Source organism: Lithobates pipiens, unplaced genomic scaffold, assembly GCF_037356315.1.
Source record: "Lithobates pipiens isolate NorthernLeopardFrog02 unplaced genomic scaffold, aLitPip1_a1.2 Scaffold_8, whole genome shotgun sequence".
Lineage (NCBI taxonomy): Eukaryota > Metazoa > Chordata > Amphibia > Anura > Ranidae > Lithobates > Lithobates pipiens.
The window spans coordinates 599367017-599439105 of record NW_027507903.1 but is presented as its reverse complement, the minus strand read 5'-3'; the positions used below and the strand labels follow the sequence as shown (position 1 = coordinate 599439105).

The following is a 72089-nucleotide window of genomic DNA, read 5'->3' as shown; positions in this document are numbered from 1 at the left end:
CACTCCCCCCTGAATTTTGCCCCCACCCATGTGCTCTCCAACCCTACCAGTGCTCTCCACCCCCCATCGTGCTCTCCAGTCCCCTGTGCTTTCCACCTCTGTTCTTTCTGGCCCCCACTGGTGCTCTCAAGCTCCCCCCATTGCTCTCCACCCCCTCTTCTCTTTGTACCCCCTCAGTACTCTCCAGCCCCCGTGCTCTCCACCCCTGCTTTTCTGCCCCCCCAGTGCTCTTCACCACCCCACACTCTTAGCCCCCCCAGTGCTCTCAGCCTACCATGCTCTCCACCCCTGTTCTTTTTGGCCCGTGCTCTCAAGTTCCCCTCCAGCGCTCTCCGCTCCCCACCCCTCTGATCTCCACTCCCCCCTGCTCTTTGAGGACGGCTGAAGGTGCAGGTGGCCAGGGACCACTCCATCTCACAGCAAACAGATCCTCTGGAAGGAGCACCATCCCCATCCAAAACGAGAACAGACCCTGCCTGCTGCTGACCGTAATGTATATCCTGTTGGCATACAAGGTACTGTACCGTGCATCAACAACACACCTTCCCACAGACAGGGACTGCAGAGTGGGACATGGGGCACAGGAGGGGCTGCTTTGGTGGGCACAGTGAGGCCGCATTGGTGGGCACAGTGAGGCCGCATTGATGGGCACAGTGAGGCTGTATTTGATGGGCACTGCTGAGGCTGCATTAAGCTCTTGAATCATGTCTGCAGTCTCTGACCATTTCCTGTATCATGTCTGCAGTCTGAGGGAGTCTGGAATTTGAATATATATATATATATATATATATATATAAAGCCCTATGTGATTTCATATCTATTTATAATACTCTTCATCAAATGTGCTTTAAAATGTATGGTTTTCCCTTTCGTGAACAAGAAAATAATGACATTATGCTGTTGGGCTGGTATAATAATGCTGTGGGGCTGGTATGAATTTTTTTCCAGGGCTGGTTTTTATTCCCAGTCCGGCCCTGGGCGTATCACATTTGTACTTCAGTTCAGCTCTTTACAAAGGGTATTAAAATAATCAAGCAATAAACATGAACAGCTTAACTGCAAGCTATTATGGCTCTAAATAACATACAGCTGTAATTCATGGAAGAAAAAGAAACTGCTGTTTATAAAGAAGCAGATTTTGACTTTATCAAGGGCATCTGATAAAACTATAATTACCTTATAATATGATATCCAAAAGCGGAACTAAACTGTATCTAAGTAGACATGGGCCGAACAACCCCCTGTTTGGTTCGCAGCTGTACTCCCGAGCAGGGGAAAAGTTCTAAACTGAACAGCAAAACCCACTGAAGTCTATGGGAGGCAAACAGAGAAAAATCAAAAGTGGCCATTTTGAAAGCTTATATGCAAGTAATTGGCCTAAAAGTAGTATGGGGGGTCCAGGTACTGGCCTGGGGGACATGAATCAATGCAATTTTTTTTTTTAAAACAATAGTTTTTTCAGGAGCAATGATTTTAATTATGCTTAAAGTGCAACAATAAAAATGAAAAATTACTTTAACCACTTGCTGCCTCCTCACCATCAAATGACAGAGGAATGGTGCGGCTTTTATTCTTGGTGCACATCCAAATGGTCGATCCTACACACCCACAGGGGTGCACAACGTGGCGATCGCGGCTGTGTCCTGTTGCTAGGATGCGGTGCAACCCCAATATCTGTAAAGAGCCGCTAATGTGGCTCTTTAACCATGTGATTGGCCGTTTCCAATCACAGCCGGTTACATGTAAACAAGGAAGTGTCATAATTGTCTCTCATCACCTCACACTGTCAGAGTGTGTGGCGAGGAAAGCTGATCAACGGCATCTTCTCGCAGGGGACAGCAAGACAGGTAATCATGACAATGATCATCAGTGCCCTTATTACAATAAAGCACCAGCAGTGCTAGCAATCAGTGTTAACCAGTGCCAGCAATCAGTGCCCACCAGTGCCACCAATCATTGCCCATTAGTGATGTCAGTCAGTGCTGGCTTTCAGTGCCCATCAGTGCTGCATATCAGTGCTGCCCATCAATGCCCATCAGTGCCACCCATTAATGCCCATTACTGCCTATCAGTGCCTATCTGTGCCACCTATCAGTGCCACCTATCAGTGTCAACCAGTGCCACATATCAGTGCCCACCATTGCCACCCATGAGTGCTACCTATTAGTGCCACCTAACAGTGCCCATAAGTGCGACATATTATTGCCTCCTCATCAGTGCCATCTAATCAGTTCCCATAAGTGCCACCTCATCAGTGCTCATCAGTGCAGCCTATCAGTGCCCATCAGTGCTGCCTCATCAGTGCACATCAGTGAAGGAGAAAAATTACTTATTTACAACATTTACTGACAGAAACTAAGAAAAACGTTTTTAGTAAAAAATATAAAAACAACACAGCAGTATTATCAGTGTTATCATTTTTTCACACAAATAGAGCTTTCTTTTGGTGATATGTATCAAGGCTCAGCTGGACTTTATATTAGTGGAGTGATCCAAAAATTTAGATTTGAAATACTATGCCTAGAAGGATTTTTTTCCAGATCCTCACTATTGGAGAATTGATTAAATGTCAATTGTACCAAAGGTGCAGATGCTCTTTGATATATAACTAAAGTCAAAACTTTTTTTCCTTTTAGATAGAGTGAAGAGGGATTAGAAAATCTTCCAAGTTTTTACTGTTGTTTTTGTGCCCCATTAGGGAGATTCACCCTCTTTACTTTACTCCTGTTTACCACTATCACCAAGAGTGAAAGTAATAAAAACTCCCAAATTTTGGGTTGCCACCAGAAGAGAAATAGAGGATACATCTTCCTTGACTTTGGGTGGCTTTCCTCTCACTTCTTGTTTTGGCTATGGGGCAGGAAGTCTCAGGAAATGTCCCCAATGGGACACAGATAGACAATGGTGTCAATACATGGTCAACAAATGGGCAACGATGATAATACAAGAGCCACAAACAAGAAATGATCTTGTGTGGATATACGTGAGCAACAAATAGGCTATGGTCATAATACATGGGTAAGAAAAGCACAATTGTGACAATACACAAATGAAAAACAGGCTACTGGGGTAATACTTTGGAAACAAATGGTCTTTGATAGAAATGTATGGGCAACAAATGGACTGGGGTGAAGGTACATGGGCAACAAATCAGCTATTGTAACAATATATAGGTGACAATCAGGCTATACCAGCAATACACAGGAAAAACATGTACATTCATGATATGGTATGGGAACCCTAGGGGCAGCAGACAGCTAACATCACTGCACTGGCACTTGCACTTGTAGACAAGCGCAGTCTGTTTCAAGGATGGGGAGATGCACTTTGCTATCTGCTCCTCGGGTGCCAGTAGACCATGTCCCGTTACCAGGGACACCTTTATTGTTGAGACCATTACTGAATTAGTGCAGTGTTTTCTGTTTTTGAGCTGCGCTTATTACATACATTTATGATTCTAATAATAATTAAAAAATTGCAATATTTACACGAAATACCAACCTCTGACTAACAAAATGGAATCGATAGCCACGGAACGGTGTGATATAAACATGGACCTGAAGCTCTCTTACTAAATATTGTTCTTTTGGGGAAAGTTTTTCTTGGGGTATAGCTACTATATTTTTAATGCAAACATAGATTTAGCCCTTGTACACACGGTCGGACATTCCGATGGACAATGTCCGATAGGACCATGTTGTCGGATAATCCGACAGTGTGTGGGCTCCATCGGACTGTTTCCGTCTGAGTATCCGACGGACCAAGTTTTCCAGCTGGGCTATAAAACTTTCTGACAACATGATCCAGTCAGACTTTGTCCGATCATGTATAGAGAATTCCGATCGGACAAAGTGCCACGCATGCTAAGATCAAATTCCTACACCAAAGCTATTGGCTACTAGCCTGAACGTAGTCCCATCCTAACGAAATAACGTCATCACGTTATGTACGATCGGATTTTCTGACAACTTTGTCCGACCGTGTGTATGCAACAGTTTCGGACAAAATCCGTCGGACAAAATCCGACGGATTTGGTTGTCGGAATGTCCGACCGTGTGTGCAAGGGCTTAGAGATTACTAAGATCAAAGGTATTTAAAGTTCAGGAAAACATAAAGATTACAAGATTGATATGATGTTTTCTTTATGTTGTAGAGCAATTCAAAGTCAACCTCTTTGGATAATTTAGTTGTTGATGAGGCTGATAAGAGTGGTGTACTTTGTTCAAGTAATGTACGTACTTTTCCTTTGTTCTTGCAATTTCATTTGCTTTTCTGTGCAGGGTTCACTAATATATGTTACCAGCTATAAACACATATACTGTACAAACTCTCCTTGTACAAGGGCTATAAAACTCATCCATTTCAGGCAAACAGCTAAGTACAAAATGAAATACAGTAGGTATACCGGAGCTGTTTTATATGCCACATCAGTTGTATTTCTGTCCATCCAGCCCCGGAAATGACACAGCTCTGCCACACATTACAACATTGTCTGGCAGGGCAGAAGACTTGATTTTTGCTGTTCAGTAATACTTGTAGGTCTTGTCCCTCCTCTGGCCTTTACCAAACATGGAAGGAAGGAGCAGCACAATGATGCTTTCATTTCTCAGAATGCTCCTTGCACTGCAAACTCAACTCATCTTCTTCTTATGCTGATCAGGATCCCGAGTGTCCTGAAGAATCTGTAGACATTCCTGTGGAATATTCTGTGGACACCCTTGAGGGCACTGTCACTGATCCAAGTAAGGGGGGTTGGTCTACCCATGATAGCCTCCAAACACCCGAAGCCTCTAAGAAACTTAAATCTGCTGAGGGCTCTGAAGACTCCGTAGGGGTCACCAGGGAAGCAGTGGCCACATTGGACACTGCAACACTCAGAGACCTTAGGTGGCCATCTTTACTATGGGCAGTAGTAATATACACCAGTGCCTTGCTGCCTTTATCATGCATTTGCAAGTGGCTAAAATAGAGAGAGGAACCTGCTTATTAGAGACACCTGGTCAATGAGGGAGAGATTTTGGACATCACTACTGTATATGCTTTGCTGCTGACCAATCTCTGGAATACCCTCATAAGTCTAATATACTTACTTCAAGAGAATATTTTTCCACCACCTGCCATTCAGCCACCCAGCCACCCAATTGCATATGCTGACCTGGTAATCTAGGCCATACCTGTGTGTTATCTGTGGTGTTGAAGATACTGTATACTGTATACTGTGCACAACTGTGATTCTGTAACTGTCACTATCAGTGCTGCTGTACTGGCACAGTCCGTGTTACTGAGCTTGCTGTAATCTAAATGTTTGGAACTGTTACTCAAGTGTTCTGCCACATTTACTAAAGCCATATTACTAGTACTAGTAATTGCAGACTGCCGTATACCTCATTTTCGACTCTACCTGCAACTCATTAATACAATTGTTCAACCTTGTTCTGAACGTTGTGTGTCGCTCCTTCAGCATGGAGTCTGAGCTCTGCTGTACAGGACTACAAAAGGCTAACAGCAAGTGCAATGCAGGTACTTACACTACCTACATTTAAAAACAATATATTTAAAGACAAATTGCAGGTAAGGCATTGGTTACATAATTACATTGATCCAGCTTGGACCAACGTAACTATGCATATACTCTACCTGTGGGATCTCTTTAGAAGCTGAAAATCATGGTAATGGGCACTGCTCCTCCAGTGATCTTCACTAGCTTACAGGTCCCAAGCCGGGCAGCTATGCTGTGAACAGGTAACTTACAGGCACCCCATGGATCCTTGCAATAAAGGTTTCAAGGTAGGGTTCAGCATAGCAGACCTCTTGTGCTTATCTGCTTGCTCAAAAAATTCTCCTGCATGAGGGTAGGTAGTGGATGACAGTGGATCGATGAGTATACTGGGGAGACCTATCAGGAGACACTGTCACCATATTTTTGATGAGCTGTTGAATTCTGGAGAATTGGGTTCAAGTAATACGTTTCCCCACTTTTTCAAAACCTGTAAACAACTTGGTCCAGCACCCATATACCACTACCTCCTGAATAAGCCAAGGGTTAGCATCTATATAAAACCTAACTGACAGCCAATATAAAATAACACCAATCTATTCAGTCAGGTACTAACTGCTTCCCAACCAACCGCCACAGTTATACTGTGGTCGGTTGGCCCCCCCCTCTGCGCGAGCCATTATAGCTATACGTCAGCTTGCGGGATCAGGATAGCAGGCGCACATGCGATCGTGACCAGGAGACACAGAATAGGGATGAGTGTGTGTGAACACACTTCTCTGTTCTGTTCTGACAGGAGTGACAGATTGTTTGTTCCTATTAGCTAGGAACCACGATCTGTCACTTCCTCTAGTCAGTCCCCTCTCCCTTCAGTTATAATCAGGGAACACAGGTACCAGGGAACACAGTTAACCCCTAGATCGCCCCCTAGTGTTAACCCCTTCACTGCCAGTGACATTTTTACAGTAATCAATGCATTTTTATAGTATTGATCGCTGTATTAATACCAATGGTCCCAAACATGTGTCAAAATTGTCTGATGTGTCCACTATAATTTCTCAGTCACAATAAAAATCGCATCTCGCCGCCATTACTAGTACAAATAAAAAATAAAAAAATAATAATAAAAATGCTATAAATCTATCCCCTATTTTGTAGACGCTATAACTTTTGCGCAAACCAATCAATATACGCTTATTGCGATTTTTTTCACCAAAAATATGTAGAAGAATGCATATCAGCCTAAACTGAGAAAAAAAGAGCTTTTTTTAAAAAAAAAAATGGGAATATTTATTATAGCAAAAAGTACTAAATGATGTGTTTTTTTTCAAAATTGTCGCTTTTTTTTGTTTATAGAGCAAAAAATAAAAACCACAGAGGTGATCAAATACCACTAAAAGAAAGCACTATTTGTGGGAAAAAAGGGACGGCAATTTTGTTTGGGTACAACGTTGCATGACCGTGCAATTGTCAGTTAAAGCGTTGCAGTGTCGAATTGCAAAAAGTGCTCTGGTCAGGAAGGGGGTAAATTCTCCCGGGGCTGAAGTGGTTAATTTAGAAAAAAATCACATGTATTTTTAAATACTTCTCATATAAGCATCTGAATGTTACCTAATATGAGTCATCATACAATTTGATGTACAGTAGAACTCTGTAAGATGTCCTGGATCAACTGGGAGAGGGAGACCGGAGAAATTCAGGTCAATTAGGTGTGTAGACTGATAGGAAACCTGCTAATAAGAGCTGCACAATTTCTTCCTGTCCAGTCCCAGGCTGTAGACAAGGTGGTGACCTAGTTAAATTGCTATAACTACATTAGAAAAAAGTCAGGTCATAATTCTGACTGTTGTGTCAGGTAGGACTGGGTAAAATATGCATGGGCTGGCTGGACGTAAAAACAAACCTTATGGGAGGTATGATAGTTTCCACATATATACTTAAACTGTGCATTCAGCTGTTTGTCCGGAATTCAGTTTTAACTCCCTAACATCTACCAGAAACCTAGACTGACTCTTAAAAATGTAAAATAATTATTATTTCATTAGCCAGCTTCTAAAGTAAACAGGACTAACTGAAAAAGTTTCCTGAGTCACGTCTTTCTCCTTCATCACTTTCTTTCTCCTTGATCTCTGTGATCTGGTTTATAGCCCCAATATGATAAGTCCCCATGCTCTGCAATTCTTGTGACGCACAAAGAGGCATCACAAACAAAATACAAGTGCTTATTTATGGAAGAAACCAATAAAATGCTTTTATCAATCACCACTTAACATGGATCAAAGTTCAGAAGTTTGACGAACAACTTCGTTGAAGTACTTAACTGTGGGGTTCATCAAATCCCAGAGAAGTGACTCGTGGTTAAAGAGTAACAGGATTATTATGGACTGCGAAAAGTATGGCGCACTTAAATATAAGCATAAAGTTCAGAAGTCATTGACTTCTGAATAGGATCTTTGTCCTTTTCTTGAAAAGAACACACACGGTATACAAAAATGTTGACCTCTGGGGTAATTTGAAAACGACCTTGCCAGTTGGGTACCCCCACACTGCAAGGATTGCATTTTTTTGTCTAGGATACCACTAAAAAGAAATTATACTTATCTTATCCTGCACTCTTGACAGGCTGTGCCTTGATTTCCCCTATTATGCTGGTCTGGAGAGCCTGCAACCAACGAAATTCCGAAAGCAGCTTTGGCAGAAAGGTCCCACAAACAAGGTTGGTGGGGATTTTATAGGGCACACAAATATAAAGAAAAGTAAAAAGTTAAAATTGCTACAAAACAATATTTTGATCATGTTGAAAACCCACAAATTGTAAAGACATGGTATACAGGTTATTAAAAATTGCTATATATACTATATACAGTATATTGTTTGCAATCATCCCTCAAACGGAAAGGAATTGCGTTGTGAGTGTATAACAAACCAAAACTCCTCACCAAATGCCTGGTGAGTTTCGAGACTTGTTCTTCTTCAGGGTAAAAAAACAGACTCTAAAAGCATACTACCTATACTGTGTTGTATTGAGATTATAAATTAGATCAGATTTTTCAAAGAAACATGATCTGTAGATACATATTAAATTGAAAGAAAGTTCATGCATTTCACCCAAACCTCACTGGAGGCAGTAGGGGAAACCCAGCACCGAAACAAATGCAGAGATACCTCTAGGACAAAAAAGGATTGTCTTGGCAAAAATGTATAGAAATCAAAAATATACCGTATTAAATATAATAACCAAAATCCCCCCCAAAAAATATATACAAAACGTGCTGTTCCAAAAACAACCTACCCTTTTTATATTTCACATAGAGCTTTTCCAGTGGCATGACAAGGTATGTAATTTTTTGGAAGAGCACATTTTAAATTTATTTTTCATTATTATTATTATTTTTGATTTTGTTTATTATATTAGGTATATTTTTTTTTTATTGTTTTTGGCACGAAAATACCTTTTTATGTTTTGCAGTGTTCTAGATGGATCTCTATGCTTGTTACTGAACTGGGTTTTCCTCGTTGCCTTTAGAGTTTGAATGAAATGCATTGAATTTCCTTGGATTTAATATGTATCTGCAGGCCATGCTTCTTTTGAAAATCTGATGTAATTTATAGGTTTAATATAACACAGTGTAAGTAGTCTGCCTCCAGACTCTATTACTGTATTGTGTTAGAATATATATGTTTGGTATATTTTATTTATTTTTCATTTTTACCTTGAATATTAGAGTCCATCTGCCCCTGAAGTAGAGCAAGTCTCAAAACACATTGGTTTTTTGAATAGGCGTTTTTTTGGTTTACATTCACAACGTAATTCCTTTCCCTTTTTAGGGAAGATTGCAAACTGCGCTATATAGGGATGAGCCGAACACCCCCCGGTTCGGTTCGCACCAGAACTTTCGAACGGACCCCAAATTCGTACGAACTTTAGAACCCCATTGAAGTCTATAGGACTCGAACGTTCAAAATTAAAAGTGCTAATTTTAACGGCTAATATGCAAGATACTGTCCTAAAAAGGGTTTGGGGACCTGGCTCCTGCCCCCAGGGGACATGGGTCAATGCCTAAAATGTTTTTAAAAATGCCCGCTTTGGCGGAAGCACTGATTTTAATGACGATTAAAGTGAAAAAAAAAGTGAAATATTCCTTTAAATATGGTGCCTGGGGGGTGTCTGTAGTATGCCTGTGAAGTGCCACGTGTTTCCCGTGTTTAGAACAGTCCCTGCACAAAATGACATTAAACGGAAATAACATCATTTAAAACTGCTTGCGGTTTTAATGTTATATCTGGTTCCTGCACTATGGTTGAAAATCATTGAGAAAAATGGCATGGGTAGCCCTCCCTGCCCATTACCAGCCCCTTTGGGTCTTGTACGCATATTAATGGAAAACAAGTACCCATATTAAAAAAAGGAAATGCGTGTGGCCCCCAGGCCCTATATACTCAGAACAGCAGTATACAGGTGGTGCAAACAAGACAGGGACTGTGTAGGTTTGTTGTGTTAAGTTGAATCTGTTTGTAATTTTCAACTGGTACATTTTTAAAGTGTAGCTCCAGTCAAAAAAACTATTTTTAAGCTTTTTGGAAAACATAGGGAAGGGTTATCACCCCTGTATAATTTATTTTGTCGTCCATCTTTTTTCATCTCACTTGCTGTTGTCTCCTTCCGTTTGCAAGTAGGAGATGTTTGTAAGTTGGATGTTTGAAAGTAGGGGCCTGCCCTATATGCTCTGCAGAAATGGCGGAACAAGGTGTTGGTTTTGCCACAACATTGTAAGCCCTCAAAGTGACTCTTGGTGGGCGCTGGAGCGCCCTGCTGTGAACGATTATAACAAGAATTGTAATTACATGCCATTGTTGAACAGTGGTAGAAAAATTGACCTTTGGTGGTTGTGGTGCTGGTGCCACAACACTATAAGTCCTCACAGTTACTCTGGGTGGGCAAAGAAACGGGCCCTCCTGTGAAATATTATATCAAGAATTGTAATTACATGTCCCTGTTAAACAGGGGCAGAAAAATTGGGCCTTAGGCACTGGTGCTGGTGCCACGACACTGCAACCTCTCCCATATACTCTAGTTTTATTGCAGGAATTAGCCCTGCTGCAAAGCATTGCATCAAAAATTGTAATTAAACGCCCCTGTTAAACAGGGGCAGAAAAATTGGGCCTTAGGCACTGGTGCTGGTGCCACCACACTGCAACCTCTCCCATATACTCTAGTTTTATTGCAGGAATTAGCCCTGCTGCAAAGCATTGCATCAAAAATTTTAATTAAACGCCCCTGTTAAACAGGGGCAGAAAAATTGGGCCTTAGGCACTGGTGCTGGTGCCACAACACTGCAACCTCTCCCATATACTCTAGTTTTATTGCAGGAATTAGCCCTGCTGCAAAGCATTGCATCAAAAATTGTAATTAAACGCCCCTGTTAAACAGGGGCAGAAAAATTGGGCCTTAGGCACTGGTGCTGGTGCCACCACACTGCAACCTCTCCCATATACTCTAGTTTTATTGCAGGAATTAGCCCTGCTGCAAAGCATTGCATCAAAAATTTTAATTAAACGCCCCTGTTAAACAGGGGCAGAAAAATTGGGCTGATGGCATCACCCAGAACCAGAAATGTTCTTCCAACATATCAGCGGAGGAGGAAGAGGATAGACAATCAACATAACAGGACAGTCACTCAGCATCAGCATAGGCAGTCTTGAAGGGATGTGATATTTCAAAAAAAATTATTCGGTTACATCAGCTTCAGGTGCTTGGTAGCTGTGGGTGATCCAAGACTGATTCATCTTGATGAAGGTCAGTCGATCAACTGATTCGGTGGACAGGCGCACCCTGTGATCGGTAACAAAGCCACCAGCAGCACTGAAGGTGCGTTCTGAAAGAACGCTGGATGCAGGACAGGCCAGTAGCTCAATTGCATACTGTGCAAGCTCTGGCCAGTGATCCATCCTCAAGACCCAGTAAGCCAGAGGATTTTCGGTGGAAAAGGTGTCCAAGTCTGACCTTGCCCCTAGGTATTCCTGCACCATGTAAATCAGACGCTGGCGATGGTTGCTGGAACTGATCATACCTTGGGGCTGCGGACTAAAAAATTGTCTGAAAGCATCAGTCAGACAGCCACCTTCTCCACCGCTCTTTCTGACCGATGCCTCAGTAACACGTTGTCCAGGACCAGGAGTTTGTATCCTCCCAGTCTCTCGGAACGCGTTGCACAGACCTTTCTGCAAGGCCTCCCGGAGATGTCTCATCCTCTGCTCCCTCTGCGATGGCAAGATAAGGTCGGCAACCTTACCCTTGTACCGTGGATCAAGGAGAGTGGCCAGCCAGTAATGGTCCATCTCCTTGATCCGAAGAATATGAGGATCCTTCCGCAGGCTTTGCAGGATCAGGGAGGCCATGCAGCGTAAGTTAGCTGAGGCATTCGGTCCGGAGTCCTCTGGGTCACTAAGGACAACATGATCCGCAGCTACCTCCTCCCAGCCACGTACAAGTCCACGGGTTTCTTGGGACTGTAAATCATCCCTACAAGACTGCTGCTGCTGCTGATGCTGAGTGTCAGCCTCCACCTCCATGCTGACACAATCATCCTCCTCCTCCTCTTCCTCCTCCTCATCCTCTTCCTGTGTGATGGGTGGCACAGCAGGAACACTGTCTGGATAAAGGGGGCCTTGAGAGGCAAGGAAGTCCTCCTCTTCCTGCCTCTGTTCTGCCTCAAGTGCCCTGTCCATTATTCCATGCAGCGTATGCTCCAAGAGGTGGACAAGAGGTACAGTGTCACTGATGCATGCACTGTCACTGCTCACCATCCTTGTGGCCTCCTCAAACGGTGACAGGACAGTGCATGCATCCCTGATCATGCCCCACTGGCGTGGTGAGAAAAAACCGAGCTCCCCTGACCCTGTCCTGGTGCCATAGTCGCACAGGTACTCATTGATGGCCCTCTGCTGCATGTGCAGCCGCTGCAGCATGGCCAACGTTGAGTTCCACCTGGTGGGCATGTCACATATAAGGCGGTTCTTGGGCAGGTTCAACTCCTTTTGGAGCTTAGCCAGCCGGGCACAGGCATTAAATGATCGGCGGAAATGCACACAGACTTTCCTGGCCTGCTTCAGGACATCCTGTAAGCCTGGGTACCTGCCCAAGAACCGCTGCACCACCAGGTTAAGGACGTGAGCTACACAGGGCACATGGGTCAGTTGTCCCTGTCGGAGGGCGGAGAGGAGGTTGGTGCCATTGTCGCAAACCACCATTCCTGGCTTAAGCTGGCGTGGCGTCAACCACCTCTCGGCCTGCCCCTGCTGAGCTGACAAAACATCCGCCCCAGTGTGGCTCCTGTCCCCCAAACAAACCAGCGCAAGCACGGCATGGCATCGTTTTGCCTGCGTACTTGCGTAGCCCCTGGAACGCCTACGGAGCACCGCTGGTTCTGAGGCAGAGCACTGGAAGAGGCCATGGAGGAAGAAGAAGAGGAGGGGGTGGAGGAGAGAGGTGTGTCACAACCAATAGTAGCATTTTGGAGGTGTGGTAGCGGAACAACCTCCAACACTACTGCACCTTGTCCTGCATCCTTCCCAGTTGCCAGAAGAGTGACCCAATGGGCCGTGAAAGACAGGTAACGTCCCTGTCCATGCCTGCTGGACCATGAGTCAGCGGTAATATGCACCTTACCGCTGACCGGCCTGTCCAGCGAGGCAAGGACATTGCCTTCCACATGCCGGTAGAGAGCCGGAATCGCCTTCCATGAGAAAAAGTGGCTTTGGGGACCTGCCACTGAGGAACCGCACATTGTACAAACTCACGGAAGGGGGCCGAGTCTACCAACTGAAAAGGCAGCAGTTGAAGTGCTAGCAATTTAGCCAAGCTAGCATTCAACCGCTGGGCATGTGGATGGCTGGGAGTGAACTTCTTTCGCCGGTCCAGCAGCTGGGGCAGGGACATTTGACTGCTATAATCGGACGTGGGTGTACTGCTAGCAGAGTGCCCGGAAGCACTTGGCTGTGACACACCTAATTCTACACCTTCATTCCTCTCAGAGCAGGTTTCAGAGAGGACTGAAGGTCTAGTGGGGTTGGAGATGCCAGCTGATGAGGAGCAAGGAGAGGTCCGCTTTGTTCTTTGGTGTGGGTCTTTGAGGTACGCTTGCCAACGAGCTGCATGGCAGGTCAACATATGTCTGGTCAAGCATGTGGTGCCCAAGCGGCTGATGTTTTGGCCACGTGAGACACGCTTGAGACATATGTTGCAAATAGCAGCGGTGCGATCTGATGCACTCGTCTCAAAAAAGGCCCACACCAAAGAACTTTTAGAATAACGCGCAGAGGCAGCGCTCTGCACAGGCGGAGCTCTGCGGTGTGATTCAGTCGGTGTGCTGCCCCTAAGCTGGCCCCCGGAGGGCATCCTGCCTCGTTGGACATGTGCCTCCTCCTCCTCCTCCTCCTCCCTCCTTCCAGGCACCCACGTGGAGTCAGTGCCCTCATCATCCCCTCCCTCTTCATCGCTGTAGCAAACCTGGCAGTATGCTGCAGCTTGTGGAACATGACTGCCAGATTGCTGTTCTTCTTGAGCATCCCCTCTCTCTACATTCACGCTACTGCCTTCCTCTAGCTGAGTGTCATCATCAGAGCCTACAAAACACTGGGCATCCTCCTGGAGCATGTACCCAACACTGTGCTCAAAGAGTTCAGGAGACTCCTCAGGAGGACGTGGTGGTTCTAAGGAAGGAGTCACTGATGATGACATTGAGAGGAGGGAAGACGATGCGTTGGCAGCTGCTTTGCTAGTACCCTGAGACTGGGTAAGAGAGGATGAGGAGGATGAAGAGGGCTTGTTTATCCACTCTACCAAGTCGTTGGCATGTTGCGGTTCAACATGTCCAGCTGCCGAAAAGAAGGACAAGCGTGTCCCATGGCAACGTGCTGATGACAATGCACCGCGTCCACGACCAGCACTGTTGTCTCTAGACACAGAGCCTGCTTGCCCCACAGAGCCTGCTTGCCCTCTTTTATCGGCTCGCGCCTGTCTGCCTCTCCTTGCTGGCCTTCCAGACATGGTAATGGCCTGAAGGGAGTTGGGTAAAACAGAAGTTGGGTAGTGTATATTGTGCTGGAGGCACACAACGCCCACTAACTCCTGCAGATGCCTTTATTATAGAACACCAGAGATAAAGGGGTATACTGTACTGGAGGCACACAACACCCACTAAGCCCTGCAGATGGCTCTATTAGAGAACAGCAATAAAGGGTAGATACAGGTGTATATTGTGCTGGAGGCACACAACACCCACTAAATCCTGCCTGTGGCCAATCATGGCACTCCTCGCTGCTGGCGCTGTGATTGGCCAAGCATGCAGGGTCACAGTGCATGCTTGGCCAATCATGAGCCAGCAATGCACTGCGATGACGCAGTACATTGTGGGCCGTGAGCGCCACACGAATTTGGCGTGAACTGCCCATAATGTTCGGAATTCGCCGAACGGGCGAACAGTCGATGTTCGAGTCGAACGTATGTTCGACTCGAACATGAAGCTCATCCCTAGCGCTATATTACCAATAATATTGTGATGCCTGCCTTTACACGTAAATTACCATATTTATCGGCATATAACACGGGCCGGTGTATAACACCCACCCCAATTTAAGAGGGAAGTTTCAGGAAAAAAAACTTTTTTTTTTTTTAAATAAACCACTTTGAAGCAAAATGATGGTCAGTGAGCATCAATGCAGCCTGATTAATGCCCATCTGCAGCCTCAATGCAGCCTGATCTGTGCCCATCTGCAACTTCAGTGCAGCCTGATTTGTGCCAATCTGCAGCCTGATCTATGCCCATCTGCAGCCTGATATGTGCCCATATGCAGCCTTTCTCCTCACTGCAGCCTGATCAGTGCCCATCTGCAGCCTAATCAATGCCCATCTGCAGCCTTGCCAAAATAGACAGAGCTGGATCTCCTGTGTACTCAGCTCGGCATCACGCCCAGTCCCTTCCCTTGGCCCGGATCCTATGATGGACATAACGCCAGTCCAATGTCGGGACATCAATGCTAGGAGCTGTCCAGGGGGCGGGACTGAGTGTGACTGCGAGCAGAGCAGAGCACAAAGGAGATCCGTCTCTATTTCAGTGGTGCTCTCCCCCTCCTTCACCTCGGTGGCAGCCTATATCTGCGTATAACATGCACACATGATTTGCCCCATATTTTAAGGGGGAAAAAGTGTGTGTTATACGCCAATAAATACGGTAACTTTAATGGTATCCTAGTCTTAGTCCATAGGGTTCAATATTGATTTGGCCCACCCTTTGAAGCTATAACAGCTTCAACTCTTCTGGGAAGGCTGTCCACAAGGTTTAGGAGTGTGTCTATGGGAATGTTTGACCATCTTTCTAGAAGCACATTTGTAATTAGGGATGGGTGAATGGTTCGGCCCGAGCATAAGTTCGGGCCGAACTTTGGTAGTTCAGGTATTTTGCGAACCACGAACAATACTGCAGATCATAAAAATGTGAAAATACCTTTATCAGCTTTTTGTAGGAAACCTTTTTCAGATTCTCACTTCTTTTCACACCAGCATGCAACATCATATTAAGGACTCTTATGGGCATTGATAAAACCTTCTCCTTCTTGATTCATTTCTTTCATATTTATTGGTAATATCTAAATTTCTAACAATTATTTCTGTTAAATGATTTAAAGTGATACGAAACACACACAGTTCAACCCTTTCATCACGCCTAAGCCTATTTCTGACATTTGTTGCTTACAAGTTAAAATCCATATTTTTTGCTAGAAAATTAAAATACACTTTCATGAATTAAAAACTAAACTAAACAGTAAAGTTAGCCCAATTTTTTTGTATAATGTGAAAGGTCATGTATCGCAGAGTACATAGATGTGTAAAATGTTATTATTTTCTTATTTATTTATTTATTTGTTTATGTATTTATTTTTTACATTGTCCCTTTAAACAAACAAAAAAAAAAAATCTGATCACTTTTATTGGTGTCAAAAGGAATGTAAACATCCCTTGTGACAGTAATAGGTAGTGACAGGTACTCTTTATGGAGGGATCCCAAATCCCTCCTTTGCACTTAAAAGTTTTCAGATCATCACAAACGGCGATCCTGAATGCTGTATTTTTTTTTTTTAAATCGATGCTATTGTCAGCCAAGTAAACCGAAAGTGGCTTTGTTACGTTGCTTCTTGGATTTTACATCAGAGACCCAATCGGAGCCAAATCAGGCTTCATACAGGTCTCGAGCCTAACCTGCGGATGCAGCGGCTGGTGGCTTGGGTCTCCCAGTTGGACGGGAAACCCGGGAAGAACGGCTTTTAGCCCCATCGGATATCACTAAAGAGCCAACCACCTGTTCTAAAAACTATAACGGGATGATGCCCGATCACCCATGTATAAAGCCTTCAAGCCATGAATGCCCTTCTCTATCTGTATATGGATGATGCCACTCTATTTATTTTGATTTAAAAAAAAATCTAAGTGTATATATTTATTTTGATAAAAAAAAGTACCTTTTTCCTAATCGATATACAGCTGTCACATGACCCAGCTCCCTTCCAGCCAGGTCCTCTGCTGCTGGTCACATGTTCAAAAAAAAAAAAAAACAGCCTTTGGAATACAGAGTAAAAAGAAATAATTAATATCAATAAACTGTTTTACATTGTCATACAAATATATATTTGAAATCAGATCTTTATTATTATGGCGATAACATGGTGTGGGCAGATAACTGCCAGTCACAGACTGTGGCACACCCCTGCAGATCATGCCTTAGAATACCAGGGAGGTGAATCCTCCATCAATCTATTTGTAATAGATTTAGAGATCAGGTCCACTTTAAAATGTTAATGTAATGTCTAAAATCATTTATATTTTCTCATTTGATTGTTGCAGCTTATAATAATACCTGGTGATTCTGCCACGAAGATCCTTGTTGATACTTCTTGTTCTAGGTTGATAATTGTCTTCCAGTTATGCTCTGGTGTTGTCACCCTGTCACATAACCTCATGGTTAGGATTACCCACAGCTGTAGTTATCCTCATTTGGCAGATATGGACCACTGTCAGGAATCTGACACAGAGCAATGATAAGCAAGCTAAAAAGGAAAAAAATAAAAAATAAAAACACACTTTATTAACCACTTACTGGGCACCTAAACCCATCTCATGTCCAGACCAATTTTCAGCTTTCAGCGCTGATGCACTTTGAATGACAATTGTGCGGTCATACAGCATTGTACCCAAATTACATTTTTATAATTTTTCCCCAATAATAGAGATTTATTTTGGTGGTATTCGATCACCTCTGCGTTTTTTTTTTTTTTTATCAAAAATTTTTAAAAGACCGAATATTAAATTTTTTTATATTTTTTTTATATTTTGTTTTTCTCCTTCATTGATGTACGCTGATGAGATGGCACTGATGGGCACTGATAGGTGACAGTGATGGGCACTGATGGATGGCAATAATGGGCACTGGTCAGCACTGGTTGGTTACACTGATAGGCAGCACTGCTAGATGGCACTGATTGACACCACTGGTGGAGAAAAAAGACGGTTTACCGAGCTTTTGTTTACATCATATAATCAGCTGTCATTGGCTGACAGCTGATCATGGGGTAAGGGGCCCGGGACTCAGTCTCAGTGACTCTGTGATCACAGTGCGCGCCGCGTACACCTGCAGGGGGGAGCGTGCAAAGGGGAGGCCTTCTTATGACGGCTTCCCGGAAATTCAGGTCCGTGCTGTGGCCATCATTCAGCTATAGCGCGGACGCCAAGAGGTTAAACTAAATGATATAAATTTAGGGTTTGGATCTGAATTTATATCTGATACTTCCTTTTTACTTGTCTCTAAGTCAAAAGTTATCGACATCGCCATCTTGTTTGCAGCACCGTCATTCCAAGGTGCGCTCAAGCTACCTGTGACGGTAGCAAGCTGTCCAGTGGTCAATTGGGTTGGATTACTAAAACTGGAGAGTGTAAAATCTGGGGTAGCTCTGCAAAGAAACCAATCAGCTTCTACATTTTTAATGTCAGAGCTTAACTGCTTCCGGACCGACCCGCCGTACATTTACTGCGGTAAGGCGGTCTGGTTGCGCAAAACAATGTACCCGTACGTTGTTTCTGCCTTGGGTTCTGGGGCATGTGCACGCACTGCCGGCGACCCGTTCCAACTGTGATTGGACACAGCGGGAGCCAATCAGTGGGTCCGGTGGCTGCGATGGGCAACGGGATACGCAGATCGTTCACTGAAGAGGCAGAACGATGGTCTGTCTTTGCAAACAAGGCAGACTGTCGTTCTGTCAGAGAGGAAGAGAGAGATCTTGTGTTCCTGCATCCTGCTAATCAGGAACACAGATGTCTCTCTTCCTCCAGTCAGTCCATCCCCCACACAGTTAGAAATCTCTCTCTAGGAGCACACTTAACCCTTTGATTGTCCCTGCTGTTAATTCCTTCCATGCCAGTGTCATTTATACAGTGATAGTGCATTTTTTAGCACCGATCACTCTATTAGTGTCACTGGTCCCCAAAAAGTGTCATTCAGTGTCCAATTTGTCTGCCGTAATGTTGCAGTCCCACTAAAAATCACTGCTCGCCGCCACTACTAGTAAAAATAAAAAAAAAGCCATAAATCTATCCCATAGTTTGTAGACATGATAACATTTGCGCAAACCAATCAATATACCAAAAATATGTAGCAGAACACAAATTGGCCTAAATTTATGAAAAATTCAATTTTTTTTTCACTTTTTTATTAGATATGTTTTACAGTATGAAATATTGTTTTATTTTTAAAATTGTCAGTCTTTTTTTTTTGTTGATAGCACAAAAAATATAAACCACAGAGGTGATCAAATACCACCAAAAGAAAGCATTATTTTGGGGAAAAAAAGGACATACATTTTGTTTGTGTACGTCGTCGCATGACCGCACAATTGTCAGTTAAAGCGACACAGTGCCGTATAGCAAAAAATGGCTTGGCCATTAGGGGGTAAATCCTTCTGGAGCTGAAGTGGTTAACTGAACAAGCCAAAGTGAGAAGCTGATTGTCTACCATGCACAGGTGCACCAGATTTTGCACTCTCCGATTTTGGTAAATCTTTTGTTTGTTCCAGCGCTGAAGCCTCTGTGTTTGTCTTTGCCATTTGAGGGATGTCAGATGCCTAGGTGTACCGTGGCTCCTCCCAGGGGCGGCCCATCCATTAAGGGTGCACGGGAGCCGCCCCCCCCTCTATCCACGCCACCGCCTATATTGTTAATGGATAGATTCATGCATAGTGTGGATCTATCCATGACCGCCGTGATCCCCCTCTATTCATGCGTTCGGCTCCTTTCAGGATGCTGGGTGCATGAATTCCAAAGGCGGGGTGTTTTTTTGAAGCACCTGATTAAAGCCATAGGCTCTTATAGGCTTCAAAATGTGGTGGACTCGGAGCGCAGAGCATTGCACCATGAGCCCACTCAGGTGTTTTAGAACAGCAAATTAATATTCGCTTTTCTAACACTGAATCAGGAAGTGTGGGTCTGAAACCAGTTCCCTGATTGTCTGAAAAGTCAGGGGATCCTATTGGATGTCTATGAGGAGGGGGGTGCATGGAGGAAAGCGCCATGATCCACATCAGAGAAGGAGGAAAAAAGCCACCAGACACACTGCTGCCCGGTTCTTAGATGGGGTAGGTGTTGGGCTTTGATGTCCTGGCTGTCCTCCTGTGGGTGTTCCAGGCTGTCCCACCGGAAGGGGCCTGAGCAACCAGCTGGCACCTTTTGCTGGCTCACCAGAGACCCGGACAAAGTCGGAATCAGCTTTGAACAGGTCTCAGATCCAGTAACCCGGAAGTGATGTCAGGACATCACTTCCAGTTTACAGAAGACTTAAAGGAGACAAATTTAAAAAGATGACAGCATTCAAAACAGCCAAACTTGGCATTTGAATGTTTTTAAGTTGAAAGGAGGGATTTGGGGTCTTATAGACCCCAGATCCCTCCATAAAGAGTACCTGTCACTGCCTATTACTGTCACAAGGGATGTGTCCATTTCTTTTGACAGCAATAAAAGTGATTAGAATTTTTTCTTTCAAAGGGACAGTGTAAAACAAAAAAAGTAAAGCGCCCCATCCCTCTGTGCTTACACAGCTGGGGGGGCTGTGAAATATGCAGGGGGGGCTGTGCAATATGCAGGGGGGCTGTGTAATATGCAGGGGGCCTGGGTGGGGGGATTGTGTGATGTGCAGTGGAGGCTGTTTAATATGCAGTGTAATAAAAGGGGTCCAGAGGTAAGGGGGCTATGTAATATAGAGGTGTGGAGGCTGTTTAACCAATTAAGCTTCGGACCAATTAGCAGCCAAATGACCAAGCCCCTTTTTGCGATTCGGCACTGCATCGCTTTAACTGACAATTGCGCGGTCGTGCGTCGTGGCTCCGAAACAAAATTGATGTCCTTTTTTTCCCACAAATAGAGCTTTCTTTTGGTGGTATTTGATCACCACTGCGGTTTTTATTTTTTGCGCTATAAACAAAATAATGCGACAATTTTGAAAAAAATTCAATATTATTTACTTTTTGCTATAATAAATATCCCCCAAAAATATATAAAAATATATAAAAATTAAATTTTCTTCCTCAGTTTAGGCCGATACGTATTCTTCTATATATTTTTTGAAAAAAAATTGCTATTAGCGATTATTGATTGGTTTGCGCAAAAGTTATAGCGTTTGCAAAATAGGGGATAGTTTTATAGCATTTTTATTAATATTTTTTTTTTACTAGTAATGGCGGCGATCAGCGATTTTTATTGTGACTGCTACAATATCGGACATTTTTTCATATATACAGCAATCAGTGCTATTTAAATGCACTGATTCCTTTGTAAATGACACTGGCAGTGAAGGAGTTAACCACTAGGGGGCAGTGTAGGTGTTATGTATAACATCATGTGTTTTTTTTTATTGTAGGGGGCGTGGCCTGGCATGTGACGTCACTGATCGTCCTTCCCTATAAAAGGGAAGAGACGATCGGTGACAGCCACACAGGGAAGCACGGGGAGAGGTTTGTTTACACAGGCCTCTCCTCATTCTTTATCTTTGTGAACCGATCGTGGGACACCAGCGGCGATCGGGTTCGCTGGTCCCATAGCCATGGTCATGGAGCACAGGACCAGGTCGGGAGCGCGCCGCCTGCTGAACCAACCAAATTTCAATCCATGTATGGGCAGAGGGTTTTTACCATAATGCATTTTATGGAATGCATTGGAAATATACTTACATGCCCAACAGATCCAGCGTTGTCCTCTTCTCCTACACCACTTTCCTCCTACAGGTCTTATCCCATGCCGCCATCTTCCTCTTGTATGTCATCCGGGGTTCAGCTGTCTCTTCAAGTTTCTTGCAGCTAGCCCCTGATGACGTACCTTGTACATACACATCTATCCTAGATAGGCTAAGCATGGATGAGGTGGTGGGCAGTTGTGGCTATGTCATTCTTACTTAGGCAGAAGTGCCGGCTTGTTCATGCAACAAAAGTATTTTTTGTTAAAAATAAAATGTGTGTGTTAGGAATGGAGTAAAGGGAACAATATTATGTAAAGAAGAAAAGTAAAGTGACGGTTCGGTTTAATGCTATTGCATTCTAGAACAGGCATGTAACAAGTGACGTCCAGACTCATCCTGCAGATTTTTTTCTTGATTGGTGATTTACCGAGCAGTGACTTAAGGTTCATGAAGACTGACTCAGCCAGGAAAGATTAACACGCTCTTTGTAATCTTTATTATTTTTTGATAAAATAATCATTATTTGTGTAAGCGCAAAAAACAGTGGATGCAGTCTCCGCTATAATTCATCCCAAAGGTGTTCTATCAGATTGAGGTCAGGACTCTGTGCAGGCCAGTCAAGTCCCTCCACTCCAAACTCACTCATCTATGTCTTTACGGATCTTGCTTTGTGCACTGGTGTGCAGTCATGTTGGAACAGGAAGGGGTCATCCCCAAACTGTTCCCAAAAAGTTGGGAGCATGAAATTGTTCAAAATTACTTGGTATGCTGATACTTTAAGGGTTCCCTTCACTGGAACTAAGGGGCCAAGCCCAACTCCTGAAAAACAACCCCACAGCATAATCCCCCCTCCACCAAATGAGTTGGACCAGTGAACAAAGCAATGTCCATAAAGACATGGATGGGTAAGTTTGGGGTGGAGGAACTTGATTGGCCTGCACAAAGTCCTGACCTCAATCCGATAGAACACCTTTGGGATGAATTAGAGAAGAGACTGAGAGCCAGGCCTTCTCCACATCAGTGCCTGACCTCGCAAATGCAATTCTGGAAGAATGGTCAAACATTCCCATAGACACACTCCTAAACCTTGTGGACAGCCTTCCCAGAAGAGGTGAAGCTGTTATAGCTGCAAAGGGAGGGCCAACTCAATATTGAACCCTACGGACTAAGAATGGAATCGGATGACATCAAAGTTAAAGAGGAAGTAAACCCTGATGAGTTTACTTCCTCTTTCATTCCCTGCAAAGGCAAAGCATAATGGACTACTATGCATCGCATAGTAGCCCATTATGTGTCACTTACCTGACACAGGAGCCAGCGATGTCACCGCTGTCCCCTGTAGTTCAGCGCATCCATCTTTTCGGCGGGGTCTCGCAGCTCCGCCGCTGTCATTCGGCGGAGCCGCGATGACGTGACTCCCACGCATGCGCACGGGAGCCGACACGCGCGGCAGCTCCGTTGTTGGAAATACCGCGCTCAGTGCGCCTGCACGCCGCTGTCTACGGCGCATGCGCCATAGACAGCGGTGCCTGTCTTCGGGCAAATATCTCCTAAACCGTATAGGTTTAGGAGATATTTCTTGGACCTACAGGTAAGCCTTAATCTCGGCTTACCTGTAGGTCAAAGTGGTTTGTAAGGGTTTACAATCACTTTAATGCGTGTGTAAAGGCAGGCGTCCCAAAACATTTGGTAATATAATGTATCAGTTCTGAGTGTTTGTACTAGAACACCTATACAGATCAGGGGTTTTGACTTCCCCTTGACTTCCTTTGCTGCATGCTCATCCTGAATTCGGATTGCAGCCAGAGACAGGCAAGAAACAAGCATTTTCTAACAAGATTATTAATGGCTGCCTTTATATTTCTCAGTGCAGGTTTTATCATTTTTAGCAAAACATAGAACCATTTTGATAAAAAACAAAGTGGGTAGGTGTTCTGTAGTTAACAGAGGTAAACTTCTGTGAGGTTAATAAGACTTAAAGTGGCTGTAAAGTCAGAAGGTTTTTTTTGCTTATCATATTGCATTTTATGCATTAAGATAAAAAGCCTTCTGTGTGCAGAAGCCCCCCATAGCCCTCCCAATACTTACTTGAGGTCTCTCTAGACCCATCAATGTGCTATTGACCCCAGCAGCTGTCAATCAAAGTCAGTCAGCCAATGAGGAGAGAAAGGGGGTGGGGCCGGAGCTGTGGCTTGGCTTGGGTGCCCCCATAGCAAGCTGCTTGCTGTGGGGACACTCAACAGGAGGGAGGGGCGAGGAGCACTCAAGAGGAACCCCATCTGAGGAGAATCGGGGCTGCTCTGTGCAAAACCACTACACAGGACAAGTAAGTATAAAATGTTTGTTATTTTTAACTAAAAAAAAACAAGATTTTACAATAACTTTAAGGCTACTTTCACACCGAGGTGCTGTACAGGCTCTACAGCGCTAAAAAATAGCGCCTGTATAGCACCTGTAAAGCGCCTCTCCTGTGTCTCCAGTGTGAAAGCCCAAGGGCTTTCACACTGGAGCGGGTGCCCTTGCAGGAGGGTACAAAAAGTCCGGCAAGCCGCATCTTGAGCACTGTAGGCGGTATGCCGGCGGTTTTAACCCTTTTTCGCCCACTAGCGGGTGTTAAAACCACCCCACTAGCGGCCGAATAGCCCTGCTAAAATTATGCCCACAACGCCCTAATCTGAAAGTAGCTGAACTCTTGGAAAAAAAATATTTACCCTTGTAGTGGTTCCCACTCTCCAGTGAGAGGGTTAACTGGTTGTTTTTCCTAGGGGATGATGAAGAACAGGACATACTTACCTTATACATGGCTTCCTTGGCAGCCAGCACTCTCCCTCGCTGCTGGGCTTTCTAGAACTGCTGGTCCTGCATTGTATGGATCATATCAGAGTGCTGTGACAAGAGGCTTCAGGGAACTGATCATACCAAGAGGAGGAAGTCTTCAGAACAAGGAATAAGGTAAATATATCACCTTATAAATCATTCCCTAGGGAAAACAAGCAGTTAACCCTTCCAATAGGAAGGGTGACCCAATTTGGTTCTTTAAAAAAAATATACTCAGCTAGGTGGATGCTGCATCAGTCCGATGCTGCAGCTATCTCCGACTGCTTCAAAGACTGAGGACTGAGCGATCAAAGACCACTGATCGCTCAGTTCTCAGTCTTCAATGAACAGAGAGCGGGTGACTGTTAGTCACCCGCTCTCTGCTCTGCCCCTCCAGTGCTCACTGGAGTGCTGGGCTGTGGAGGGGAAAGAAGCGACTGGCCCAGTCACCTAGTGACTCACAGAAAGGCTGAGCCAGCTGTCGGTACAGGAAACTGGGTCAACTCTGACCATAAAGTAGGGATCTTTCCAAAACCTGGACCAGCTGAGTGATGTCAGCCGACAGCGGACTTTAGCATACTGTTGGCTGAAAATGAGTCACAGGAGTGTAGAACAAACTGCGCTCCTGTGATCCACAAGAGGAGTAGGGCCAAAAAAAAAGCTTTGCCATACTTCTCCTTTAAGCTTTAAAACAAAATTGAAGATTGTACAGAACACAGCACAGGACTGGATTTCCATTTTTTGCATTTATCAAACATACAGGCATACCCCACTTTTAAGCACACAATGGGGTTTATTTACTAAAGCTGAAAAGTGCAAAATCAGGCTCACTTCTGCATAGAGACCACTGAGATTCCAGGTTTTATTACAAAAGCTTAATTGAACAAGTTGGGGTTAGAAGCTCATTGAATGCTATGCAAAAGTGAGCCTGATTTTGCACTTTTCAGCTTTAGTAAATAAACCCCATTGTGTACTTAAAAGTGGGGTATGCCTGTATATAACGAAATGCTTTCAATGGCAAATTTGACACAAAAAAAAGGAGCAAATAAGAGAAGGAGAGAAGACCATTGTTAACGAATAATACAATTTAAACAATTTGACAAAAGTAAATTCATATCCTCTAAACCATTAAATTCTTCAACCCCTCTTCCTTCAAAAGAAGAAACATAGACAGAATAAGGCTATTAAAGTATTTATTTTCATTTTCATTTATAATTTTCCAGTCGTACAAAATATAGGCATTTAGAAAATAAATGCAGCTCATTTTAAAAGATACATAAATATATAAATATACAATTTAAATAAGTTATATGCCTTTCTAAATATATATGGATACAAGACAATTACATTTCATAAATAAATCTTGTGTTAATAGGAATTCAGCATATGGCTATAGTAATAATTTTACCACAATTATAGTGATTAGGACAATGTGGCTTTGTTTTTTAAATTTTGAGAATGTACGGCCTGCCGCACCATATTATTTAATATATCTTATACAGTATGTAATCAAAATTATGCAGAGTTGCTATAAGTGGTGTAATACTTATTTTGTTCAATGTGCATAAATGTAATACATTTGAAAAGAAACTTTACAAATTTACTAAAAATTTTTTTTAAAAAGTGTAAAAAATGGTAATGAGAAGCCTTAAACCTTGAGCAGAGTTTCCACGTGCAATTTTTCACTTCCTGCTCCACCACAGTGTATCTTGGGAAGGCTTCTACCAGAATAACATATAAAATAAAGTTCATACTAGCTCCTGTCTTTGCTCCCAAATAGCCAATCAGCAGCTCTAGGAGCCAGAGAAGGGGGTCCCTTGCTGATAGTTATCCTTTGAATGTTTTATGGGTAAGTCAAATGCTTCCACATACTGTTTTTCTTATCAAATGTTTAAAGGGGCTGTCTGTAATTTAGAAAAAAATACCAGAAGCCACAGAATGTAATACCATTCAAGAAATTGAGGTTGTATATTGGCGTCTCAACCTTTATGATACGATTGCAGTATTCTTACATTTGTTCTATAAATGCTGCTATCCCCTAACAATTCACAGTTCAACAGATTGCCATGTATTAAGTGCTATTGAGTTTGGTTCAATGCCAAGCCCACCTTATGACTCCCTCAGGCCTAACAGTGAGTACTATATCTCTTATGCGAAGTTTATCAAATTAAAAATTTTAGGAAGTAACAAAAGTTATCCCAATGTGCTGAATTTGTGATGTAGGCATGAAGAATGGTTGTGTTGAGACCAAGAAGGTGCCTAGAATGTTCAGTAGAGCAATATGAAGAGCTTGTTCATCCGTAGACCCTTTGGCCTTGAACGTGGCTGGACCAAAGACTTCTAGTATCACTTCTGATCAGCTTTGTTTTCCATTTCCAGTAACACAAATGAACAGTTGGTTGTTGCCTCCTTCACTGTAAAGACATTGTGCCATTTTATATGGCAAGTCAAAGTGAGAATACTGAACATCTTTAAAAGATCCTAAACTGGCTTAAGGAACTCTTGTTCAACTTAAACTTTGTTTTCAACTTCTTGATTCCCACCTCATCGCATCTGGCATGACTACAGCTCTTGGAACTTTCATCTGTAAAAAAAAGAATAAAAGAAGAACAAACTTAATTAGATATTAATAAAACATTTTAAATGGATGACAACAGCAGCAGACTTGTCTTGTGGGTATCCTAAGAGAAGGACCCAGCACATGCAACTGCTACTTAAGCAGCCCATAGATTGTCTATTTTTTTCGTTCCACCATGGGTGGAAGGAAAGAAAATCGCTCTATTCCCCCATCAACATAGTCAGCGTTGATAAGGGAATGCCTCTTGTATTGCTATTGTGTTCTGCCAAGGTAGGTGGAGCCTTTCTGGCTGGCTGGCTGGAACTGGAGAGAGTGGGGTGACTGGGGCCTGGGGCGTGGGAAGCCTTCCTGGCTACTGGAACTAGAGAGAGTCCAGGGACTTAAAGACCTCCATTATGAGGAACAGCCTCAAGCACTTATTCTCACTGGAGAAGAGATGCTTGAGAGTAGATGTGATAATGAAATACAAATACCTCAATGGTGATTCTAGCATAGGGAAAAATCTTTCAATGGCAGGGAGTTGAAAAAGACATGAGGCCATTCACTGAAACTGGAAGAGAAGCGTTTTAACCTTAAACTGCATAAAGGGTTCTTTACTGTCAGAGTGGTAAGGATGTGGAACACCTTTCCACAAGTAGTGGTATCAGCATTGAGTGTCTATAGTTTCAAAAACTATTAGATGGGCATCTTAATGATCACAAATTACAGGGATATGGGATTTGCACACACACCCACACACATGTTCAACTGGATGAACTGTTGTCTTTATTCAACCTTACCAACTATGTAACTATGCAATTACTGCTAGTAGCTATAGCCACTGACAGTAATTGCCTGTAAAAGTTTTGACAGGCTGGTTGTTCTTTAACTGAGCTTAAAAGTTGGCAAAAGAAAAATTCTGCAAATGCTAGCCAACAATTCATTTTTATTACTGATAAGCAATTTAACTTGACTGTTGTTGTAAATTATGTGAGGTTAAGCTTTTAGGTATTATTATTAGTTATGTTTATTAAGAAAACAAAACTAGTGTACCTTTTGGTGTTTTCTAGGGATGATATTAACATTAGTTCAAATGCCAATACACATCTGTGTGTGCCACTGCTTATCTTTTGTACTGCATTATCTGTTATCTTAATAATTGCACAGTTTACATTTCTGAGATAAATCACATTATCATTTTAGGTTATAGTGTACAGTAGTTTCCTTATTGTCACCTATCATTGAATCATATGCAAAGTCTATAGTGCTGTGTTATATGTTCTCCGATGATTGTCACAGCGGCCATACAAATCCTGGCCAGACATTCTTTATCAGTCACACAAAGACCTTTTCTCTGTGCAAGCAGATTGAAATTGTCCTCTTTTCTCTGGAAACTGTGCCACGGGTACACATCATCAAAGCATGGGTGCTTTCTAAACACACTACAGGGTTGATTTACTAAAGGCACATAGACTGTGCACTTTTGCAAGTGCAGTTGTTCCAGAGCTTAGTAAATTAGATAAAACTTAATTTTGCAAAAAGTAACCAATTAAATGCAAGGAAAAAAACAGCATTTTTGCTTGCACTTGATTGGATGATGGAAGTCAGCAAAGCTTTTGCTCATTTACTAAGCTCTGGAACAACCGTTCTTGCAGTGTTCAACTGCACTTTGTAAAGTGCACAGTCTATTTGCCTTTAGTAAATCAACCTCTATGATGGGTTCAAGGGTGACAAATGCTTAAACTCCCGATATTTTTGGTGAAACATAGGGGTTGATTTCAGTGGCGGCTGGTGCTCCAAAAAATTTTTTTGGGGGGGGAGCAGCAAACAATCCTGCCCCCCCCACTCGCACTGCCGCCAGCGGCAATGTTCACTCATAGTTTATAACAGTGGTGGCGAACCTTGGAACTCCAGATGTTTTAAAACTACGTTTCCCATGATGCTCCACTACACTGCAGTGTAGTGGAGCATCATGGGAAATGTAGTTCCAAAACATCTGGGGTGACAAGTGGGGTGGGGTCAAGTGGGGTCACCATCACTGGTCTATAACCACTAGCAATACTGCAATAAGTTAATCAGATTTATTGCTAACACTGGCCCATAGTAGCCTAACTACTTGTAACTTTGTTCTTTTCACAAGCTAAAGAAAAGTCTTCTAACAATTCTATGGAAAGGTCCCATTCATTGGTCCATTATGCAATGTCAATACATAGTCAATAACCACAAACATTGTTTCAATCAGATAATTTCACCATTTCCTTTTTTATTAAAGTTTATATATTTTTTTTATTCTCTTACCTTCAAATCTGTATTGACTTTATCCAAGTGTGGTTGAAATTCAGATCTATAAGAGCCTGTAAAAAAAAAAAAAATATTCATGGTTAAATGATTTGGTCTACCAAGTGTATTGTTAAAGTAGAACTATAGGCCAAACTTTTTTTTTCTTCTCGTTTTGGATAGAGTAAAGGGAAGGTTTTAACCGCTGAAAGGTTTATTTTTGTCATCTGTCTCCCATTGGGGCAATAAACTATCACTTCCTGCCCCATAGCCAAAGTTTTACTCTGCAAGAGCAGTTGCTCCAGAACTTAGTAAATGAGGGGAAGCTTTGCTGACTTCCATCACCCAATCATGTGCAAGCAAAAATGCTGTTTGCATGTGATTGCGTATTCTTTGCAAAGTGAAGCTTTACCTCATTTACTAAGATCTAAAGCACAGGTATCAAACACATGGCTGGGGGGCCGAATATGGCCTTCTAGGCCATTTCATGTGGCCCTTGCATCCCTCCTGCAGCTGCGGCAACCCCCTCATTGTTGCCCTCACCTTGTCTCAGCAGTCAGCAGCAAAGAGAAGGACAGAACTCCTCCACCAGAGCCTGCACTTTTTCCATGCAGCCACAGAGAGTCTTGTATCTTCCCCCTCCTTCCCTGTTTCAGCAGTCGGAAACAGAGAGGAGGACAGAACTCGTCCTACAGATCCTTTGCCTCTCTGTGCACCTGCAGCACCCCCTCCACTCCACCTCCCCTGGTCTCAGCATTCAGCAAACCCTCCTACAGACTCTGCACTTTCTACTTCTCAGCTCTGTCCCCAGCTTCTTCCTGGAAGCAGCATAAGGTAAGGGGTTGCACTGGGATGTAAGGGAGAGTATTAGACTCTTGACTTCTGATGGTAGAAGGGCTCTTGACATCAGATGTAAGGGGAGTGGGGTCCTCTGGACATCTAGTCTTACAGATACAACTGGCCCTTGGACGGCAACCATAATGCTGATGCGACCTGCGATGAATTTAAGTTTGACACCCCTGGTCTAGAGCAACTGCACTTTACAAAGTGTACAGTCTATTTGCCTTTAGTAAATCAACCCAAAAGTGTCAGGGAAAACCCTGGAAATTAAGGGAATCTCTTGGGGACCCCCAGGCCACCAGAACTAGTGTCCCCATTGGAAGATTTCCTGCATATTCCTTTTCTGGGGACAACCCAAAATTTGGGATTTTCTTTTACTTTAAAGTGTCTATTAAGTCAAAATTCATGGTCACTGCCAGCCCCTCTATTAGAGCCTGGCATACCACACTATGTAGGCCATTTCTAAAAACAAGCATTGTAGATACCTATTTAGAGCTGTCTTCAGGCCGATCACTTAGCTCGTGGCCACTTTACAGCTCCGATACATGGCTTGTGTGGGAGGGACAGAGATCTTCCTCTAACATCAGCCAGGGAGATCACGTGGCCTCCCGCAGAAGCCCTGTCTCGGAGCTGTAAAGTGGCTGTGAGTCACATGACCAGCCTGAAGACAGCTCTAAATAGGTATTTACAACACTCATTTTTTTAGAAAAGAATTACATTGTGTGGTATGCCAGGCTCTAATATAAGGTATGGCAGTGACCATTCATTTTAACTTAACAAACACTTTAAAGTGAAAGAAAGTCCCCAATTTGGGTTGTCCCCTGAAAAGAAATAGACAGGAAATATTAATTTTTAGAAATGGCTTACATAGTGTGATATGCTAGGCTCTAATAGAGGGGCGGAGACAGAGACACAGAGAGGGAGCTGACAGGCAGGGGGGAGGGGGAGAAGGGGGAGAGAGGAGAGCAGAGAGGACAGAGGTGTTTTACGAAGGAGGGGTGGACTCCGACCACAGTGGTCAGGGCTTAGCAGCCCTGATTTTCGTGGTCAGTGCAAAGAGGGCGATACAGGAAGTGGCAGGTTCAGGGAGGGTTTTTTACAGTTTAGAGGGGGGCAGATTACACATCACAAGCAATGTTGTTTAATCTGCTTTAAGGGACCAGGATCTGAATAATTTTTTTTTGGGGGGTTAACACTTTAACTTTGACATGGTAAACATGACAAATAGAGAGGGTAACAGGGACACAAAGAGCAATAAAAACCTGACAAATGTTCTAATCTATCTCCACTCTATACTAAAAATAAAGAAAAAAGTTTTGCCTATAGTTATACTTTAAATATTTTAAAGGTATTTTTACAGGCTAAATGCACATTTTTAACGTATGATTTTATCTTAGAATGGGGAAGGTGTAAAGTCAGCATTTAATAGGTTTTTAAAAGTGAACCTGACTGACCGATAAAATCTTTTAGCTTTTTTTTTTTTTTTTTTAACTGTTGATAAAATTAACTCAGTCCTGCTGCTGTAATGATTTCAAGGTGTAAGAGTGGAGTGTGCCAACGCAACCTTTTGTTGCAGCTTCACTATAGCCATGGCTGTAATAAAGCCGGGATCTGATGGTGACTCACCTTGATCGCTGCTGGAGGAACTTTGCAGTTTGCCTTGTTGTTGATTATCTTCTTCCCACCCGTCCTCATACCATCTTTTCTCTTTGTCTATTAGCCTATGCAAACACAAGAAAAGGACAATGCTGAGTAATATTGGAGATAATAAAATTCTTGCCTCTTACGCTGGCCATACACTATACAATTTTACAATTTTCTTATTAGATTTCTTTTACCAGATCAATGTTCCTATCAATTACATTTTCGTAAAAACCTAGATAAAATAGAAGACTAGTCCTTATGAGAAAAACAAAATAAAGCTAAAATTCCAAAAATAATAATAACATCGACAGTCAAAATAATGCTTAAAGAAAGACATGCGGGTTTAATAAAAGGACCTACTAGCTGAGTGTGCGTGTGTTGGTGGTTTATTGACTTTTTAATATCCTTTTATATCTGGGGTATTGTAATTGGCAGTGCTAACGAGTAGGCTTAGATTTAAAGAGTTATAATAACAATTCCAACTTCAAAATGCCAACTTTTAAAAACTTTAAAATGCCAACCATTTCAATTAAACTGTTAAAATAATCTACTGTAGACCAATGTTTTTTAGTTTTTTTTTTTTTTTCAGTAGGTAGCGATTTATGCTCTGTGCATAAGGCTTTTGTTTTATTTATTAAACCTATGTATGGTTTAGACATTATGTGTTTTTTTTATTTTATTTTATGTCAATTTATTTACCATACTTAGTAATCAAATGCTTATTGATTTTTATTGATTTTTTTATATCCTTTTATATCTATATTTTAATTGGCATTGCTAAAAAGTAATCTTAGATTTAAAAGTATAAAACTGCCAACTTTAAAATGAGAACTTTTTAAAACTTTAATATCTCTATTTTTTTCATTTTAAAACTTCAAAATGACAACCATTTCAATGAAACTAATACCGTAAATAAATTTACTGTAGAACAATATTTGTTTTTGTTTGTTTTTTTAGATAGTGATTTATGCTCTGTGCATATGGCTTTTGTTTTATTTATTAAATCTATGTATGGTTTAGACAGTATCTGATTTTTTTTTTATTTTATGTCAATTTATTTACCATACTAAGTAATCAATGGCTTATTGATTTTTTTTTTTTTTTTACTTTTTAATATCCTTTTATATCTGGGATATTTTAATTGGCAGGGCTAAAAAGTAAGCTTAGATTTAAAAGTATAACAATGACAACTTTAAAATGCTAACTTTTTAAAATCTTAAAATCTAGAATTTTTACATTTTAAAACTTTAAAATGCCAAACATTTTAATTAAACTGTTAAACGGATTTACTGTAGAACAATGTTTTTTTTTGTTTTTTTTTCAGTAGATAGTGATTTATGCTCTGCGCACGTGGCTTTTGTTTTATTTATTAAGCCTATGTATGTCAATTTATTTACCATGCTTAATAATCTAATCAAAGGCTTATTGCTTTTTTTTTTTATACTGTTAGGAACCTAATTCGTTTCTTTTTAAGTGCTTGTCCCAATTTCACTCCAGTTTTATTTCCACCAGTCTCTGTGAAGGCAACCCAGTGCTTATCCAATGTCCCATTATGACAAATCACTTGTGACAACTCTCTTTTTATTCACTGTACTTTTTACTGCATGTAGACTAAATTATGAATCAGTAAGTGAAAGTACAACAACAAAAAGTATTGTCAGCTACATATGACTATATGACGCAGGCAAGTAGGCTGAGTAACAAAGGGTGGTAAAATGACGAGTATTGGCGGACATTGATAGGTGTAGTTGGAGCAGCCATATAAGAATAAAGATTGTTATCAATGAAGACAGGAGATAATTAACACAGGGCTAAGGAGTTCAGAGAAGACATATGCAGTCTGAAATAGTTTTAAAGTGGATTCATATATTCTTTTTTTTTTTTTCCATACAAGTGATAGAGATTGGCTTAAACTACATCTAAAGTGATTGTAAAGTCTTGTTTTAATTAAAATAATAAACAGGCTTATACACACCTGCTCTGTGCAATGTTATTGCACAGAGCACTCATAAACCTCCCATTTTGGGGTCCCCCCGGTGTTCTTGGCCCCTTTTCTTCTCCATGTGCCTCCATAGCAAGCATCTTGCGGGTTTGCTCCTAAACCCGGGCTGTATGTGTCCATAGACACACAGTGTGGCTCAGCCCATCCCCAAATTCCTCCTCACTGGATTTGATTGACAGCAGGAGGAGCCAATGGCTCCGCTTGTTCCCAGTGAAGCCAGTGAGACCAGGAAAAGGGGAGAGAAGACCTGGAGCCACAGGGCTGAATTGATACAGGTAAGTATTAGAAAAGGGGAGGGGGGGGCAGAAAAGCAAGATGATTTACCTTAATGCAAAGAGTGCACAGTTATTGCACAGATTGAACATGAACCTGCTCTTTGGGGTCCTCGTGTTCTCCAAGTGCCCCCCATAGCAACCTGCTTGCTATAGGGTCAGACATGCAAGTCGCTTGCTATGGGGGTAGACATTCTCCAAGGGCCCCCATAGCTAGCCACTTGCTGCACATGTGCTGCACATGTGATCACTCATGACACCAGCCATTTGATGGTTTGACGGTTTGGTTGATGACACAAGCAAATGTAACAATTAGCAATTCCAGGAATGTAATTGTTTTTTTTTAAATAATTAAATCGATGAGTTTAGTTCCACTTTATGATTTACTGCTGTTCAGGGGCTCTGGGCTTCAGCAAAATGGCTCCCTTCAGCAAGAAGGAACAAGAGCAATGCTGGAGGCAATTTAAAGCACACACTAATTTTGGTAGCATAATTATTATTGTGGAATGTATGTTCCTGGCTCAAGAACATTATTTTTTTTGTTGTTGTTATGGGTAAAGTTCCGCTTTAGGAAGAGAAGCAAAAGAAAAGCAAAAGAAGCAAAAGAAAATCTTCCCAGTGGGAAATAAAAAAAAAAAACAATAAAAAGGGATAGTGGTTATACCATGTAATGAAACATAAAGGGGCTGATTCTTTAGAAAAATTGAGAGTACAAAATCTGGTGTGACTGTGCATGGTAGCCAATCAGCTTGTTTGATTAGGCTTTGACAAAAAAATCCCAGAAGCTGAGCTGCACCAGATTTTGTGCCTTCCAGTTTTAGTGAATCAACCCTAAAAACTTTTTAGGACTTTTTAAGATGCCACTTTAAACTAGCAACACTAAACACCAACACTAGGGCTTGTAGTAATGTCATACTATAGTCAAAATAAAAAAGGGGCTTTAGAGCAGCTTATGGGTTGGTAACTATCAGACTGGTTCGTGGGTCTTTCCAGCCCAAGGTCCAGGGCTATAGAATGTGGCAACCATATTAAAGCTACCCTAGTCCTCGGGTTACCTGCTACTACAGCCCTGAGAAGCAGCCAAATCGCCGTAAGTGATTATATTGTATACAAAGGTGTTGCCCAATTTAGCATGCACGCTATGGTTACGTAGTGTAGATGTAAACATCTACGATCTCAGAGTGCATATTGCTCTTCCTCTGTAATACTAGAGATTGGATGTAAAGCTCTGCATTAGTGCTTCAACAGAAAAGCTCACCTTTTTATAGTAGTCTAGTTGATTGCTTAAATTATACTTACACTGGTCCTGGGGCGCCACCTACTGACACATAGTTTTCCTCTCAAACTCTCTCTTGTGACCGCAATATATGATACTAACACTGAGACTGCCAGCTAAAGGCGAGCACTATGCATCTGATCTGCTACCTGTTGCATGTTACATGTGACATGCATACCAGAGATGGAACCCCTACTTAACCAACCTGAGGGGGCTTTGAGAACATGAAACTGCAACATCTTACCAAACATCTTACTAAATATATGACAATTAGAGACTCTCACCAGCGAGTACCAACAACTTAACAAATGCAATTACTGCCTTTCTGACTAGCTGATCTGGCATGCTCCACATACCAGCTTGCTAGAAGCCGGAAACACATCATTCGAAACCTTACTCAGCTATATTCTGATAATGCAAAATGTATATGCCAAAGGCTTCATCAGGGTATCCTTTATCTTTTATCTGTTCTCCTGTTTACCTTGTTTATTATTTATATTTGAGCTCTTGTCTTATCTTACCGGGTGGCAAGTAATTTATCACGTGTGTCTGTTCAAATAGTTATAGGCTCCAGATGTTTAGTTTAGAGACAAATGTTATATGACAGACATAGGTTGTATAACCTAGCGCAGACGGTTCCACCAATTACTGCCCAATGCAATATCCTCTCTAGAAGCACACCCACTCTATTCTGATTCTCATTTTGCTTAATTCCAAACCCGCTATAATGCCTACACATTCCCCTTAGCATGACCTCCTCATCTCATAAACGAGACGAATATGGCATTTTGTCTACGGGGTAATTGGATTACTCCTTCTCGGTCAACAGACCACCTCAACAGACCACCTCCCATGCAGTGGTAGCCCCTCTTGATACGACATCCAAAACCATTCCATATCCTAATCCTAATACCACTGAACTCTTCAGGCCATACCGTATCTACGGTATATTCCATACCCGGACAAGTGAGCAAGTTCTCACCTGCCCCCTTCTGAAATACCTCTTCTACAATTAGTTCCCCTACTTCCCCTTCCCATACTCAAACTAGCTCCCTCTATTCCCCCACCCCCTCCCCCATTTCAGCAACTTCCCAGGCCCAACCCCTTACTCAGACCTTACCTCCTTCCCTGCCACAACTCTTACAGTCTAGCTAATTACAATATTTGGGGTTTAATTTTACAGTCCTTGGTACTGTATACTACCACCCTAAACATGGCTTCTACCCCTCCCCCCCACACTGGTGACAAACTCCTTGTTAAGATCATCTAGCTTAACGTAAGAAGAGTCAATATACTAGAGAAAAGCTCCCAGCTCCATCCCACAGTGCAACAGAATAAAGCTGACATCATTTTTTTGCAGGAAACACATTTTTGCACTGAGGCTATACTGAGACCAACGAATCGATACCATCCTGCTATATACCACACAATCAACCGGACATCCAAATTAAAAGATTGAAAAACACTGCCCTTTCCAACTCACTGACACGTTTACTGATTAGGACGGTAGATTCATTTTTCTGAAATGGTCCTACCACGGCAAGCAAATCACCCTAGCGAACATATATGCCACAAACAGCCACCAGGTTACCTTCTTTCCCGATATAATCAAAGCACTTACCCTATTCCAAGAAGGCATCCTGATTCTAGGGGGCGACTTTGATGTCTCTCTGAACCCTTTCTAAGACACCTCTCTCCCCTATAACGCTCTATGATCCATTAAGTCACAACTACAGGATCTATTACTTCACGACTCCTGGCATACACTAAGCCTAAACAGTAGAGACTTCATCTTTTTTTCAATCCCACACAAAAGATACTCAAGAATTGATTATCTATCTCTCAGAAAGACTTACCCTTCCTCCATCTCATGGCCATTGACCCCGTGTTCCTATCAGACCACCACCCATCTCCATGTCTATATCGTTCCGGGAGGTACACAATTACTCCCTGTCATGGAGGTTAGACCCCTCTCTACTCACAGATCTATCAGTCGCAAATGAGGTTAAGCTCTGCATTAAGCAATACTTCACGGAAAACAAAACCACAGAAACCTCCCCAGTCATTACATGGGAAGCCCACAAATGTGTGATAAGGGGCATTCTAATTGCAGCCCCTGCCAAAAGGAAGTGGGAAAGATGGAGAAATCTCACAGAACTTACCACCCAAATTCAGAAGCTGGAGTGTGCACATAAACAAATGAAAGCTTTATACACTCTCCAAAAACTTTTTCAGACAAGAACAGAACTTTTAGAAGTTCTAGGCAAATAAATAAGACGTAAATATATTCTATCTCAGAAAGTGTTCTACGAATATAGCAACAAATCCAGGAAACTGCTAGCAAGGGCCCTACAAGCTAAAAGAGCTGCCTGGACAATACACTCCCTAACAGACTCATCAGGCCACAAACAAAATGCAGCCAACATAGCAACCAGCATAGCTAAGCAATTTGTCGATTATTACTTACAACTATACAACCTATCCCCAATAGACTCATCTAAGGCCACTGCAAATGATTTCCTGAAACAATATAGCCCTTCTTCAATTTCAAACACCATAGCACGGGATTTGGATGGCTCATTAACAGAAAAAGAAGCCAAACTAGCATTTAAACAGATGAAACCAGGCAAGAGACTTGATGGACTAACATTGGGATATTACAAAATCTACTCAGAGCTGATTACCCCCTTCTTTCTCTCAGCTTTTAACTCTTTTGCATCGTAGTCCGAGCCCCCTCGTGACTTACTAATGGCTCACATTATCCCAAAACTAGGGAAGGATTCCTCCCTGGTCACCAACTATAGACTGATCTCGTTATTGAATGTGGACCTAAAATGGATTGCCAAAATGTTAGCCAATCGACTTCCCCTTGCTTCCCCAGCTTATCTCTCTTGACCAAGTTGGTTTCAAGCCAGGCAGGTAAGCAAGGGATAACACACTCAAGGCAATCAATATTCATCATTGGCTTACATCCAACTACCTCCAACTACCTCCAAAGATTTCTTCTCTCACTCAAAGCAGAGAAGGCATTTGATAGAGTGGCCTGGGACAATATGACAGAAGCCTTAAAGACCATTGGTCTTCCCCACCGAATGCTGTACCTTAGACTTACGCTCTACTCTAATCCCACAGCAAGAATCCGTGTCAACGGCCACCTATTGGATGCCTTCTCAATATCGAATGGAACATGCAAGGGATGCCCTCTATTTCCCCTGATCATTGTCCCTATCCTTGAACCACTACTCTGACGCCTCCGAGCAAACCCTGATATCAAGGGAATTGAAATAGCTTACCATACCTACAAACTAGCCGCATTTGAGGACAATATCCTTCTTTTCCTCACTGAACTGAGTACAACAATCCTGAACCTACTCAAAGACTTCAATACCTTCAAGTCTATAACTAATTTACAAATCTATTTTTCAAAGTCCCATGCCCTGAATGTCATACTGTTCATAGACACATGTCGGCAATGTCAATCCAATTTCCAGTTTACATGGAATAAACACATGATTACATAACTAGGCATTCAATTACCATCCTCCCTTGCAGATCTATACTGTAAAAATGACCTACCATTAATACAAAACATAACGCAACTGAAGTCTTGGTCCACTGGTCTCTTTTCTTGATTTGGCAGGGCTGCTATCATTAAAATTAACATTCTACACAGAATATTATACTTACTACAAACCATTTTGATAAAACTTCCACCGCCTTCTTTTCAGCATCCCAGAAGGCATGTACAGACTTAATATGGGGCACCCCTCGTACAAGACTAAGTTACTCCAGACTGACCATTCCTAAACTCAAAAGGAGGCATAGGTCTCCCAGATATCCAGAAATACCATAAAGCTTGCCATTTAGCCAGGATTTTTGATTGGAACATCCAGTCCAAGGTGAAAGCTTGGGTTCAGCTAGAACACTCTATGTCCTCTCTCCTGCAATTCCAAACCCCTTGGATAGTCCCAAGACATACCCCTTCAACTTGCAAAAATCACCCACTAATTCATCCAACACTACTTTCCTTCCATGAAATTTGCTGTAAACACAAAATATCATCAATTTTAGGCCCCATGACTTCACTTCGACACAACCCAGACTTCTCACCAGGAATCTCCACATCCTTTCTCGTGGGCTCGTGGCCACACCCTACCATTTGAGCAGAGCATTTCTTTGAGAGAGATCACCTCATCACTCAATGTAAACTGGCCACCCGGATGACAAATGGCACATTCCCCTTTTGGACATGCATACAAATCAGGCACTTCCTGGAAAAACCTAAACCCCAACCTGACTGATCACGACAGACCACCCCTTTCGAATCGTTATACCTGAAAACAGAAGCCCAAAATCACCTAATTTCCTACACATATGCTTTACTATGCTTTACTATTCGCCCAAATCTATTTTGGCCAGCTGAAAATGGGAACAAGAACTCTCCATTGACCTAACAGATCAAGAATGGGAAAACGTCTACACATGTAACAAGGGTATAGTAAATGTATATGCACAAGAGAATGCATTTAAAATATTCTCAAAATGGTACAGAACTCCCCTTAGATTACATAAAATCTATCCTTCACTTTGTTGACAATGTTTGAGATGTGAGGGGGAGCTAAGATTGCTTCTATATATTTAGTGGACATGTCCTAAACTGCAACCTTTCTGTAAAGAGGTTCACAGACTTACGTACCAGATAACCACATACACTCTTGAATTTTCCCCAGCGCAGTTTTTGTTGCCCCACTCCTCAATTCCCAAAAATGCCTACGTTCGCTCACTTGCCATGCATATGGTAAATGCAGCAAAGATGTGCATCCCCACTAAATGGTGTTCCAGAGAACCACCATCTGTAGCAAAATGGTTTAAATGTATGCAGAAAATGGAGGAACACCAAGCGAGAGACACACCTTCTAAATTCAGGAAAATTTGGTCTTGCTGGTTACACTTCATTACGACGGACGAGTACACGCAAGTTATGACTTGAAATGACCTCAAGAGTTGTGGTAGGGGAGGATGGTAGGTAGAATTCTGGACCCTTCCCTTTCCTCAATATAACGCTATAAGACACCTAAATAACCCTCTTCCACCTTTCCTAATATACCCCCATCCACCCCCCTTTGGACCCCCATTTATACTTTACTATCCCTACGTTTCTGATTTGCACATCATAGCGTAGCTACATACTCGCTTAAAACAACAACTAGGTATAGTACAAACTGACAGTAACTGAAAGAACATAGAGAACAGTGACTAAGCAGCTCAGTAGCTTCCGGAGGATGAGATACACATAGGTTTCACTAGATGACTATATCTAGGAAAACAAGAGTAACAACCTAAGAAACCATTTGCCTACTGTAATGTTATTTACGTTATGTCATATGCAATCTACTTCAACCGGGCACATTTTTCTGTCCATATGTTTATTACAGCAGCTGCATCCGCATTTATGCTTTCAATCGTTATGTCTTTTATACCCACAATAAAAACTTCTTGAACAAAAAAGAAAAGGGGCTATACTTTAATATAAATATATTTACATTAAAATATATATTCTTGTATTTCACTGCATTCAAAATAATTTTCTTACATGTGGCTAGGACCTTGCTCATCATCCTGCAAGACTACCAGACATGATTTTAAACAATAAACTGCCTGTAGCCTCTAGTTCAGTATTGGTGAACCTTGGCACTCCAGATGTTTTGGAACTACATTTCCCATGATGCTCATGCATTCTGCAGTGTAGTTAGGCATAATGGGAAATGTTGTTCCAAAACATCTGGGGTGCCAAGGTTCGCTATCATCACCAAACATCCCCAGTGTATGCTTATAGACCAGGACCATGGAATCTCAGCCTAAGATGCCCTTTTTTAATGGAATGTAGAAAGGGTCCTATGCTTGAAATAAAGTATGACGTTTAATGAAATGTTGCTGTTCAGCTGTTTGTAAATCATAAAGCTACTACTCACTTGTCTTTATCTGACATGTAACGTCGTCGGTATGAGATCAGAGACAGTGTCACGATTGTGATGAGTAACACAGCAATTCCCACTGACACTCCCGCATAGACTCCGGGTTTACTGATAGCACGTTGGCAGTTGTCTCCAGTGTACCAAAACTGTTCTGAAGTCTCACAGCTGAATATAATAAAAAATAAAATAAAAAATGAGAGTCATTTTAAAAGACAGGACAAAGGATAGAAACATGAAAATGTTGGGAACTTGACTTCTTGGGAAGAAAAAAGTAAAATAAAAAAGGTCACACTGGCTAATTTTGCCAAACAATGGGAAACCCCCCCAGAAAGCATGGATAATGGATCAAAATATGTCCACATTATCCTTTAATAATTATAACTGTGGAAACTATTAGTTCTAAGAAGGAAAATTGAATAGTAGATCAAAATGTATTCAGGTTGATTTGAAGTTCATCTGACAAATCTTTATACTGATCTTGGCCATATTTAAACTTTTGAGACCTACCTAGCTTTTCCAATCTTTCATCATATTTTAATTTCTTTTGATTATTTACTTGTCCACCTTTACATTTTCACCAAATGCACAAAAATGTAATATTGAATTCTGAAAGAGGCCTTTCAAGCCTTTTCTGCATTCTCTACCTTTGGTCTATTTTCCCTTTTCCTGTTTCCCTTTTCTCCCAAATGGTTCTCTGACAATCAGCTTACAGGAAACTCTTAAAAAAGAAGATAGACTGGGAAAAAGTTCCTCAGATGTCCTATGTGCCACTTTTTCCACCTCTGTCACATAAGAATGTATAAACCAGAGATTAGTAAATATTGATGTAGCTCAGTGGTTTCCAAACTGCGGCCCTCTTCTTGCCTTTATCTGGCCCATGGGGTGCTGTTGTTCCCACTGATATGAGACTATTCCTGCTAATACACGAACAATGAGGCACAATTTCTTTCACGGACATCAACAGTTGGGGACTATTCCTCCCACCAATACCAGTGATGGAGTTCTATTCCCTCCATTAATACCAATGATGGGACACTATGCCTTGCATTAATTCCAACAAGGGAGCACTACCCCCCCCCCCCCATTAATACCAAATATGGGGCACTATTCCCCCAGTAATACCAATGATGGGGAAGTATTACCCCTCCTCCTGACCACAGGAGTTATGTGATTTGTTTACTCCCACTGACCACCAAGCTTGAAATACTTTCTACTCCCACTATCCCCAGTCCCCTCCCCCCTAAAGTCTGAAGGCCAGTAAACTGGCCCTTTGTTTATAAATTTTGGAAACTTCTATTCTAGAGGTCTAGAAGACCATTTTTGGAACAAAGACTTGAAAGGAGACTTGGGGCTCCCAGAAGAAGACATTGGGGCATGTGCTTTGGGTTCCATGGTCTACCAATGTCAGAAATAGTATTCTATTATGGTCTCATATTTCATTCCTCAAGATTTTAATAATAGAAATAGTTGCATAAGTATTCTGTATAAGGATAAAGCTGCTAAATCAACATGATTTTTGACTCTGCATTGATTTTTATAGTAACAATAGTTGTAAGTATGGATTGGTACTCACTAGCAGTGGGGTCCTTTTAGTGTCACTGAGCACTGCCCCTTGTTGCAATTCCTTTGAGTCTCACTATTGTCACTACATTCAGAAACACAGGTTATCACACCGGATACATTTTTTGGTATGTAGTACTTCTGAATTTCCGATGGAATGTCCACTGTTTTTGAGCAGACATCTGGAAGACAACATAAGAGTAAACAGTGATAACCACAGGATTTAGACCTTTTTAGTTTATATCTGGAAACACTAGATGTCATTGTTTGTGGTAACAACTAAAACTGCCCATATACCAGTAAAATTTAATTTGAAAATGTAAATTTTTCAGAATGTTTGTTTGATTTTCTAATGGTTAGTGGGGTCAAATCTACATTCATTTTTGACCATAAAGATAAAAAAAACATGAAGGAGCAGGATTACATAAAATATTAACCCTGAACGTGGTTTTCATTTGGGAAAACTATAGACAATGTAATGAAACTCTTTTAATACACCTGGGGTTCCATTCAAAAAGCCGGTCTGGATGAAATGTTAGGGGCCTTCAAACAAAATTAGTTGACTCATTGGGGTGGATTCACTAAAACTGGACCATGCTGCTCTGCATAGAAACCAATTCGTTTCTAGGTTTTATTGTGAAAGCTTATTGAACAAGCTGAAGTTTTAAGCTGATTGGCTGCCATGCAAAGCTGCACCAGATTCAGCTCCAGTTTTTGTAAATCTCCCCCATTGATGGCCAAAAAGCATGTTCTGATGAATGATTTTTCTGAATTTCTGTATGAACATTTGAATGAAAATCTAATTGAGTACAGCCAGTCTAAAGGTGATCTGAACCCAAAAAACAAAAATGTTATATATTGCAGCTTACCAAACTTTATTGAGTTAGCTGCATTATTTTTCTTTTTTTAGGTTTTAGTTTACATATATATTTTTTTTTTTAACTCATGATCTGGCCAGTAACACACACACAAGGGGACAGCAGCATTGTCAATTTGGGGGGATGGTAGTGTTATGCCGTGTACACACGACTGGACTTTCCTGCAGAATAGGTCCGACGGACTTTCAGCAGAGTTACGATAGACTTTTCAAACGAACGGACTTGGACACACACGATCACACTAAAGTCCAATGGATTAGACTGTGATGACGTACGACCAGACTACAATAAGGAAGTTCATAGCCAGTAGTCAATAGCTGCCCTAGCGTCGGTTTTCCTCCGTCGGACTAGCACACAGACGAACTTATTTTTCGACCTGACTCGAGTCCATCGGAAAGATTTGAAACATGTTCTAAATCTAAAGTCCGTCTGATTTTTGACAGCAAAGGTCCGATGAAGCCCACACATGGTCGAATTGTCTGATGGATACGTTGCGTCAGACCTTTGCTGTCGAAAAGTCCAGCTGTGTGTATACAGCATTATATGCACTAGAGCAGGGGTAGGCAACATCGGTCCTCCAGCTGTTTTGAAACGACAAGTCCCACAAGACATTGCAAAACCCTGACAATCACAGTCATAACTCCTAGAGGCAGAGGCATGATGGGAATTGTAGTCCCACCACAGCTGGAATGCCAAGGTTGCCTACCCCTGCATTAGAGGATTTAGATGGACTTGACTAATAAATAAAGGCGAACTCCAGCTAACTCCAGGGAGGGGATAAAGGTTTTATGAAGTTTAATAAAATATGACCCTCTTAAGCATTCCCGTTGGTGTTAAACAGTCTCAACTTTCTAACTGAGGCTTTTTACTGAATAGCTTGGTCTGTTGTTTTTTGTTTTTTGATTCAAATTAGACGACAACTTTTTCAAATACATACAGTAAAACAAAAAATTATCTTTATCAATTCAAACATTAATTTACCTGTCAGATTTAATTCAATCTTTTCAACTCTTGTCTTATTTTGCACAAAACACAGAGTTTCTGAAAGAAAAGAATACAACAATGTTTACATATTTTTTTAAATAATACTTTAAGATGTTATGCTGACATTACATTGTATATTATATACAGTATGTGTTGATTCATCCATGCCTTTGTTTATTTTTGCTATTGCAATTTTTAATGTTTGCTGATTTGAAAGTTGTATCTCAAGCTGCAATGTTGTGGAATAGAATTGCAGTGTATTGTCTAAATACCGCCCTTCCAAATATTTTCACGTAAAACTCTATAACACTCTTTCAATCAACAAAACTTCTGTTTAGAACCACCCTATCAACCAACACTATATTTTCCCAAACTCTATCCTTTTGGACAATTAAAGTTATTTTTCTGCAGTCTTGTCTATAATCACATTATGTATATGTGTTGCCTTCAGAATCTGCCTAAATCGGCTTACATTAGTTTGATCTTCTCACCATTATTTATGAATTCGGTTGTGCAATCTGTACCATATAGTATTGTGGCCACAGAATTTGCAACATTGTCGTAGTCACTGGTGGTAACGTTCAGCAAGACCAAATATTCAACCACGACACTTCCTTGCCTGAAATAAAAAAGGAATGTTGTTAGGACTTTAGCAGGGCCGGAGCAGGGATTTTTGTCAAATTAGATGGAGAAGAGGGGGAGAGGAGGGGGAGAGGAGGGGGGCTTCGTGTGCCCGCATCGCTGGACCGTGGGACAGGTGAGTGTCTGATTATTAAAAGTCAGTAGCTACACTTTTTGTAGCTGCTGCCTTTTAAATGGGTGAAACTCCACTTTAAAAATCATTTTAACCTTTAACGTTCTGCTCCACCGTTTGGTAAAACACATTTTGAGTCACACTAACTCACTGAAAAATGTGGACTTTAAAGGGTTAAACCTGAAGATTATTTAAAACCTTACTTAAAAAACAAAAATTTTTTTTTTTTTTTTTAAAGCAGACACCCTAGAAAATAATAAGAAAATATTTATTACCTATTTTTTTTTTTGATAAAATATAAAATATATTGTATTGTCTTTTGCTTCAATAAACTCTTTAATGACAAAAAAATATATAAAAGATGAGGTTGTGCCAAGGAAATAGATACCCATGCCAAACCTTAAAATTGTGTGCTCTAAAAGCCTCTACAGGTCATCAGTGTAAAGTACGCAGGAACACTGGTGATAAAAATCATTCTTGTGTGCACGCTAATGTGTAGGACAATCACTGTTTTCATATTTAGGTGACCCAACACATGCATTTTTTTGCATGTGTGTGTGTTTGGGGGCGCTAAACATTTAAAAAAAAAAATGTATAACTCTTTATATACTGAAAAAGTTTTTGGTTTAATTTGTATTTATTTATTTTTAAATAACTTTTATTGCTATCACATAAGGGACCAATAGCCCCTTATGTACTATCATATGCAGTACCTTGAAAAAGTATTCACACCCCTTTAAATGTTTCATATTTTGTCATGTTACAACCAAAAGCGTAAATATAATTTATTGGGATTTTACGTGATAGACCAACGCAAAGTGGCACATAATTGTAAAGTGGAAGGAAAATGATAAATGGTTTCCAATATATTTTTACAAATAAATATGTGAAAAGTGTGGGGTACACTTGTATTCAGCCCCCCTGAGTTAATACTTTGTAGAACCCCCTTTCACTGCAATTAGAGCTGCAAGTCTTTTTGGGGATGTCTCTACCAGCTTTGCACATCTAGAGAGTTTCATTTTTCCCCATTCTTCTTTGCAAAATAGCTCAAGCTCTGTCAGATTGTATGGAGAACATCTGTGAACAGCAATTTCCAAGTCTTGCCAAATATTCTCAATTGGATTTAGTTCTGGACTTTGACTGGGCCATTCTAACACATGAATATGCTTTGATCTACATCTCAAGGGGTATGAATACTTTTTACAGGCACTGTAAGTGGCTGGGGATTTGGATTTTACCACCTCCCCCTATCCTGACACCCTAAAGAGGCTGCTTAATTTGCTTTATGGTAGCACCAGTCCTGGACTTTTGGCCGTTAGGACTGGTTAGGACCAAGGCTGACAAAAGAAAAGGTTAATCTATAGTTAAGGTTTGAATGGATGTTGGACAGGGTGAAAAAAAGAATACTTGTGTTATGTTAACCACTTGCCAACCAGCTGCCTTCATTATACTGCGGCAGGTTGTCTCGATAATAATAATAAATAATAACAATCTCTCTCTACTCCCAGTAAGCCCCCCCCCCCCCCACAGTTAGAAACACCTCCCTAGGGAACACTTAACCCCTTGATTGCCCCCTAGTGTTAACCCCTTCCCTGCCAGTGCCATTTATACAGTAATCAGTGCATTTTTATAGCACTGATCACTGTATAAATATCACTGGTCCCAAAAAAGTGTCAACAGTGTCTGATCTGTCCACCGCAATGTGGCCATCCCACTATAAATCTGATCACTGCCATTACTAGTGAAAAAAAAAAGAAGTAATAAAAATGCCATAAATCTATCCCCTATTTTGTAGACACTATAACTTTTGCGCAAACCAATCAATATATGCTTATTGCAATTTTTTACCAAAATTATGTAGAAGAATACAGACTGGCCTAAACTGATGAAGAAATTATTTTTTATTTGTTTTTTTTATATGAAAAAGTAAAAAATATAGTTTTTTTTTTCTTTCCAAAATTGTCGGCCTTTTCTCGTTTATAGTGCAAAAAATAAAAACTGCAGAGGTGAGCAAATACTACCAAAAGAAAGCTATATTTGTGGGGAAAAAAAGGTCGTCAATTTTTTTTTTTTTTTAGATACAGCGTCACACGACTATGCAATTGTTAGTTAGAATGATGCAGTGCCGTATCGCAAAAAAATAGCCTGGTCATTTAGGGGGTAAATCTTCAAGGGCTGAAGTGGTTAAAGTGAGCCTGTCATCAAATATAAACTCTACATTTAATCACATGCATGCTATTAATGTGGTTGATTTACTAAAGACAAATAGGTGTTCCACTTAGCAAGGGTCGTCCCCCCCCCCCCCCCCCCCCGTTCCACTTAGCAAGGGTACCCCCCGCGTTTCCCACCTAGAATACTCACGTTATATTGAGGATCTTTACAGTTTGGTAGTTTTGGATTGTTACAAACAAAAGGGACATCTGCAGGAAGGAAGAAGAATGTATATAGTCATTGAAATAAAGATTAAGCTTTCGTTTTCAACAGAAATATATTTCAAAAAATAATAATTATAGAAAGATTAAATTCAATTGTCCAGCATACCTGTTCTTTAAACCTCTGTTCAAAAACTTTATATTCTTTAGATTCAAAGTTTTTAAGTTCTTCAGAAAAATTCACATTCCGCACGGTGACCGAGGCATCTACTAGGGCTTCAACAGCTATGGTGACATAAGCAAAGGAATAGTAAAATTTAAGCTAATCAAACTGAACAGGAAAAGACACGGAGAACACTGAGATGTTATAAAACGTCATATAAACATTATTATTATTATTTTTTTGTACAGAAGTTTTTGTAAAGTGGAAGGAAAATGATAAATGGTTTCCAACATATTTTTACAAATAAATATGTGAAAAGTGTGGGGTACACACTTCCCGTACACGCGTTCCACGTTAACAAAGCTGCTAGGTTTTCTATGCCTTATCCCCATTCAGAAAATGTACTCTTGTTTCCTGTCCCAGTTAAATAATACATCAAATAGAGGAAGGGATGGGATTTTTCTTTCTGTTGGGGACATAGACAGCAACAAATTACTTTTTATTTTGTTTAATTGAGTGGGGTTAGATTATCGATTGGGTTTTTATTGCTGAGTCCAAGACATGAAGTGAGGGGAACAAAAACTGCAACAAAAACTTCCCAAAGGTTCTGACTCTTTCCCACGCTATAAAAAAATGTATATAAAATAAATAAATACATCAGAACTAGTGTGGCACATTGCTTAAAACTGACTTTTTGTCAATTGTTTTCATCTTTCCATCTATTAAATATTCTGCCCTTGTTGTTTTAACTTTGGATAGTAAAACATTTTTTTTTTCTGCCAATAAATACCTTATACAGCCCACTTCCTGTTTCTTGTCTGGTCATTAGCCTAGGCTTATGACATCACGCACAGCTCTTGCTCTCTCTCTCGTGAGAGTTTGCCAGGAAGGGTGGGGGATGAGTCATAAGAGGGCCAATGAGAGCTGCAGAGCTGGAGGTGTGCCTCTGTGTGTCTGTGTAAATCCAGGAAGTGAACAGGCAGCAGCTTCAGCTGCCCACAGTTAAAATGGCTGCAGCCAGACTCGGTGGAGGGAGATTTCTGCAGCATATTTGGCAAGTACAGAGTCACAGTATATATAAAATAATCTGCAAAGTGGTTGGAAGGAAGATTCGGAATGGCAAAGATTTTATTTTATTTTTTTACAAATGATGTTAGCAGACTGCAGTTCCTCTTTAATTACTGTATACATACTTCTATGTTTTAGGAAGGATGTTCCAAAATGAAACAAAAGCAAACGTACTTGGTCTGATGTCGTTCAGGATGAATTCACAAATAGTTCCATAGAAGTTTGCTTTACACACACACTTTGTGCCATCATCGCTGCCACCATTCATACAGGGCCGGGCAACACCTACATGTGACAGAAATTAAAGTAATATAGGGTCAAATGTGGATAATAAATAAAATGAAACAGTAGTAGCATAGTTCATACAGTAGACAATATACAAAAACTAATTATTTTAGTGAGAAGTTAGGAGAGAAGAATAAAATAGTGCAGTTGCATTAAAGTGGTTGTAAACCCGCAAGAGTAACGTCATCGCAGCTCCAGCCAATCACAGTGACGGAGCCGCAATAACCAGAAGTAACCCCTGGGAGAGGTGTCGTCGGCCGAAGGGGGAGACGAGGATGGCTGCAAGAGCTTCGTTCTCGGGTAAGTAATTCATAATGATCTAGGATACTATGCATACTAGCTCATTATGCCTTTGTCTTGCAGGGTTTTTTTTTTGTTGTTTTTTTTTTTTTTAACCAGGGTTTACAATCACTTTAAAGCAGTATTAAAGTGATACTAAAGTCATTTTTTTTCTCTAAGAATAACAAACATGTTATACTTACCTGCTCTGTGTAGTGGTTTTACACAGAACAGCCCCAATTCTCCTCTTCTCGGGTCCCTTGCCAGCGCTCCTGACCCCTCTCTCCTGCCGAGTGCCCCCACAGCAAACCGCTTGCTATGGGGACACCTGAGCCAAGCTGCTGCTCTGTGTGTCCATTCAGACATGAAGCTATGGATCGGACCTGCCCCCTTTCTCTCCTCATTGGCTCACTGACTTTGATTGACAGCAGTGGGAGCCAGTGGCGCACACTGCTGTGTCTCAGCCAATCATGAGGGAGAGTCCTGGACAGCTGAGTCTCTTGTGCAACGGGATGGATTGAGATGGGGCTCAGGTAAGTATTAGGGGGGCTGCTGCACGCCAAAGGTTTTTTTTTTAAATCTTAATGCATAGAATGCATTAAGATAAAAAAAAAAAAAAAAAACCTTCTGCCTTTAGAACCACTTTAAACCTAAAAACAAAAATGTAATATATTTCAGCTTATCAATCATTATCGTTAGATGTACTAGCAGATTTAAACACACAAATAAATTGAAGCCAAATTCCAGCTCACACTTTATAATCAGTTATAGCAAACATTTTTTTCCTTTTGGGATAAACGTTTTACGTTAATAAAAAAAAACAACAACTGGCTTTTGCAAGCACCCCTGCCAGTGTTAAATGTGAACTGTTACATCCGAAGGAGAGCTTATTCTTTTTAAAAATAACAGACTTACTGGCTGGATCACTGGATGAAAATAGAAAAAAGAAAGCCTAAAAAAGAAAACTAATGCACTCATCATATCTAAGTTGAGTTGGTAAGCCTGAGTTGGTAAGCTGCAATATAATATATGTTTGCTTTGGGTTTAAGGGAGAAGTACAGCCGAATCTCATTTGGCTGTACTTCTCCCTTAAAGCAGAGAGCCAAAGACTGACAGTCTCAAATCAATGCTCAAAGTGGAGGGGAGAACTGAGAGATCAGCTGGGATAGATCGCTCAGTTCTCAGCCTTAGAGACAGCGGGGGACAGATGCAGCATCACATCAATGCTGCATCCTCCTAGGTAAGTATGATTAAAAAAAAAAAAACATACCTTTTTAATACTGCTTTAATTTGGTCTACTTACTTGAGCGTGTCGTTGTTGCCAGAATGGTATCAGTTGTTGGAATCACTGCAGTAGTTGGAGAATTTGTATCGCTTGATAACCCAGTGGTAGTTTCTCTTGTTGCTTGGGAGTTTTCTGGTGTCACATTCAAAGTTGTCTGCACAGGCACATTGCTAGCAGAGTCAGCAGTACTTAGCTCTGTTGGCCTGGACGATTCAAGTGTAACTAGCTCTGTTGATGTTACTGATACATTTGTAACTTTGGTTGTTGGGCTGTAAGACTGAGCAGTAACTTGATCTGTTGCTGCTGAGGATCCTGCCGTGGTAGACGCAAATGTTTTGGAAGTTTCGGAAGATAATGCTTCAGATGGAGTAGAAGTGACAGCTGTTGGATTTAATGATGCCATAGTAATTGATGTAGATGTTGACTGTGTAAAGGTAAATGGTTTTGGTGTTGCAGGTATGTCTGAGGAAACAGAATCAGTTGGTTTGAAAGACCCGTTAGTAACCCCTACGGTTGAAACCCCTACAATGGTGGCAAGTGTGTTGGTGGGTCTAGAAGATCCAGCTGTGATAGTCTCATATGATGTGGATGATTCAGCTGTAATGTGCCCAGTTATCGTTTGGGAATCAGTAGTAACTGGTTTTGGAGAACTGAATGACTCATCTGTAACCATTCCAGTTGTTTTGGCTGATAAAGCAGTACTCTTACTATTTGAGCTTGGCGAGTCAACTGTATTCGCTTTCGTGGAACTTGGTGATTCAGGGGTATGTGGTGTTATAGTAATGAATGATTCTGTGGTCATTGTTGTTGGCATAGATGACCCAACAGTAACTGACTCTGTTTTTTCAGATGTATCTGTAGTAAGGAAATTGGTTGGTTTGGATGACCCATTAGTAACCCCTACAGTCGAAACTCCTACACTAGTGGCAAGTGTGTTGGTGGGTCTTGAAGATCTAGCTGGGAAAGTCTCATATGATGTGGATGATTCAACTGTAATATGCCCAGTTAAAGTTTGGGAATCAATAGTAACTGGTTTTGGAGAACTAAATGACTGAACTGTAACCATTCCAGTTGTTATGGCTGATAAAGCAGTACTCTGACTATCTAAGCTTGGCAAATCAACTGTATTCGCTTTCGTGGAACTTGGTGATTCAGCGGTAAGTGATGTTGTAGTAATGAATGATTCTGTATTACTTGGTCCTGGTGATTCTGCAGAGAAAGGCGTAGACGATAGCAAGCTATCACCACTTATTGGTGCAGTTGGCCTAGTCGTTACAACAGTGAGTCCATTTGCTGGGCTAGTTGAATTAGTGGAAGACACTGCGCTTGCTGGATCAGTTGAACTAGATATTAAAGCAGTAATAGGGTAACTTGAACTTGATGATTCTGTGGTCATTGATGTTGGCATAGATGACCCAACAGTAACTGACTCTGTTTTTTCAGATGTATCTGCAGTAAGGAAATTGGTTGGTTTGGATGACCTATTAGTAACCCCTACAGTCAAACCTCCTACACTAGGGGCAATTGTATTGGTAGGTCTAGAAGATCCAGCTGGAATTGTCTCATATGATGTGAATGATTCAGCTGTAACATGCCCAGTTTGGGAATCAGTAGTAACTGGTTTTGGAGAACTAAATGACTCATCTGTAACCATTCCAGTTGTTTTGGATGATAAAGCAGTACTCAGACTATTTGAGCTTAGCAAGTCAACAGTATTCGTTTTTGTGGAACTTGGTGATTCAGCGGTAAGTGGTGTTGTAGTAATGAATGATTCTGTATTACTTGGTCCTGGTGATTCTGCAGTGAAAGGCGTAGATGATAGCAAGCTATCACCACTTATTGGTGCAGTTGGCCTAGTCGTTACAACAGTGAGTCCATTTGCTGGGCTAGTTGAATCAGTGGAAGACACTGCGCTTGCTGGATCAGTTGGACTAGATGTTACAGCAGTAATTAGGTCACTTGAACTTGATGATTCTGTGGCCACTGATGTTGGCATAGATGACCCAACAGTAACTGACTCTGTTTTTTCAGATGTTTTTGCAGTATGGGAATTGGTTGGTTTGGATGACAGAGCAGAAGTAGGTTCATGTGTTCCAGAAGATCTTGTAGTAACTATAGCTGATACAGTAGAAATTGATGATTCTTCAGTGACTGATACAGATAGCGTAGCTGACCAATCAGTATTCAATTGGGTTGATCCATATAAGTCTTCTGTATTGGGTTGAACTGTACTTACTGTTCCTGTTTGTGATTGACTTGTACTTGCAGAAACTTCAGTGACTGTCTGTGACTGGCTCGGACTAGCAGAAACGTCAGTGTCTGTCTGTAATGGGCTCGTACTTTCAGAAACTTCGGTGCCTGTCTGTAATGGGCTCGTACTTTCAGAAACTTCGGTGCCTGTCTGTAATGGGCTCGTACTTTCAGAAACTTCGGTGCCTGTCTGTAATGGGCTCGTACTTTCAGAAACTTCGGTGCCTGTCTGTAATGGGCTCGTACTTTCAGAAACTTCGGGGCCTGTCTGTAATGGGCTCGTATTTGCAGAATCTTCAGTGTATGTCTGGGATGGGCTCGTACTTTCAGAAACTTTAGTGACTGTCTGTAATGGGCTCGTTCTTTCAGAAACTTCAGTGACTGTCTGTGATTGGCTCGTACTTGCAGAATCTTCAGTGTATGTCTGTGATGGGCTCGTACTTTCAGAAACTTCAGTGGCTGTCTGTGATGGGCTCGTACTTGCAGAATCTTCAGTGTATGTCTGGGATGGGCTCATACTTTCAGAAACTTTAGTGACTGTCTGTGACTGGCTTGTACTTTCAGAAGCTTCAGTGTCTGTCTGTGTTGGGCTCGTACTTGCAGAATCTTCAGTGTATGTCTGTGATGGGCTCGTACTTGCAGAATCTTCAGTGTATGTCTGTGATGGGCTCGTACTTTCAGAAACTTCAGTGGCTGTCTGTAATGGGCTCGTACTTGCAGAATCTTCAGTGTATGTCTGGGATGGGCTCATACTTTCAGAAACTTTAGTGACTGTCTGTGACTGGCTTGTACTTTCAGAAGCTTCAGTGTCTGTCTGTGTTGGGCTCGTACTTGCAGAATCTTCAGTGTATGTCTGTGATGGGCTTGTACTTTCAGAAGCTTTAGTGACTGTCTGTGATGGGCTCGTACTTGCAGAATCTTCAGTGTCTGTCTGTGATGGGCTCATACTTTCAGAAGCTTCGGTGGCTGTATGTGATGGGCTCGTACTTTCAGAAACTTTAGTGACTGTCTGTGATGGGCTTGTACTTTCAGAAGCTTCAGTGGCTGTCTGTGATGAGCTTGTACTTTCAGAAACTTCAGTGTCTGTTTGTGATGGGCTCGTACTTTCAGAAGATTCGGTGGCTGTCTGTGACTGGCTCGTACTTTCAGAAACCTCAGTGACTGTCTGTGATGGGCTCGGACTTGCAGAAACTTCAGTGTCTGTCTGTGATGGGCTTGTACTTTCAGAAACTTTAGTGACTGTCTGTGATTGGCTCGGACTTGTGGAAACTTCAGTGTCTGTCTGTGAAGGGCTCGTACTTTCAGAAACTTCAGTGGCTGTATGTGATGGGCTCAGACTTGCGGAAACTTCAGTGACTGTCTGTGATGAGCTCATACTTGAATAATCATCATTAGTTGGTGCTTCTGATGTGATTTCACTTTCAGGATCATTAGTTGTTGCTTCTGGTGTGTCACTTTCATATACTTCAGATGTTGTACTAATACTATATACACTTGGTCCTGTGTAATTCTCTGAATTAGTTGTAGATGTGAAAGCTATAACTGTAAAAGACAACACATTAGTTTAAAGACAGAATCCTGCATACTACTCTTAAAGGGGTTCTGTTGTGTTCCTTTAGCTTACCTACAACAAGGATAGTGAAATCAGTTGCAAGCAGCCATCACTACCCTTAAAATCATGTAGTAGTTTAGTAAGACATGTTTAGCAATCCCACTGGTGCCCTTTTTTCTTAAATATTTTAAATATTATATATATATATATATATATATATATATATATATATATATATATATATATATATATATATATATACACAGTATCTCACATAAATGAGTACACCCCTCACATTTTTGTAAATATTTTATTCTATCCTTTGATGTGACAACACTGAAGAAATGACACTTTGCTACAATGTAAAGTATTGAGTGTACATCTTGTATAACAGTGTACATTTGCTGCCCCCTCAAAATAACTCAGCACACAGCCATTAATGTCTAAACCCCTGGCAACAAAAGTGGGTACACCCCTAAGTGAAAATGTCCAAATTGGGCCCAATTAGCCATTTTCCCTCCCCAGTGTCATGTGACTTGTTAATTTTACAAGGTCTCAGGTGTGAATGGGGAGCAGGTGTGTTCAATTTGGTGTTATAGCTCTCACTCTCTCATACTGGTCACTGGAAGTTCAGCATGGCATCTCATGGTAAATAACTTTCTAAGGATCTGAAAAAAAAAAATTGTTGCTCTACATAAAGATGGCCTAGGCTATAATAAGATTGCCAAGATCCTGAAACTGAGCTGTAGCACGGTGGCCAAGACCATACAGCAGTTTAACAGGACAGGTTCCACTCAGAACAGGCCACGTCATAGTAGACCAAAGGAGTTGAGTACACGTGCTCAGCGTCATATCCAGAGGTTGTCTTTGGGAAATAGACATATGAGTACTGCCAGCATTGCTCCAGAGGTTAAAGGGGTGGAGGGTTCAGCCTATCAGTGCTCAGACCATACGCCACACGCTGCATTAAATTGGTCTGCATGGTTGTCGTCCCAGAAGGAAGCCTCTTCTAAAGATGATGCACAAGAAAGCCCTCAAACCGTTTGCTGAAGACAAGCATAGTAAGGACATGGATTACTGGAACCATGCCCTGTGGTCTCATGAGACCAAGATAAACTTATTTGGTTCAGTTGGTGTCAAGCATGTGTGGCAGCAACCAGGTGAGGAGTACAAAGACAAGTGTGTCTTGCCTACACTCAAGCATGGTGGTGGGAGTGTCATGGTCTGGGGCTGCATGAGTGTTGCCGGCCCTGGGGAGCTACAGATCATTGAGGGAACCATGAATTCCAACATGTACTGTGACATACTGAAGCAGAGCATGATCCCCTCCCTTCAGAGACTGGGCCACAGGGCAGTATTCCAACATGATAACGACCCCAAACATACCTCCAAGAGGACCACTGCCTTGCTAAAGAAGCTGAGGGTAAAGGTGATGGACCGCCAATCATGTCTCCAGACCTAAACCCTACTGAACATCTGCAGAGAATCTGAAAGTGGAGGATCACAAGGTCTCTAACATCCACCAGCTCTGTGATGTCGTCATGGAGGAGTGGAAGAGGACCCCAGTGGCAACCTGTGAAGATCTGGTGAACTCCATGCCCAAGAGGGTTAAGGCAGTGCTGGAAAATAATGGTGGCCACACAAAATATTGACACTTTGGGCCCAATTTGGACATTTTCACTTGGGGTGTACTCACTTTTGTTGCCAGCGGTTTAGACATTAATGGCTGTGTGTTGAGTTATTTAGAGTGGACAGAAAATTGACACTGTTATACAAGCTGTACACTCACTACTTTACATTGTAGCAAAGTGTCATTTCTTCAGTGTTGTCACATGAAAATATATAATAAAATACTCAGTGTACTCAGTTTTGTGAGATATTGTGTGTGTGTGTGTGTGCGTGTGCGTGTGTGTGTGTGTGTGTGTGTGTGTGTGTGTGTGTGTGTGTGTGTGTGTGTATATATACTTGGACATTCTGTACACTAATACATCCATCAAATTTTTGCTATGTGTTTTATGTGTGCAGCAACTGGAAACACAAGCAAACAAATCTCCAAACTAGATTCTTGAGAGATACAAGAAATCGGCACATGTCAAAAAGCTGAGATATCAGTTATATCAGTGGACCTGTACTTTATTTATTAAATTTTAATGCTATATTTCTATATTTCAGCTTATTACCTCTAAATATATAGCTGTCTAATACTTAAGATAACCATACATGTAAGATTATCTAACACACAAAATCATTCAAAGCAGCTCCAAATTCAACATTTTTTAAGGGATACTCAAAACAGTACCATGGAATAAAGCAAGGAACCATCCAAGCCACGTGCAAATTATGCAACCCACAAAGATATATAAAAGACATATACATTTCTGATTATATCTGAGGATGATGAACTAATAACAAAATTTGACACTCCAAACAATAGCATAATTGATAACCTTTAACTACAGACACGTGACAGTAACACAGTAGTAGTAGTAGTCACAAGTACTGCATAAAGTAAATTACAAAAAGTTTGGAATACAGGACATAAATGTATTTTGTGGTTTATTTGGACAGAAATAAGTCAAATTATAATATCTATCTATCTATCTATCTATATATATATATATATATATATATATATATATATATATATATATATACTGTATATAATATAATGGGACTTATATAAGCAAGTTCTTATTTAGGATAGCAGTCACTATTTAGTGAATAGTGAACATTTTGGTCAATGTTAGGCATATTTAGTGCACCATTTTACAACTCAATAATGACTCACCCAATCATTCTTGGGTTCTGAGGTTGGCAAATCTTCCAGTTCTGTGTTGCACATTTCAGTGAATCAACTTGCATAACACATTTTATTAAGCCCAAAACATTACACCATAAAAGCCGATACAAAAGTTAAGCACTTTTGATAATATTTTTGGTTCTGTTTCTAACATGTCTGGGGATCAGCAACATTTCAAGTTTTCATTTCTCAGAAATTCTGTAGAAAATTGTGAGATTGTTGCAAAATTTTGCCATTTTGCCAAAATTAATTGGAGTCAAGGATGGAATTAGGATGGATTTTAAGGGAACAATGGTCTTACATAAGCTCATTTCAAGTATACTGGACCTGTTCTAATGCCTAAATAAAGCCCGTCATTAGCAACATTATTTTACTTTTTCACAGAAAGAAAGAATATAGAAAAAATTTAAAAATAAAAACATGAAAAAGAGAGTATACAGATGACAATCTGTGAAAAAAAGTAACAAAGAACGCTAAATGAAATAAACTCAGCTACTCTAAATACGTCCAAAACATATCTTCTAAATACATAAAAAAACAAAAAACAAAAAACAAAAAACAAAAAAATATATATATATATATATATATATATATATATATATATATATATATATATATATATATATATATATATATATATATATATATATATATTTCCAAGTAAATTTCTCCTAAGCAGTTCAATGAGCAAATTAAGATGTTCTGCTTTGGCAAAATGTTGACAATTAGCAAATTGTCAATTTTGCTAAACAATCTGTTTTGTCAATGTCAATCCCTGACCATGACTAAAATGAGTGCTACTACCACCAGCAATATTACTACTAGAAACACCTTGATTTCTTTGCTACTGCTACTACACTAAGGGGTATATTTATAAAGCTGTAAATACTGTATGACATTCACCAAACATTCCCTGCCAGTGTATCTTCCTGGTGCCTGTGCATTACATTACAGAGATTGATCCACCTGAAGTGAATGTTTGGTGAGTGTCACATTTACCGCTTTATAAAATGACCATTATATTGTTACTATTAGTAATAGTTATAATAATAATAGCATAAAAAATCAACTTAATTACAATAATATACCAAAGCACTAATATCTAATAAGAAAACACTCACCCATTGCCCAACAGGCAGATAACAGCAGGGCTTTGTATATCCATAGGGTGCCCATGTTTGAGGTTTTTTGAGTGCTGTGGTCTTGCTCTCCCCTTCCTAGGAGTATTTTGTGTATTGTATGGAACCTCAGGGTACCACTGAATGACTGCAAGCTGGTACTGCGTTATATATCTGCTCTGAGCAATTCATGAGGGATGAGCTGACGTATACAGCCCTGAGATGATGATGAACGGCAACAAGCAGATACGTTTTTCCAATAGCAGTCTACAGACGTAAGATGCAGTAGGAAGGAGCAAAGTCCGTATTGAGTAACTGGTCTTAGAGCTTACAAAAAATCCCTTGGCAATAACATCAGTAAATCAGGTGGTTCTGAAAATCTTTTACAGTTAAAAGTGATTTTGTATTGGTTTCAGGGATCAGAAAATTAACATTCTCACAATTATACATTCGCTATAACTTTTTTAAATTCTGTCACATCGATTTTCACAAGCCAGGGCTGTTCAATAATATAAAAAAAAATAATAATATATATATATATAGATAGATAGATAGATAGATAGAAAGATAGATACATATATATATATATTTTTTTTTTTTTTTTGTTATGATAAAAATACATATCTAAGACTATCATCAACTTATATAATTATTATTTTTTATGATTATTATTATATAGGACAGCGCTATCTACGTGTATAAATAGAATATGGATAGGTAATTGCCGCTCAATCTATAATGTATACAACGCACTGAAGTGATAACAAATATAAAGTGATCAGCTATGATGGGCTAATTTTAAAATAGGTGAGTGAATGCCACTAAAATAGACTACAGTGTGAAAAAGGGAGTATATGTATAAGTTCCTCTATGAACTATGATGGTGTCACAACGACTTGTGCAATGAGTAAAATGGAGCTACTTATGTTAATATGTAAAATATATATACATACAATAACAATACTCAGCAAACAAAAATAAAAATAAATCCTGTACAAAAAGAAAATGCCTACAAAAATCCAATTCCGTGCAATCAATCCTGTGCAAAAAGCAAATCAAATGTGAAAAATAGCAGTTCTGTGCTGGATTCTATAATCCACTGAAAAAACTGATTGCAATAGTCCTGTGCAAAAAAGCAATGCTGAAATCCTGTGCTAGAGAGCACCACTGTGCAAAATGTCTATAATCGTGTGCAAAAAGCAAATGGTATTTCATATAACAATATAAATATATATGTCACTTGATGGCCAATATAATTGATTATATAAATTCTAATGATGCGCTATTCACACCACACAATAATGATGAACTGCTTATATTGACTCAATAGTCCATACAATGTAGCTGATAAAACTGGAATGGGGTAAAAAGTGCAGCTGTGCTTCACCCAGAGTCTTCAATAGTGTTTTCCAGTGTGAAATCTTTGTGTGTGTCACTTAATGCTCTCTATGCTCTTACTTCTATTCAGATGATAACCGGCTTAATAAACTTAGTATGGTTGTGGAGTTTTCCAGGGTCCCTGTTCATTAGGGATATTCCTCTTAGTCTTGTGCCTCTAATGTGTGCTTTCAATGGGTCAGTGAGATTCCGATATTCATATACACCAGGCATATGTGGGGAATAAAGGATAAATTCCCATAGCATGATATGTTTAAAACACACTACAAATTTTATTAAACGAACGGCCAAATGGGCACTTACAATGATAAAAGAAAATGAATAGCAAATCTGTAAAATAATTGGCATTACAGACGCTGATTACACCACCACCAGCAGTTAGCACAGCACTTTTGCAACATGAGGGCAAACAGTTTAATTACAATAAAAATTGGTACAGGAGGAATCAGAGGGTCCTGCTCATTAGAGCTTACGATCTAATTGGGAGGGTCAAGTAATACTAAAGGTAATCGCTGTGGGGAATGATCTGATGGAGAAAATAAATGTACAATGGTTAGGTGGGGGTAGAATAGGCTTCTCTGAAGAGGGGGGTTTTCAGGGATTGTCTAAAAGCTAACAGAGTAGGAGATAATTGGACAGATTTGGGTAGGGAGTTCCACAGAATGGGAGAGGCTTGGGAAAAGTGCTGGAGGTGAGTATGGGAGGAGGTAACGAGGGAACTAGAAAGCAAATTGTCTTGAGAGGAATGAAGTGAACCAGTAGGTTAGTATTTTGAGATTAGGTTAGTGATGTGCCTGGAGGCAGAGTTGTGGATGGCTTTGTAAGTTGCTGTTAGTATTTTGAATTTAATTTGTTGGGTGGGCGTAAGCCAGTCGAGTGATTGGCAGAGAGGAGTAGCAGACATTAAGTGGTTGGTAAAGGGGATGAGCCTGGCAGCAGCATTCATGGTGAACTGAGGGGGGAATAGTAATACAGGGCAAGGTAACACCACATCTTGATAGTTCACCCCCCAAGTAGGAGCTACATAAGGCATAAGGTAAGGGAGTATATATATATATATATATATATATATATATATATATATATATATATATATATATACAGAGTGAGTACACCCCTCACATTCCAATGAGCATCTGTGAGGTATCCTTAGATGGAAGTTGGAGGAGCGCAAAGTCGCTAACATCCACCAGCTCCATTATGTCGTCATGGAGGCGTGGAAGAGGACTCCAGGCCTCAACCAGTGAAGCTCTGGTGAACTTCATGCCCAAGAGGGTTAAGACAGTGCTGGAAAATAATGGTGGCCACATAAAATATTGACACTTCAGGCATTTTCAGTTAGGGGTGTATCCATTTTTCTTTCCAGCGGTTTAGACATTAATGGCTGTGTGTTGAGTTATTTTGAGGGGACAGCAAATTTACACTGTTATACAAGCTGTACACTCACTACTTTACATTGTAGCAAAGTGTCATTTCTTCAATGTTGTCACATGAAAATATATAATTACATATTTATAAAATTGTGAGCAGTGTTATATTATTGCATTTTCTTGCACATTCTTGCATTTTCTGTTCTGTTGCTTTGTGAAAAAAAAATAAAGAATTGAAAAAAACAAAAAAAAGCTAAACATTTATATGTCTATTCACCTTAAATCTTGTCTGAGGGTAGACTCCTTAGATAATAAACCTACCAATTATGAGATGACACTAAGGTGATTTGTACCTGTTTGGTGACTATTGTATATGTCACAATACCCATAAAGTGATTCAGGGGCAATCAACAGTTTGTTCTTGAGCTTGACCTAAAGTTAGAGCAATTTCAACATCATCATAAATTATTTCTCAAGAGTATCAGACCTTTCAGCTTATGTCAGTGGGGTTATAAATGAAACTGTTAATAGGGAAAAGGGTTGGTGATGTTAAAAGTAGAAAAAAAAGAAAAAACAAAAAAAAAGATTAGCGGGCGAGAAAACTATGAGATGTGCACAGACTTATTTGCTTCATTGATTTGGATATAGGTAAAAGTCATGAATGCTGTCTAAGTTTTAAATGTTCACATACACCACCCAAACTACTGATAGGGTACTGAGGGTCACATCAAAATGTGACCCAGAGAGAGATCCACCACCTCCTGCACTGACACACACAGCCTCTTACCAGGTGAAATTGACCCCCATTATAGGTGGTCAAAACACGTTGCCAAAAGCCCCAGGTAAACAGAGGATCTGATTCATCAAATGGCAGGTTCGGCTAGACTTCCTCCTAGCATGAACGGCCACACAATACACAAGTAAATGCACAAAAACAGGGTCAAAGATTTTTACCAATGTCCACCAGTCTCTCACCAATTGAAACCAAGAATCCAATTATATCCCTGGACTCCAAGCACACCCAAAAATTGGCTACCTTTATTCTATTTGCTGCAAAAATGGCTATTCCCTTACGGTGGCTCTCTCCTGCCCCAGCTTCTCTTTCTCAAGTCTCAAGTCCTACAAGCGCTGGAACAAATATGTTGAATGGAACATCTTACCACAATATTCTAAAATCTGGGATTTATGGGATCATTCAGACCTTAATCCTGGTATCAGTTCCATCCATCCACTGAAATATCACATACCTGAAGCTATTTATTTATGTGCCTGATGACCCTTTACTTGTTATTATTGCTTTGATTCATTGACCTCTTTTTAAATACTCCCCTACTTTTGCCTATGTTTTCGTCGTGAAATATAGCTAATGGTTCAGGTTTCTGCTGTTTTGGTAGCGCTGTGACTGTTTTGAACAATTTTTCATTTTTCTTATACTCTTTCCCCAAATACATTATGTATTGTATACAAAACCTTAAATGTTTATATGCATATTTTTGTTTATGTAACAATGTTCTCTTTTCAATAAAAATTACAATTAAAAAAAAAAAAGAATCCAATTATATGAATGAGAGTCCATACTATGTTAAGATCCGTATGATTATAAATATAAAAGCTGCCGTCCAGTAAAACAAAAGAAAACATTTAAAACCAGGAGCTCTATATCCAGGGCTGCCATCAGTGAAGGATAGAAACCATGTTCCAAAGTCTGTGAAAAAAAGCAAAGGAAGAGGCGCCTCTGGGTGTAGAGATAACATACACTTTAATTATAAAAACGTATTTAATACAGGCAACTCACATTTTGGATGGGATGTATGAGCATTCAGTCACTTTAAAATCTGAGCATGGATGTGGTCATCTTATAGCCAGCTAACCTGAGACGCTGTAGCTGATAGCGGCCAGGAAGTGGACCAGACGGCGGCCATGGAGTGCAGTTCAAAGCAGAACGAAGTCTGGAGCACAGGCGGAGATAGAGATGAGGTCGTCACAGCACCTCAGCTTGGCGGACTATCAGATGACCACATCCATGCTCAGCTTTTAAAGTGACTGAATGCTCATACATCACATCCAAAATGTGAGTTGCCTGTATTAAATACATTTTTATAATTAATGTGTATGTTATCTCTAAACCCAGAGGTGCCTCTTCCTTTGCTTTTTTTGAACGGCCACACAGACTCTTCCAAAAGATATATCTCAAGAGAAGAAGTTCAGGCAGGATGCCTGTGGCCAATTATAGCTCAGAGGGTTTAGTACACGCCCCACACTATATAAGGCCACCAGAGCAGCGGCCTTGTGTAGTGTGTTCCGGCGTGCAGGGAAAGAGCAAGATAGGCAGGGACAGTGTGCTGCAGGAGTTAAAGTGGGTGTTGTGTGCCTCCAGCACAGTATACACCTGTAGCTACCCTTTTTTGATGGTGTTCTCTAATACAGGTATCTGCAGGAGTTAGTGGGTGTTGTGTGCCTCCAGCACAGTATACACCTGTATATACCCTTTTTTGCTGGTGTTCTCTAATACAGGCATCTGCAGGAGTTAGTGGGTGTTGTGTGCCTCCAGCACAGTATACACCTGTATCTACCCGTTTTTGCTGGTGTTCTCTAATACAGGCATCTGCAGGAGTTAGTGGGTATTGTGTGCCTCCAGCACAGCACAGTACACACCTGTATCTACCCTTTATTGCTGGTGTTCTCTAATACAGGCATCTGCAGGAGTTAGTGGGTGTTGTGTGCCTCTAGCACAGTATACACCTGAAGATACCCCTTATTGCTGGTGTTGTCTGTTGCATGTCTTGCATATTATCCTTTAAAATTAGCATGTTTGATTTCGAACGTTCGAGTCCCATAGACTTTAATAGGGTTCTAAAGTTCGTACAAATTTTCGGTCCATTCAAAGGTTCTGGTGTGAAATGAACCGGGGGGTGTTTCGGCTCATCCCTAGAAATTACATTTTCAGGGGGCATTCTGTAACCCAGGGTTCTCAACCCTGTCCTCAAGTACCCTCAACAGGCCAGGTTTTTGGAATTTCTCTAAGACAAAATAGCTGTCCAAAATACCAAGCCATTGACTCTGATTTAAAGCACCTGTGCAAAATAAAGGAAAACCTGCAAACATGGCCTGTTGGGGGTACTTGAGGACATGATTGAGCAGATGCCCTGCCCCCCATTGTGTTCTGGGAAACACACAGTTCCCCGTTCCCCGTTGTGTCCTGGGAAACACACAGTTCCCAGGACACAACGGGGACCAGTAAAGATGCACATCGCGACTCGTGCATGCGCAGTAGAGAACCAGGCAGTGAACATGCAACGCTTCACTTCCCGATTCCCTGACAGAGGATGGCGGCGGGGGCGGCCAAGAGACGAGCGATTGCTCATCATCTGCTGCCGACATCGCTGGACCCCGGGACAGTTAAGTATCCATTTATTAAAAGTCAGCAGCTGCAGTATTTGTATCTGCTGACTTTTTATATTTTTGTTTAAGGTGGCACTCCTCTTTAAATACAAAAAAGTGTAAATCATTTCTTTTAATGGTGAATACTGAACGTTCATAACGGAACCATGAGATCCTGAGGCTAACCAAGCTGTCAGCAGGGAGAAGGTTTATTTAGCAGATCGTGAACCACATCCATAACCATCCACACGGACATCGATTGGAAACATGGACGATATATAGGTGATCCCATCTCAGGATACCGATCTAAGGCTTATTGTTCTCCATCTGGAGGTAAGAGCTCTGGGAGCATGACGTGACTATCTAGTCACGAAGATTAAGATCAAGTTTACTGTAATTGTTTATTTAGAAGATTCATCAGGATTATGGACACTCATGATTATTGTCACTAATTTATCACTTTATTTGGACTTATGTATACTAGGGATGAGCCGAACACCCCTTGGTTCGGTTCGCACCAGAACCTTCGAAAGGGATCTAAAATTCGTATGAACTTTAGAACCCCATTAAAGTCTATGGGACTCGAACGTGCGAAATCAAAAGTGCTACTTTTAAAGGTTAATATGCAAGATATTGTCCTAAAAAGGGTTTGGGGACCCGGCTCCTGCCCCAGGGAGCATGGATCAATGCAACAAATTTTTTTTTTAAATGGCCGTTTTTCGGGAGCACTGATTTTAATGATGATTAAAGTGAAAAAAAGTGAAATATTCTTTTAAATATCGTGTCGGGGGGGGGGGGGGTGGTGTCTATAGTATGCCTGTGAAGTGGCACGTGTTTCCCGTTTCGGGAGCACTGATTTTAATGAAGACTAAAGTGAAAAAAAAGTGAAATATTCCTTTAAAAATCGTGTCGGGGGGGGGGGGGGGGTGGGTGTCTATACTATGCCTGTGAAGTGGCATGTGTTTCCCGTGTTTAGAACAGTCCCTGCACAAAATTACATTTAACGGAAAAAAGTAATTTAAAACTGCTTGCGGTTTTAAAGAGGAAGTAAACCCTGATGAGTTTACTTCCTCTTTCATTCCCTGCAAAGGTAAAGGATAATGGACTACTATGCATCGCATAGTAGTCCATTATGTGTCACTTACCTGACACAGGAGCCAGCGAATTCACCGCTGTCCCCTGTAGTCCGGCGCATCCATCTTCTCGGTGGGTCTCGCTGCTCCGCTGCTGTCATTTGGCGAAGCCAGGATGACATCACTCCCGCACGGGAGCCGCCACGCGCGGCATATCGCCATTGACGGGTGCCGCGCTCAGTGTGCCTGTGCACCGCTGTCTATGGCGCATGCGCCGTAGACAGCGGTGCCTGTCTTTCGGCAAATATCTCCTAAACCGCGTAGGTTTAGAAGATGTTTCTTGGATCTACAGGTAAGCCTTAATCTAGGCTTACTTGTAGGTCAAAGTGTGTTGTAAGGGTTTACAACCACTTTAATGTAATGTCTGCTTCCGGCAATACAGATGAAAATCATTGAGAAAAATGGCATGGGTAACCCCCCTGCTCATTACCAGCCCCTTTGGGTCTTGTATGGATATTAAGGGGAACCCTGTACCCAAATTTAAAAAAGTAAAGGCGTGGGGACCCAAGGCCCTATATACTCAGAACAGCAGTATACAGGTGGTGCAAACAAGACAGGGACTGTGTAGGTTTGTTGTGTTAAGTTGAATCTGTTTGTAATTTTCAACTGGTACATTTTTAAAGTGTAGCTCCAGTCAAAAAATCTATTTTTAAGCTTTTTGGAAAACATAGGGAAGGGTTATCACCCCTGTATAATTTTTTTTGGCCGTCCATCTTTTTTCATCTCACTTCCTGTTGTCCCCTTCTGTTTGCAAGTAGGAGACGTTTGTAAGTTGGATGTTTGAAAGTAGGGGCTTGCCCTATATGCTCTGCAGAAATGTGGTCCTAAGGTGTTGGTGTTGCCACAAGTTAACACTGTAAGCCCTCAAAGTGACTCTTGGTGGGTGCTGGAGCGCCCTTCTGTGAACTATTATATCAAGAATTGTAATTACATGCCATTGTTGAACAGTGGTAGAAAAATTGGGCCTTTGGTGGTTGTGGTGGTGGGGCCACAACACTGTAAGTCCTCACAGTCACTCTCAGTGGGCGCAGGAATGGGCCCTGCTGTGCAATATTATATCAAGAATTGTAATTACATGCACCTGTTAAACAGGTGCTGAAAAATTGGGCATTAGGCACTGGTGCCACAACACTGCAACACCTCACAGAAACTCTAGTTGGAGAGCAGGAATGAGCCCTGCTGCAAAGCATTGGATCAAAAATTGTAATTGCATGCCCCTGATAAACAGAGGCTGAAAAATTGGGCATTAGGCACTGGTGCCACAACACTGCAACACCTCACAGCAACTCTAGTTGGAGAGCAGGAATGAGCCCTGCTGCAAAGCATTGGATCAAAAATTGTAATTGCATGCCCCTGTTAAACAGGGGCTGAAAAATTGGGCCTTAGGCACTGGTGGCCTCACCCAGAACCAAAAATATTCTTCCAAGCTATCAGCAGGATCATTGAGGAGGAAGAGGATAGTCAGTCAACATAACAGGACAGCCACTCAGCATCAGTATAGGTAGTCTTAAAGGGATGTGACATTTCAAATAAAATTATTTGGTTACATCAGCTTCAGGTGCTTGGTAGCTGGTGGTGATCCACGACTGATTCATCTTTTAGGTCAGTCGATCAACCGAGTCGGTGGACAGGCGAACCCTGTGATCAGTTACAAAGCCTCCAGCAGCACTGAATGTGCGTCCTGAAAGAACGCTGGATGCAGGACAGGCCAGTAGCTCAATTGCATACTGTGCAAGCTCTGACCAGTGATCCATCCTTAAGACCCAGTAAGCCAGAGGATTTTCGGTGGGAAAGGTGTCCAAGTCTGACCTTGCCCCTAGGTATTCCTGCACCATGTAAATCAGGCGCTGGCGATGGTTGCTGGAACCGAATATATCTTGGGGCTGCGTACTAAAAAATTGTCTGAACGCATTGGTCAGACGGCCACCTTCTCCACCGCTCCTTCTGTGACTGACCGAAGCCTCAGCAACACGTTGTCCGGGACCAGGAATATGTAACCTCCCAGTCTCTGGGAACGCGTTGCACAGACCTTTCTGCAAGGCCTCCGGAAATGTCTCATTCTCTGCTCCCTCTGCGACGGCAAGATAAGGTCCTCAACCTTACCCTTGTACCATGGATCAAGGAGAGTGGCCAGCCAGTAATGGTCCCTCTTTTTATCCGAAGAATATGAGGATCCTTATGCAGGCTTTGCAGGATCAGGGAGGCCATGCAGTGTAGGTTAGCTGAGGCATTCAGTCTGGAGTAGTGTAGAAAGGTATTCCTGCGCCAGATCAAAGTGTGGGTAGACGGCGTACTGCTGCACTCACTGGGGGGAAATGTCTGAACCCAAAGAAACAAGGATAAAAGAGTAGTGGTGTGCTGTACTGGAACAGATTTAACCTGCCCCAAAAAACACAATCTACAGTAATAGAAGTTCTGCAACTTTCTTAAATAACGTAGCTGAACAATTGTTAGAATAAATCTTATAAGCTGAGAATCAAGTATATTTAACGTGCACTTCAATGCTAGAATGAATTAAAATATATGTATAAATTCATAAAATTCACAATAAGCTACAGATAGTGATTCCCCTGCGTGCTCAAGTAAATGTGATATTCATTTCAATATTATGACATAAATCGCATAAATAAATAGAACTTTATATAAAAAAATATAAACATAAAGCCAGAATATCTTTCAAAAGTGCAAACTGTGGCGGTTAACCCCGGCGGTCACGGATGCTCTCGAGTGCGCGCCCCAGGGGCCGCGCGAGAGCTGAATTCTGGGAGGCTGTTAATTAACGGCCTCTCAGAGTTAGACAACCGCCCTGAAGCCGTTAATCGGCTATGGGTCGGTTGTTAAGTGGTTAAGAAAGTTGCATAACTACTATTACTGTACATTGTGTTTTTTGGGGCAGGTTAAATCTGTTCCAGTACAGCGCACCACTACTTTTTTATCCTTGATGCAGTCTGGAGTCCTCTGGTTCACTAAGGACAACATGATCTGCAGCCACCTCCTCCCAGCCACATACAAGTCCACGGGTTTCTTGGGACAGTAAATCATCCCTAAAAGACTGCTGCTGCTGATACTGAGTGTCAGGCTCCACCTCCATGCTGACACAATCCTCCTCCTCCAACTCCTCATCCTCTTCCTGTATAATGGGTGGGACAGCAGGAGCACTGTCTGGATAAAGGAGGCCTTGAGAGGCAAGGAAGTCCTCCTCTTCCTGCCTCTGTTCTGCCTCAAGTGTCCTGTCCATTATTCCACGCAGTGTATGCTCCAACAGGTGGACAAGAGGTACAGTGTCACTGATGCATGCACTGTCACTGCTCACCATCCTCGTGGCCTCCTCAAATGGTGACAGGACAGTGCATGCATCCCTGATCATGCCCCACTGGCGTGGTGAAAAAATCCGAGCTCCCCTGACCCTGTCCTGGTGCCGTAGTCGCACAGGTACTCATTGATGGCCCTCTGCTGCGTGTGCAGCCGCTGCAGCATGGCTATCGTTGAGTTCCACCTGGTGGGCATGTCACATATAAGGCGGTTCTTGGGCAGGTTCAACTCCTTTTGGAGCTCAGCCAGCCGAGCACTGGCATTATATGATCGGCGGAAATGCACACAGACTTTCCTGGCCTGCCTTAGGACATCCTGTAAGCCTGGGTACCTGCCCAAGAACCGCTGCACCACTACAGTAGGTTAAGGATGTGAGCCACACAGGGCACATGGGTCAGTTGTCCCTGTCGGAGGGCGGAGAGGAGGTTGGTGCCATTGTCGCAAACCTGCATTCCTTGGCTTAAGCTGGCGTGGCGTCAACCACCTCTCGGCCTGCCCCTGCAGAGCTGACAAAACATCCGCCCCAGTGTGGCTCCTGTCCCTCAAACAAACCAGTGCAAGCACAGCATGGCATCTTTTAGTCTGCATACTCGCGTAGCCACTTGAATGCCTACGGAGCCCCGCTGGTTCCCGAGGACAAAGCACAGGAAGAGGCCATGAGGAAGAAGAAGAATAGGGGGTGGAGGAGAGAGGTGTGTCAAAACCAGTAGTAGCATTTTGGAGGCGTGGTGGTGGAACAACCTCCAACACTACTGCACCTTGTCCTGCATCCTTCCCAGCTGCCAGAAGAGTGACCCAATTGGCCGTGAAAGATAGGTAGCGTCCCTGTCTATGCCTGCTGGACCATGAGTCAGTGGTAATATGCACCTTACCGCTGACCGCCCTGTCCAGCGAGGCATGGACATTGCCTTCCACATGCCGGTAGAGAGCTGGCATCGCCTTCCGTGTGAAAAAGTGGCGTTTGGGAACCTGCCACTGAGGAACCGCACATTGCACAAACTCACAGAAGGGGGCCAGGTCTACCAACTGAAAAGGCAGCAGTTGAAGTGCTAGCAATTTAGCCAAGCTAGCTGGGAGTGAACTTTTTTTGACAGGCCAACAGCTGGGGCAGGGAAATTTGCCTGGTACAATCGGACGTTGGTGTACTGCTATCAGAATGCCCGCAAGTACTTGCCTGTGACACACCTAATTCTACACCTTTATTCCTCTCAGTGCAGGTTTAAGAGAGGACTGAAGGTATAGTGGGGTTGGAGATCCCAGCTGATGAGGAGCAAGGAGAGGAGCAAGGAGAGGTCCGATTTGTTTTTTTGGTGTGGGTCTTTAAGGTACGCTTGCAAATGAGCTGCATGGCAGGTCAACATATGTCTGGTCAAGCATGTGGTGCCCAAGCGGCTGATGTTTTGGCCATGCGAGATACGCTTGAGACATATGTTGCAAATAGCAGCGGCGCGATCTGATGCACTCGTCTCAAAAAAGGCCCACACCAAAGAACTTTTGGAATAACGTGCAGAGGCAGCGTCCTGCACAGGCGGAGCTCTTCGGTGTGATTCAGTCAGTGTGCTGCCCTTAAGCTAGCCCACGGAAGGCATCCTGTCTCGTTGGAGATGTGTCTCCTCCTCCTCTCTCCTATCAGGCACCCATGTGGAGTCAGTGACCTCATCATCCTCTCCCTCTTCATCACTGTAGCAAACTTGGCAGTATGCTGCAGCTGGTGGAACATGACTGCCAGATTGTTGTCCTTCTTGAGCATCCCCTCTCTGTGCGCTCACGCTACTGCCTTCCTCTAGCTGGGTATCATCATCAGAGCCTTTAAAATGCTGGGCATCCCCCTGGAGCATGAACCCAACACTGTGCTCAAACAGTTCTGGAGACTCCTCAGGAGGATAAGGTGGGTCCAGGGAAGGAGTGACTGAAGACATTGAGAATAGGGAAGAGGACGCGTTGGCAGCTGCTTTGCTAGTACCCTGAGCCTGGGTAAGAAAGGATGAGGAGGATGAGGAGGGATTGGTCATCCACTCTACCAAGTCTTCGTCATGATGCGTCTCAACACGTCCAGCTGCCGAAAATAAGGACAAGCATGTCCCATGAATCCATGACCAGCACTGTTGCCTCTAGACACAGAGCCTGCTTGCCCTCTTTTATTGGCTCGTGAGTCGTAACTGTCTGCCTCTCCTTGTTGGCCTTCCAGACATACTAATGGCTTGCAGGGAGATGGAAAAAACAGCAATTGGGGTAGCTTTAGGTGCATATTAAGCAGATGACACAGTACACCGACTGTAATTACTGCAGCTGCCTGACTGTGTTACAGAAACAGAACAACACAGCAATAGCTTCAGGTGTATACTGTGCAGGAGGCACACTACACCCACTCTAACTGCTGCAGATGCCTGTGTTACAGAAACAGAACAACACCAGCAATAAAGCGTAGCTTCAGGTGTATACTGTGCAGGAGGCACAATACACCCACTCTAACTGCTGCAGATGCCGTGTTACAGAAACAGAACAACACTAGCAATAAGGGGTAGCTTCAGGTGTATACTGTGCAGGAGGCACACTATGCCCACTCTAACTGCTGTAAATGCCTGTGTTACAGAAACATAACAACACCAGCAATAAGGGGTAGGTTCAGGTGTATACTGTGCAGGAGGCACACTACACCCACTCTAACTGCTGCAGATGCCTTTGTTACAGAAACAGAACAACACCAGAAATAAGGGGT

The 72089-nt window shown here is 41.7% G+C and overlaps 1 protein-coding gene across 1 annotated transcript; it reads right to left on the bottom strand.

The window, feature by feature from the left end:
- Nucleotides 1–25809: 25809 nt before the first annotated feature.
- LOC143961275 (uncharacterized) lies at nt 25810–58904 on the bottom strand. Its single transcript, XM_077470526.1, has 12 exons — nt 58780–58904; nt 51075–54848; nt 49382–49492; nt 48146–48261; nt 47966–48024; nt 45342–45469; nt 44848–44907; nt 43002–43170; nt 41426–41593; nt 31886–31980; nt 29441–29496; nt 25810–27169 (listed from the first exon to the last, which is right to left on the bottom strand). The coding sequence occupies exons 1-12, from the start codon at nt 58832–58834 to the stop codon at nt 27110–27112; spliced, it is 4851 nt and encodes a 1616-aa protein (XP_077326652.1). The 5' UTR covers nt 58835–58904; the 3' UTR covers nt 25810–27109.
- Nucleotides 58905–72089: the final 13185 nt, after the last annotated feature.

Bases quoted from the DNA above. Each gene is read 5' to 3' on its own strand.
- LOC143961275 (XM_077470526.1), bottom strand. From the start codon at position 58,834: ATGGGCACCCTATGGATATACAAAGCCCTGCTGTTATCTGCCTGTTGG. The intron at 48,262-49,381 runs GTACGTTTGCTT...ATGTCACCATAG, and splicing joins CCTGAACGACATCAGACCAA to CTGTTGAAGCCCTAGTAGAT. The intron at 45,470-47,965 runs GTGAGTATTCTA...TTTTTATTTCAG, and splicing joins GTAAAGATCCTCAATATAAC to GCAAGGAAGTGTCGTGGTTG.